Raw genomic sequence first — 72,089 nt, forward strand, 5'->3', positions numbered from 1 at the left:
TTCAGTGTGTAAATATATGTATTTAATATGTATAAGTGTAAATACGCCACGGTTTAATAAATGGTTCGTTGACTCCAAACAGTATTTGAATAAACCAAGGGAATTAATTTAATGTGTTTTTCATTTCGTTGAATACACTCTGAAAGCTCAATGAGTGTGTTGTCTCGAATTTATATGATTAATTTCTCATTCTTTTATACACATCATCATTACTCCAGACTTTTGAATTTATTCTGTATTGATTACTCTTGTTTTTACGGCTTAGATTGTAATCTATACTAATATTATAAAGCTGAAGAGTTCGTTTGTTTGATCGCGCTAATCTCAGGAACTACTCAGGAAAAATTCTTTTAGTGTTAGATAGCCCATTTATTGAGGAAGGCTATAGACTATATAACATCACGGTAAGACCAATACAAGCGGACCACCAATAAAGAATGTTTAAAAATAGAAGCTTGAAATAGCTCCTTACCATTCTATAATTCAAATGTATTTTCAAATTTAAAATGTAGCGTTATGCCAAAGTAATTATTCCACGCGGTCGGGGTCGCGGGCAAAAGCTAGTTGTACTTTACTTTCACTAAATACAAGTATGTATTTATATGTACAAAGATCTTCCCAAAAAATTCAGTACTGCTTATTTTCATAACGACTTTAAATGTGTAGAACATGTTATGATTGGTTTCAAAATGTTATTTAAAGAACTAATAATACCTCACAATATGAGATTATAATATTATTTTTTTAATTAATATACGGTATACACATAGACATAGCACAGCGAATCAGCAATGGGTTGGACATAGTAGCCGGACAACCGATACCGATTACCCGTTGGGGTAAACGCGTACTTGAGTGGAGATTGCGAATTGGCAAAAGCAGGACGCCTTCAGGCTCGGTGGAGTGATGATCTGTGTAGGGTGGCTGGCAGGAGCTGGATGAGAGAAGCCGAGGATCGTGATCAGTGGCGTGCAATAGGAGAGACTTATGTCCAGCAGTGGACAGCTATAGGCTGATGATGATGATGATGATGATACGATGTTTATTTTTTATAATCCATATTCAGAATAAGATACTTTTTTAAAGTGTGAATAAGAGAATAAGAAGTCGAATTTACGTTAATCGCTTTGAGGAGTTCTCTGACCAATTCTTTTTCAATTGTTTTTCTAATTTTCTTCAGAAAATCAAATTACATTCTTGGAACAGAAATATCCACAAGATGTCTGTTTGTTTTCAAAAAAAAAAAAGAATAGCTACGTTAATTGTCTGGTCAGAGTCTTCTTCTTTTTCTCCACCTTATCCAACTAGGTGAGCTCGGCACAGCTAATTTTTCTCTTCCATTCTCTTCTATCAGCCGTCATCTCAACACTCCATCCATGTCTTCTTCGGTCGACCTCTTCCCCCTCTACCTTGCGCACATACTTTATTAATAGTGGAACAGTTCATCCACAGTACGTTTGCAGAGGTTTTTTTATCATGTACCATCAGACTTTGGAACTTTATTCTTTTATCTCCTAGTCACATGAATCTTCTCTCTACGCATCACATGTCTGGTCAGAGTACACATTGTTCTTATAAATTCTTATTTTGAACGCTTTGAGACAAAACGAATAATTCAGCGAACGACATTGTAACCATGCGTTTCAAAAGAGCATACGAAGGTGGGGTGGTTTTTTTATGTCCTTGATAAACAAACAATCATACGATCCACTTGATAATTAGCGGTCACCGTCGCTTACGGACACTAGAAATGCCAGGAGCACTATCAAGCCGTTACCTACGTAATTTAAAGTATAATAAAGCTTCAATTTCAATTCATTCAGCGTATTTTGGCGTAAGCGACACATTAAATAATCCAAAAAAAAATATATATATATATATATATATCTATATATATATAAAAATGAATTGCTGTTCGTTAGTCTCGTAAAACTCGAGAACGGCTGGACCGATTTGGCTAATTTTGGTCTTGAATTATTTGTCGAAGTCCAGAGAAGGTTTAAAAGGTAGATAAATATGAAAATACTCGGAATTAAATAAAAATAACAATTTTGTTTTTCCTTTTGTGTCCCCCGTAGGACGGATTCCTTTTGTTTGTTTTAAGTTTATTTTAAACAAAAGTTTAGGTCTTTTATTTATCGATTGAGGCACTACGAAGTCTGCCGGGTCAGTTAGTATTATATAAGAAAATTTGTGGACCCAAAGAAAGAATCGTAAGTCGCAGGAGTAATAGAGTAGGCTATAACAAAGATGAGTAGGTTAAAGTAGAGCTATAATCAAAACTACTTTTAAGGTTTTTTTTTGTTTTTATTGTTTAGATGGATGGACGAGTTCACGTGTTAAGTGGTTCCGTAGCTCATACATATCAACAATGTAAATGTCGGCATCCCCCTTGAAATATGAGTTGTGTCTCGGTTTTTCCAGTACAACGGCTAATCCAACCTTCAAACCGAAAAGCATGCTTCACAGCTGAAATAGGCAGGGTGGTATTACTTACCCGTGCGGGCTCACAATACGACCTACGACCGGATAATCTTCGGTTTTCTACTTTCATAATATTATTTCCGATGTTTCGTATACTTTACAGTTTTCCAAGTCACGGACAACTGCAATTTAATAATAAATAATATAACTAATAACAAGAAATTATAAAATTATACAATACAATAAAAATGAAACGCAAGACGAAGCCTGAAATGTAGTTCTAATCTGAATCTACGATTCGCGAAAACCGGATAAAGTAGCATTGTTACGGAAGTCAATACTGTTGATATTGCTTAGAAGAGCGAAAGAGTAGATATGACTGTCTCGCTTGCTTCTGCTGCAAATCTTATATGATATGATCACGTGATTAAGACTTTAACTTCTTTGTCTTGTCTAAATCGTAACTGTAACACGCTGGACTATGCCTTGATCTATCCATCTATATTAAGAAAAATTAAAGTCAATTATATTTGCTTGTCATACTGAGACAACTTGCACGAACTAATTAATTGCTATGAATCGTCTTAAATGTCTCGTTACTCTACCTATAGTTTGATGTTATGGATTCATCGGTCAATCATATTGTGTCTTTCGCACGAGATTGACCTAATTGAGTACACAAATCGCTCCCGGTAAAAAAAAATTGTTTCTTCTAGTCACTTCGGTAACTTTCTTCATGAAATATTGCAACAAAAATGTAAGCAAATGTCACGAGTTTAACATTTAAATTATTGAATATTAACCAGGAATCCTATCGGCTATGTAGGGCTCAGGTGCAGCCTTCCCACAATTACATCGATCTCTGCAATTTTCTATTTAAAAAAATTAATGTGCTAATTTCCTTCAAATAATAGGGAAATTTAACAGTTGTTTTTATTTCGTTTCGCGTGTCGAGTTGTTGCAAGTAAACTGGTAATTAAACTCAAAGAACGCTGCATGTGTATTTATTTCTTTAATAAACTCTTTTTCAGTACATAAATATTGTTTTAAGTAGTGACTGAAGTCCATTGTCGCATTAATACATAGTATGTCAATGACATCGCTCATCTGAGATGTGAGACCGAACTTTTAATTATCATACGTGCCTTGATTTCTATCACGTTAAATCTGTAATTTCGGTAGAATTACATTGGTACATGAATACTTTTTCCGTAAAAGAATTGTCGATTTGTCGATCGATTAGTAAATTTGTTCAAATTGTTTTAAGTTTTACTTTTTACTATTTGATAAATAGAATAGAAACTCTTTTGATATAAAAAAAAATATTATGTATTTATTCGTATTAATTAAGTTAGGATATAATAGTACTAAATGTGGGCGTTACACGTGATCAAAGACATTTACTGAACTTTCACATTTCATATTGCCAGTTTCTTTTCAAAGGAAAGTAATACACATAGCAATGTTTGCTTAAATATCATTACTTAATCATGTCAATGTAGAGTATCATCTATGTGTTTTCGTTTCCTGTTTATAAAGCTTAGTCTAACATGAATACAGAGCATATTCTTACCTGAAGGGTAGGCAACGCACTGGCGTCGCTGGTGACCGTGGGCGGCGGTGAATCACTTACCATCAGGTAACCCGTCTTGCTCGTTTGCCTCTTAGCTGTTATAAAAAAAAAAAGCATATTTTCAGGGTACAAAAAAATTACAAACTTACTAGGAAATTAGGGAAGCAGGAACCAGGTAAGTAAATAAGCCAATCCTTTACTACTAGGGATTCTGAAGTATCAGTGTATAATATAATTTAAGTGTATAAGTGTCGAATCTGTTGTTGCTACATAGCTTATTATTGGCTCATTCATATGACAGACGTAAAGTTTCATCCATTCCATCTATTTTTTGCAATGTGTAAAATGTGCATCACAACTACCATTTACATAGGTTATAGATATTAACATAGGTTTCATTTTGTATTAATAAATATTCCAAGGTGCATGTCAATTGAGCTTTATATAGCTATATATCTCTTCTTTGATTTTGGGCATATGATGATGCGTATTTTTCTGTCACTGGCATTACAGGAAGGGTCTTCGGAATCTGAATACTACATGTCCTGTTTTATCCCGAATAACACTGCGCGATGGATTAGCTTTCTATTGAGAAGCCTCATCGTTTGGAGGTTTTTTCGAGGCGCATTTATTAAAATATGTTTAGTTTACCATATAATTATAGACAATAAGGCTATTTAAAAACCAAATGAGTTAGGCTGCCTTGAGATCTGTGACATTTATGTTAAAACTTTTTGAATGGGCTTAAAAAATAATTCTTTATTCCGTTTTTGTAAAGCGAATGTTGTCTTTTTTATGGCATACGTAACTTTTGACGTCATAATGCGTTATGGAGCTCTCCCTACAACACGAATAAAATAAAAATGAAAACTGCTAACTTTCTCATTTCTGAACAAATTTTTATTTTGTTTCCGTTGACTGGCTCCGTGTTATAAATATATTGTCACAGTTGCATAAGATGTAAAAATTAACATTGTATAGAATGCGATAGATCCCGTAACGTAAATTTGGAAAGTATATTTTTATATTATTACTAGTTGACCCGGAAGACTTCGTAGTGCCTCAATCGATAAATAAAAGACCTAAACTTTTGTATAAAATAAACTTAAAACAAACAAAAGGAATCGGTTCGACGGGGACACATCAAAGGAAAAACAAAATTGTTATTTTATATAATTTCGAACATTTTTATATTTTTTCAACCTTTTAAACCTTCTCTGAACTTCCAAAAATAATTCAAGACCAAAATTAGCAAAATCGGTTCAGCCGTTCTCGGGTTTTAGCGAGACTAACGAACAGCAATTCATTTATATATATAGACTAGCGATCCGCCCTCGCTTCGCTTCGGAAACATTAAAACACACATGAAACCAAAAAAATAAATAAAAAAAAAATAAAAAAAAGTAGCCTATGTTCATCAGGGATAATTTCGGCTTCTAATGGAAAAATAATTTTTCAAATCGGTCCAGTAGTTTCGGAGCCTATTCGAAACAAACAAACAAACAAATCTTTCCTCTTTATAATATTAGTATAGAAGATAATTTATGTCTACTTTTCAATACAAATTACGATAATAATGTACGTCAAATGATTGAAGCCCTTTTTGATCAATAGCCATTACTCTGTGACAGATATTGATGTGTTTTAAAGTTCTTTCGGTGTGATTCATCAGAAAGACTGTGAAAGCATTACTCAATATTTTTTCAGCACAAATAGTTTAAGCTCCGTACAATTTTCAATATTACAATATAAGTTTAAATTTGTGCAAGTTATACCCGTAAACGCTGTTGAGAACTTACAGCCCCACTTATACAAACATCAGAACTAGAAGGCTCCATCTAACTTGACATATAATCACTGTGACTCTATTGATCGTAAGATATCTTATGAGTCCGCACTGTAGTTTTTATTGAACTATAGGTTAGAATTAGATGCATAGATAAAGTCACGATCCAGCTTGTAAGTCGTTACCTTTAAAGTTACAAGTTAGACAAAAGGAAGAATTAAAATCTTAATCAACATGGTAATAACATCACCCTATTGAAATCGGGACGCATAAAAGTTTCACCAGAAGCAGACGAGACAATCATATCTACTCTTTCACGATTCTAAACATTTATGAACAGTATTGATTTCCTTGACTTAAGTCGGTTTTGGCGGATCGTTTTTTTTTTTATTGCTTATATGTGTGGACGAGCTCACAGCCCACCTGGTCTTAAGTGGTTACTGGAGTCCATGGACATCTACAACGTAAATGCGCCACCCACCTTGAGATATAAGTTCTAAGATCTCAGTATGGTTACAACGGCTGCCCCACAATTCAAACCGAAACGCATTACTGCTTCACGGTAGAAATAGGCAGGGCGGTGGTACCTACCCGCGCGGATTCACGAGAGGTCCTACCACCAGTAATATCGAAGATAATTACAACTATATTTGTTGATAGTGTCTCGGTTTTTATTTCAATTGTATTATATTATTTTATAATATCCTGTTGTTACATATATTATTTTATTCTATTTTATTAAATTATAGTCGTCTGTAAGTTCGAAAACTGTAAATTATGCGAAACGTCGGAAATAATATTATAACAGCAGAAAACGTAAGATTAACTGGTGGCAGGAGGTCTTGTGAGTAAACAACACCACCCTGTCAATTCCTGCCGTGGAGCACTAATGCGTTTGAGTTTGAAAGGTGGGGCAGCCGTTTTACTGCAAAAACTGAGACTAGAACTCATCTCTCGAGGTGGGTAGTAGTAGCATTTACGTTGTCTATGGTCTCGAGTAACCACTTAACACTAAGTATACCGAGAGATCATCCACCTATCTAAGCAAAAAATCAAAGCCCTAATTGGATCGTAGTAAAAAGCAAGGGGGTGCGTTACCCCTTGTTTTTTTTTGTTTTGAGCGTTCAATAAACTCTACCACCAGTAATCAAGATAGGAATTCGGTGAACACTCAGGTTGTTAGGTAGGTAATGATAGTTCTCACTACATGATGGTGGATGGGGATGATGGGGACAGACTAGTCATGGCTGTTTCCGGTTTTCACGATGTTATTTCTATAGACTCGGATAACCATTTAACCCCAGAAAAAGGTCGAATGCCGATCTTAACAAAAAAAAAGATATTCTAGCAATAGTATAGTGAACGTAGAATAAGTCAACAATTTGCTGATCGAGATTTACCTACGGTTATATTGTAAATTTCGCATTTAATATTCTCGAAGCATTTCTTTTCTACAATTACGAACCGTTTCGACTTTTCCTTTCGAAGTTTCAGTGAGTAGGGTAAGCACAACCTGTCATATCCATGATTGATTGCGCGTTATATTAAAAGTAAACATTACTAAAACTGCTTCTAAGCACACCCCTGGTGACGTATATTTGAAAAATAGTGTGAGGATCACGTATTTTTCGCTGAATTTCGACTAAATTTAAATTTATTATTCGCCATGCTTCTCGGAAGAATAACGTACACAGTGCTATTCTTTCTGACAGCAGGGAAGTGAATAAAAGAATTTGAGGTTTAACGAGTTTTAAAATTCTATTCTTTATAGATTATTCTATATGTCTTTTGACTGCAGAGCTGCGGTTAAATATTCAGGTGTGTGCTAGATCAGAGATGATTGCTACTTTTCTTAATATTAACCTTTTACCTGGGCTCATAGATACTCTTTTTATGCCACTGAATTTATTCAATAAAATTTATTTTGAAATATTTTTTCTTTCTTTCTTTTCTTAAGTTACGAACAACAACAAAAAAAAAACAGAAATGAATTTTTAAAATGTTGAACTGTCTGCTCCTCGTGAAATCGTAAGGTATCTTTACGGGATTTTAACTCATTATGTTTTCAAAGGAACACTTTCCTTTTAAGAGTTGACAAAGAATTTCCTTCGATTTCAAAAGTTCGAATACAAAAGTTTTTCGTCATTTTATGTATCTTAGCTTACATTAAAATTAAATCAGCGTCAATAGCTTTTATATATTATTCCTTAATTTGGAATAAAGTTAAAAAAGTGATTTCACTAAAAGTTTTTAAGAAAAAGTTCGGATGCTTTTTTTTTATAAACATTTAATAAGTTTTCTGTTGATCTATCTCGGATTGTGAACGAATGATTCTTTCATAAAACAACTAAGTAAACAATTTGTAACTTAATCATATTTAAACAACCGAACTTCTAACTGAATATCAGGGTAATTGGATCATGAATTGGATTAGTTCGTAATCCGGGCTTTCAGAGTAAATTCTATATGTCCCCAAAAGTTGGGAGATAATATTAGTTTAAACGTATTAAATTTAATTAGAATGGAAGTACGTCTCTTGTGCTCGTGTTTAAAATATAAATTAAAATTTAAATACTAATATCAGACAGGTTCTTCCCGAAATTATTATTTTTTTTTTCTGTTTGAGTGGACCGAAGTAGCGACACCACAACTCTGCCTGTAGGCGTCGTAAAAAATGACTAAAGGATAAACCAGAATAAAGACTATTTCTCCTAGTATTGTACTAGCATATTTCCGTCACTATGACTGATGATAGTTCGCAATATGTGTGTCTTGGGTAGATCTTTAGTGGATAAAAAAAACCAATTCAATTTTTTTGGTAAAATATCAATAACAGAACAAAGGCATAGACAAAAGCTAATATTGCAAAGTGCGATTAAGAAATTGGCAATTAACAAGTACAACACAAACAAATTTGAGTATCTGGTACCTACATAATTATATTATAATGAGAAATGGACAAGGTAAGATGCAAGAAAAGAGCAGAGAAGGGAGATTTTGTTTTATTGCTTAGTTGGGTGGACGAGCTCGCAGACCACCTGGTGTTAAGTGGTTACTGGATCCCATAGACATCTAGAATGTAAATGCGCCACCCTCCTTGAGATACAAACTCTAAGGTCTCAAGTATAGTTACATCGGCTGTCCCACCCTTAAAACCGAAACGCATTACTGCTTCACGGCAGAAATAGGCAGGCTGGTGGTACCTACCCGTGGGGATTCACAAGAGGTCCTACTACCAGTAAAAAAAAATCTAAAAATCATAGCTCAAAAAATAGCACTAAATAATTTGGCGAAAGCACCCATTCTTTGTTTAGAGTAGTTGTATTAAAGTTTCACCTTGCTTAAGTGATCTTGGTTAGAAAATGACATTATGATATATCGATTCAAAGCCATTAACTGCCCCAGCAGTATTGACTGTCTAGCTGTTGAAGGCGCTACATCACAGAGGACGATGATAACCGGTCATCGTTCCGATCGAACCCGTCCCTTGCGACTCGGGCTTGGCGAGTAAATTAACCCACAGACACAACCCACTTAGTTTCTCGCGGCTCTTCTCAGTGGGTCGCGTTTCCAATCCGGTGGTAGATTCTGCGAAGCACTACTCTTGGTAGGGCTAGTGTTGGCAACGTTGTTAGGTTTGAGCCCCGTGAGATCACTTACTAGTTCAGTGAATTTAGTATAACCCCTCGAGGTTACTAGAATAGGTAGGAAAAAAAGACGTGTGGCACTCGAGGACTGCTGCGGTAAAGGTATTGCAAAGCATTTTTTTATCAACTTATGCAATTACAATTAAACAATAATAATATAATATTAAACCAATAATAAAAATAAGACCACGCTATATTTATAAACATTAACAAAAGCAAAACATTAACTGTCCCCTTCATACTCATAAGCTAGACCGCGTGAGAGAGAGATGGGCAGACTTTTCATGATGCTCATGCAGTGCGATGTTACGCTGCGCGCTTATTCACAAACACTACACCAGCGCAATGTGTGAATGTGTTGAACTCGAGCTACATAGTAGGCGTAGTGGGGGTGTCAGGTTATTTTCGTTACGGAATTTCTTGATTCAGTCGTCGCGCTCAAGGACCGCGACAGAAGCTATGCAATAGCTTAAAAAAATGATGTGAGGGTTTCTGCGAGCTAAGGTTTACGTTTGACTCAATGGGCTAGAGAATTATATTTATCAGATTGAATCGATGTGAATACATTATATTTTGAACGATAAACCATATTTACGGCTTTTCTCAAAAATGTTTTGTATACTATCCACTTTAGTAGATAAATCATAAAAGGTACAACGTTGTTTATAGATAATGAAATTGCGTGTGTACTGGCGATAACGCACGGGTATTCCCGTTGAATAGTCCGATAAATTATATTTTGCATGGTGCTTTTTAAAATTACTTGAGCATTTGGTTGCAAATAAATATGATTGTTTCAATCGCGAAGCACGTATACGATAAAGTAAAAAAAAGCTTTAAAAATAACACATGGTAATTTATTAGTTCTTTTTTTTTTGCTTAGATGGGTGGACGAGTTCACAGCCCACCTGGTGTTAAGTGGTTACTGGAGCCCATAGACAACGTAACGTAAATGCGCCACCCACCTTGAGATATAAGTTCTAAGGTTTCCAAAGGAAAAAAATATCAGTTCGGTCTATATTTATTATGGACCCGGCAGACTTTGTAGTGCCTCAATCGATAAATAAAAGACCTAAACTTTTGTATAAAATAAACTAAAAACAAACAAAAGAAATCCATCACAGGAAAAACAAAATTGTTATTTTTATTTAATTCCGAGCATTTTCATATTTATCTGCCTTTTAAACCTTCTCTGGACTTCCACAAATAATTCAAGACCAAAATTAGCCAAATCGGTCCAGCCGTTCTCGAGTTTTAGCGAGACTAACGAACAGCAATTCATTTTTATATATATAGATTTTATATGTTATGTTGACTAAGTTGATGAAACATGTCGAACATTGGCGAGTCAGACACAAAGGTATTGCGTCTCTTTTTATTACGATATAGCTCTAACAGTCCTTTGAAAGTATTACAAACAAAACCTCACACTGCAAACACGTACTTTTTGGAAGAATAAAATCACTTTAACTGGAATAAACTAAAAGAACGAATAAGCTTTTTTAACTGAGTATTGCTTTACAAAGAAGATTTTTTTTACAAACTAATTTACTCAGACCCCAGAACTTATTTTTCTTTTTATAAAATATTGTCGTGAAATTTATTTCATGAACATATGTGTATATGTACATACACACAATGACATGTTTTCCTTAAAATTACTTTTGTCAAGATCAGGTTACATATTGTTTTCTAATTTATTCATACATTAAAACATTTTATTTAATTACAGATTTGAATTTTTAAACTTTTTTTATAATAAATCTAAACCTAAAGATATCTAAAGATATTAGATGAAATATATTTAAAGGTATTATTTATTTATTTTAATTTTAAGACCAAATAAAGAAAGTCACATGTTGCTTAGTTACGAATTTTGCAAAATGATAATAGTTGATTATTAGAAGTATTTATAAGCAAGCTGACAATAGTCACAAGCCGAAAAGTTGTTTGTGTTTGTTGCGAGTGTTGTACTATCAAATGTACGTATATATATAAATTAGTTTAAGTTTTCGAGATACGTTACATAGCCGAGAAAGTTGTAGTAGCACTAAATCTCCGTTGAAAATTGTTTTTTGCCCTAAACCGGCAGTCGAGCTCACGTTGTACTTGTTTATTTTTATATTTATTACTAGCTGACCCGGCAGACTTCGTAGTGCCTCAATCGATAAATAAAAGACCTAAGCTTTTGTATAAAATAAACTTAAAACAAACAAAAGGAATCCCTGTCCGACGGGGGACACATCAAAGGAAAAACAAAATTGTTATTTTTATTTAATTCCGAACATTTTCATATTTTTCTACCTTTTAAACCTCCTCTGGACTTCCACAAATAATTCAAGACCAAAATTAGCCAAATCGGTCCAGCCGTTCTCGAGTTATAGCGAGACTAACGAACAGCAATTCATTTGTATATATATAGATAGATTGTATTAAGTAGCTATTGGAGCGATAGACTATTATAATGTGATTAGAAATCGTGTGATGAGATATGAGATCGCAGATTCCATTCTTTTTGTTACGGCCCAACAAATCGGAACAGGATTTTCGTAAATAATATTAAATACGGATAAAACAATAATTATTATCAATTACGGATTATGTAAGGTTATAAATAAGCAATATCGGATGGTCGGGAAATGGCAAAATTCTCGTCACAACATAATGGGAACGGGCAATAACGTTTATCTCAGGTGCACGAAATTGCTACTAGCTTCGGTTTCCTCTCAGAAATACAACTGTCGGACCCTTATCAACCTGTAATTATACATTACTGTCGTTTTCATTTCTCTTATTTCGATATGACGCTGGGTTTCTTGCTACAATTTTTGTGAACATGAAAGGTAGCTTATTTGATGTATGTCTCCGTAATTGCGTATTTATTATATTAGGTAAATTCTGAATAATTTAAACAAATATTATTTTTAATTATTACTAGCTGACCCGGCAGACTTCGTAGTACTTCAATCGACAAATAAAAGACCTAAACTTTTGTATAAAATAAACTTAAAACAAACAAAAAGAATCCGCCCGACGGGGGACACATCTAAGGGAAAACAAAATTTTTATTTTTATTTAATTCCGTGTATTTTCATATTTATCTACCTTTTAAACCTTCTCTGGACTTCCACAAATAATTCAAGACCAAAATTAGCCAAATCGGTCCAGCCGTTCTCGAGTTTTAGCGAGACTAACTAACTAACTAGCAGACTAACGAAGAGAACATTTTTATATATATAGAAGAGAAGATAGAAGATTGAGAGAGAATTTAAAATAAACTTACATTGATTTACGAATGTGCTTCTTCTTCCTTCTACCTTCTAAGTTGGAACGGTAATTAACTACCACTTTAACGTAAACGGTTTCATTTTCTAATCTCAGTATCGTTTTAGAAATTTATATAAGAAAAACCTCTTTAAAAAGATTTTTCTTAGGCAAGCTCGATGACCTGTCATTCAACGAAGAGAAATAATTCAATCTTACTTAACGTAATAATATTGTTTGAAATATTAATTTAAATAGAGATATTAAGGGCTTTAAGTGTTGTTTTCGTATTTATATTATAGGTGAGTGAATATTGTGTTAGATTAATTTATTAGAGTTTTAATTTGATATTGTTAATAAAGGACATCGGGCACCTTTGTATGGGACACTTACCTACAGCGAACAAAAATGAAATTAGGTCTGGTGGATAGGCAATTGAATCTAGTTTACAATGGTATAGGTCCCATATCTGTGAGCCGTGGGAATAAGGAGAAACTGGACATTAAAAAAATATATTTTTTTTTACTTTTTTGTGCAATAATTCAAGAGGAAAAAAGGAATAAAAAAAACATGTTTTTCTCTTTACTTTTATTCTGCCGCATCCAAATCTACAAGAGTTTCGTCTAAAAACGCCGCAGGTGCGTGAAATTCTTCTTGATATATAGCCCAAGATAAAAAGTATACCACACTGGCGATGTGCGCGCAACTCCCTACAGTGCGGCGGCCGTGTATACAGGAACAGTAATAACCTTCGAGGCTTTGTCTTCCTTGCAATGCCGGATTTATTAGTATATATGTATAATAGCGTTTTGCTCTTATGTGACGAGACTGTATTCTGCCTCGTATTAATATTTTATTTTCTACCAACTCTCTGCGATGGTATAATTCCATTATATACACTCCGTTTGGCCGCATGTGTTCATGGCAATAAGATTTGGCCAATTTCAAATGGTATATTCCCAAGGTAAATAAAAATAGCTCGTCGTAAGTTAATTGTGGAAAATCTCTTAATTCGGGATTGTTTGCCTCTATCGGCGTGAATGCAACTCTTTGCCTGTTTAAGTTGTTTCGAATCACGTAATCAGCCAATTCATTTTCTCTATTTATATTCTCATTTATTATATTTATAAACTCTGCGGCATGAGCGTTATCTCTATATGGCTGATAAGTGGCATTGATAAGTGCTGCAGTTATTTTAAAATCAGTCATCATATTTGTAAGCGCTACATTAAAATAAACATGGCGGAATATTTTGAAGTCTTTTTTAAAGCGACCATTAATAGTCTCTACCACCCAACGACACATAGTGATTAGACGTGATTTATTTGCATCTACTGTGCTCAACTGCTCTCCTCTCGTCCTTGTTGGCGGCATATGTGCATCATATCCATGCTCTTCGATGGCAGGGATAGAGTCTCTAAAGCCGCGGTCCAATATGAAAATATCGTTGGCGTTCAGAAACCAATACCAAACTTCCTCCTCCATCATGTGACGCATTATTTCGGCATCCGTAGTAATAGCTGGATACGGGCCTAATACGTCTACAATATAGCCGTCTGTGCATACAATTAAAAAGGGTTTTATTAAGTTGCGGAATTTGTGCAGGCTATACGTTCTTCTCTGAAAAAGGAAGTTGGAGCTTTTTTGCACGTATATGTATGTTCCATCACACACACAAGAATGGCCGCAGGTTCATTCTGGTTACCTCCAAAAATATGACTCGGGATGGTTAAGTTGCGAGCTACTACATCTTCTCTCGTCATGTGATCCAAACCCAGATGGCGGGGAACAAACTCTTCAGATAAACATTCTCGAGCTATTTTTAGTTTTCGTACCAATGTTCTTCTCGACATATTAAACATAGAAGCTATACGCTCGTCTGGTTCACCTGTTCTTATTTTAACTAAATACAGTCCCAAAACAGTAGCAGAACTGTTGGTTCTATCACGTAGAGAAGATGTTTGATTCAAAATATTATTGAATTGAATTTTATCCATACCCGTATAAAAATGTAGTTCATTGTCATCTATCTCCTCAACATTTTCGAAGTCCAACTGAGTTCCTCGTTCCAATCTCCATTCATACAGCTCGATAATATCGAGAACATGAGCACTATTAAAGTTTTCATGAAGAGGTATTTGCTCATTAAGTGGTTCTTGAACTTGCTGAGGTAATGGATCGTCTACTGGCCGGACTTGCACTGCGCGATAAAATCTCAGCCAGCAAGGGTTGCATATTGATAGTGTTCCATCAAAAGCAATCTGTAACAAGTTTATTTTACGGTTATTAATTGATAATCATAATAATAAAGGTCACAACGAAATACACTATGACCAAGGAATGAACAGTTTCAATGGTTGAAAAGGACTGGTATGACGTCACAGCTGGCTGACGTGGCTGTGAGTACTTATTCATACAATGTAGTGTAGTAATATTTTAGGGGGCATTCTAACCGTCATAAACAACTTTTTCTATGGAACCAATATGGAAATCCCGAAAGAAAAAATAGCTGCCTAGCTTTTGTTACAGGATGTATATAACAGGAATGTTTAATATATATAATAAATATTGAGAAACTTACCTCCCGTGGCATTATTTCTTGTAATAATAGTACTGCATAGTCATGATATCTTTCTAAAAACATTTGTGTAAGACGATGTCTTCTACGACGTAGAACAGATCGCTCACACGACACACAACTATTTCGTCGTTCCATTTCACAGCCAAATCCAACACGAAGGCAAACAAAATCCAGTAAACAAGCAGTAGGTAATTAGTAGACTCAGAACACAATGGGAACACAGTAAAACACAGATCGCTACGACGGATGACGAAGGACTGCGTTGTAGTAAGATAAGCTAGCTACCTGCGCGAGCGCAACCAAACCTGTTTTACGACAATGGGCGAGAAAGAGAACGCAACATGCACACCCACTTATCGGATATCAGTCAGGTTGACTTTACGAAAATACCACGGAGTGATATTTTAACTTACTGAGCGGTCATATTTAGTAATTAGGACAAATAGTCAACTTAAAATATGAATTTCATTTTACTTTTATTTCCATTTTCCCATTGTTATGAATTAAAATAACCACATAATATTAAATATGATTGGAAGCACTATGATTTAAAAGTGTTTTGGTTTATGTTCGCGACTTTAAAAAAAGCGGGTAAAAAACGCCCAATGATCTTTGTATTTTTAGAAAACGCAGTAAGTCTTTCAATGTCTGAAGTTTTTAAGATCTTTATATGTATTTATTTATCTCTAATGTAAAGCTTGTTAGATCCAGGTAGTGTTTGTCGCAACGAAAGATGACTTCCGTGTTTTGTATACTACATCCCAACCCTCTTGCTAAGGCTAGTGTTAGCAAATTCACCCAGGTTAGAGCCCCGCGAACTCACCTATCCGTTCGGGCGTAATTAAACTAGGCTACTATGGAAAAAAGCACCCACTACTAACCTCGAGGATCATTCATTCCACGTGACCAAAAAAATGGCAATCCTTAATCAATTTTTGTACATTTTTTCAATCTTTATCTATATATTAATACGTGAAGCAAAAACTTTGTATCCCTTTTTACGAAAACGGACGGAGGAGTATGAAATTTTCCACACTTATAGAGAATATAGAGAAGAAGTGCACAATGCTAATATTTTTTTAAAATAATGCATAAAAGATACATTACATCAATAAAGAAAACATTACACACACTGCATACTATGTATTTGACGCACACACGCATGCATACTATTTATTGTCAAACTTTTGTTCTTGACGTCTGTGGTCAAATTGAGAATAGATTAAATATTGTTTGTCTTTATTAATATTTTTTTATAGTGTAGCCATGGCGAAATTTGTGACTATAGAAGTATAAAATACAATCATAATAGTGTACAAACTTACAATTCCAATTAATTATAGTCGAATTTGGACTACTGCGGGACCTCTAGTTTTTATAACTTTACGATACGTTTTAATAATAATTATCTTTAATTAATAAAGCGAGTGGTTAGTTCCATACTTTTTCTAATTAAATATTCAGTCAGCTTATTCTCAGACTCATAATAATTCGTTGAAAAGTAATTCTTATTCGCTCATAAAAAATTACGAGCTGTCGCGTTTCTATTTCATGAACACCCGAGTTTTTTGTTTTTTGTTAAAATTTCTAAACTCGCCTTACGAAAGTTGTTATTTTTTATGATTACTATAACGAAGTAAAATACGATTTTCATTTGGGGAGGATTACGTTACGTTGAAGTGGATTTAACTTTTTTAAATTGTCTAAAGGATTGATTAACAGATAAACATTACAGAAAGGGTATGACAATATTCACAGCTTACGTATAGATATGACTATTATAGGTACTCGCTTCGCTTTGAATTGAAAATAACGGCTTTTATCTCAATTCAGATAATATTTGGATTCACAGTTACAAATCTAAGGGCACTCAATATTTACTTTTTTGTGATTGTAAATGAGGGTTTGAAGTCCGATTATACCTAAAGACGAGGAAAACCTTATAAAACAAGCTCTGTTAGGAGAATAGGAACAACAAAAGACGGTCGTTTCTGAAGTGAATTGATTTTAACGTTCAAAGGATATATATATTCACATAAAAATCAAAAAATATTGTTCGTAATATTTCAGTTTTATATCGCACCGCTGTCGCATAAAATATGCTTCTACAAAAAGTTTAATTTAGTTAATACTGGTACCGAATAACCTCGAACGTTTTATGAGAAGAGACGGTGCAAAATTGATTTAAAAAAATACAAGCTTTAGTTGTGTTGTTTTCTGCAAAATTGTCACAAATTGTCTATGTGAGCTGTATTAAAAATACCTTGGCTAGTATTATTAGTAATATTAGCGTTTTGCTAATGGAATGCGCTCTCGAAGCTGATAAGTACATTAATGAGAGTTCACTTTACCTATTAATAGGCTAGTAATAATACTGTAACCAGTTTAAGTTGTTAAAAAATATAATATGTAACATAGTATAAAATTATTCAAAATTACCATCAAATGTGTTACTGATTTTGGACCAACTATTTTCATATTCCGTATTTATCAAATAATCTATGTGTTGCTTGCGAATTTGAAAATGGTATTGGGATAAAATTTCCTGTATGTTACCTTCCAATCTTAAATTTGGTTAATGTTAAAAAATTGTCAAGTCAAAATACAGTTACTAATTTTTCCCGAGTGGAGAGATTCCACAGTATCAAATATGAAAACCTCATGGGAAATTCAGTAGACACGATCCGGCGTTCGTCGCCGCAGATTGCAGCTATTACTCCTAACACCCTCTGTTTACGGCCAGATAGTTATTCCCCGTCCTAAATTATTAGCCACAGGTACCCAAACGCGTGTGATTCGCTTTGGGAATCGAAAAAAAAAAACGGGGGAACAAATTGGAATTTATAAGAACGATACGAACACCCTTTATGCACGTATTCCTCGCTCGTTTTGCTGCTGTGATTTAGTCTTGTAATGCGGTCCCGTTGTTTGTAAATGTTAAATCTGGTATTTCACAAAATGAGTATGAATATTTAAAAAAATATATTAGTTGCTTCTTAGATATTAGGTCTTTAGCGCTTCAGCGTTAGCGTTTTTCTCAATATGTCTCAGTTGTATGGTGGCTGGCTGCCTTTTGTTGATAGCATATTAAAATTCCACGCTTGTCACTAAATAATAAAACGAAATATATTTTCACAGACAAAAGATAGTCAGACCAAGTTACTTTTCTAGTAGTTCGGTTATAAATGAATAGGTTTTGTTGGGTTTTTTATTGCTTACATGGGTGGACGAGCTCACGGCTCACTCACAAAAACTTACTGTCATTTGGTAGACAGTGGCATAGCTGTGTCCCTGGCACTACTATTGAAAAATTTATAAAAAATACGTTAACGAAAAGGAATAAAAATATCTCTTTAATTACAACACCGAGAAACTTCTGCCTGCACTGCGCTGTTCCGAGAATGCTTCGAAACTCCACTACATTTCTGAGCTTGTAACTCTTTACAATTTTTGTAACAAATCCGTTTATACGTAGGCAAGTGATTTTAGCTGAAGTTTCATCAAGTTCGTTTCAAGAAGTATCAACTGTCAAGATTGCTTGAGGATTCAAATATTTGCTTGAGGCTGTTTCGATATTTTAATGCACTAGGAATGTATAGGTATTTTGACTGTATATTGAGGGTTTCGCAGCCATCAGATATAAATGGGTAGAATCCTTAATACTGAGATTTTAAAATAGCTCTTAAAGAATCTAGAATTTATTCTATGTAAATAAAAGGCATTGTTGACAAACGCGGGTATTCCGTGTTTCGGCGAAGGAGCCCTCCATTTTAAATTTGTACTGGTGTCATCATCATCCCATTATACATACAAACCGGCAACAAGAACACTACACTGAGTTTCTCGCCAGGTCTTCTCAGTGGGTAACATTTCCGATCCGGTGGTAGATTCTGCGAAGCACTGCTCTTGCTTGGGCCAGTGTTGGCACCACTCCGGTTTGAGCCCCGTGAGCTCACCTACACGTTAGGGCGAAGCTGATATAGCCTCTCAAGGCTATCAGCATAGGTAGAAAGAAAAATACCCCTACCCTACTAGACTAGACAAAGGTTCATATCCTAGGTAGACCGGAATGCCTCGAGGCCCAATCCGTGCCATCGTAAGGGTCAAAACGACTCGACGAGTTTGTCATGTATGCGCTCCTAAGCCACTGATTTGATTATGACTAAAATTGAATCAGTTGCTTTTAGCACCGCAGGCAAAGTTTCTCTTCTAGTATTATCGACTTAAGGTGGCTTGAGAAGAGTTTGAATAAATCGATATTTAACATGCAATTAGCGATAGTTACAGTAGAGCGTGACCAAGGTTCGTTAGTAATAAATCATTTAAATTTCCATTTTCCGTGTATTTCAAAAAAATAAAAGTGATGAAGATTTTATGAAAAATGTTGATCTACAATTATTCGGAGCCTTATTTTTTTAGTATATATGAACAATACAAACATAAAAAAATTCAGGCTGGTTCTGGTCCAGCGGGGTATTCCGGGACACCAGCGGCACCGTCTGGGCGGCCCGACGGGCTGTCGTACCGAGACGGCCGACGTTTCAGAGCCTTCGATTCGCCTCGAAGGCTCCGTCGGCTGGGCGTCCTTGGGGTGAGCCGCGCCGTCTGGTTGTAGTGTTGACCGCGGTAGCCCCCCTACCTCATCCGGGTTCTGACCTCGGAGGGGATCGGACGTCGGGTGTAAGAGTGCAGGGGAGTCGTTTAGTGGGTGGGTCCTAAAATCCTTGGGCCCGCGGTCTGCTCACAACACCATGCAGATCGTTGAGTCTCACATACCCCGCGCGCCCCTTTTGCGCGGGGACCTCGTAGGAGGTTCGGCCCTCTACCCGAAAAAAAAAAAAAAAAAAGGATAATACAATAGGAGTAAGTAGAAGTAATGGATTTTAATATACTATGTTAATGTATAGCAGTGATCTGGTCCTATCGAGTGGGTCATATACCGTTGGCGTGTTGCAGTTGTGTTTGTAAGATTTTATGTTTAATATTTCTTTAACATTTCAAATCTATATATCAATACGTGAAGCAAAAACTTTGCACCCCTTTTTACGAAAATTGCGCGGACGGAGGAGTATGAAACTTCCCTCAATTATAGAGAATATAGAGGAGTGTAGAATATTAATATTTTTTTAAATTATGCATAAATAACATTAAATTAATAAAGAAAACATTACAGAAACTTCCCTCAATTATAGAGAATATAGAGGAGTGTAGAATATTAATATTTTTTTAAATTATGCATAAATAACATTAAATTAATAAAGAAAACATTACACACACTACCATGTATTTGATACTACATATATTCATACACGTATATACTCTTTGTTCATATTCTAAATTTTGTTATTGTTTAAAATATTAATATTGTTTGTCTTTAATATTATTCGTCTATACTTTTATTTCGGCGACATCTGTTATTATAGAAGTATGATAGTCTTTGACAATACTCCATAATAATGTTCAAACTTATAATGTCAATTAAATATAGTCATATTTCGACTACTAGGGGACCACTAGTCATATTAAAGAAGCCGTTCCAAGCGCTTTTAATACTACAGTCTGGAAATTTCGATTTCCGTTTCTGCGTATGTGTTGAATGCGTATTACCTGCGTTCCGCTTTTTTGCGTTATACATGGAACATGCTTTTTATAGGGCCGTATTTAAGCAGTATTGTTTGGATAAATAATAGTAAAATTAAATTAATTAAATATTTATTTAATTATATTATATTATGCTTATTTCTGCCGTGAAGCAGTAATGTGTTTCGGTTTGAAGGGTGGGGCAGCCGTTGTTGTCTCAAGGTGGGTGGCGCATTTACGTTGTAGATGTCTGTGGGCTCCAGTAACCACTTAACACCAGGTGGGCTGTGAGCTCGTCCAACCATCTAAGCAATAAAAAATAAATAAATAGAAAGTTAGGTTTCCTGCTTGTAGTAGGAAAGTTAAATAGGCAAAAAGTAAAATAAAGAGGCTCGCTGTTCCGAACAGAATATGGGCAGTTAGTGGCAGCAAGCAATTCGGGGAGGCCATTCTTTTACCTTAAATCACGGCCGTAAAAATATCACAAAGTACTTTTGGCATTTTGAAGAAAAACAAAGACTGACAAGAAAAGCACATACTCGAACCTTTAAGCAGGTAGAGTGGTTTCTTTCCCCGAGCACTCGTTTGACATCCAAACACACTGAATACGGTCCTGTGTCGAAATATACGGAATATTGCGTTTTATCCTCTCGCGTCTATGAAACAGCTTTTATTTGTTGTTCACTAAAGATTCAATGGATTGTAAACGGTGCGCAGTGACGGTAAAACACTGCAATCGTTCTGAATGTGAATTTTTACTGGAGCTATGTACAAACAAAACGGTACACGAGTAGGTAATAACATTTTATTCGTACAGAAAAAAATATTATTATAATACGGAATGTTTTATGGTTTTGTATATTTAATTAGTCGGGTCATTTATGCATACCCTCTTACCGTAACTGGTTTTATGGAGTTTGTGTGCTCTTTATTCATAAAAAAAAATGTGCTCGGTTTTACCTCATTAAATGAGCTGTGCATTAGCCGTATTACGTTTAAACGGTTTTTTGCTAATTTAAGTATTCATCGTGAATTTTTGCATTCCATTGCGGCTTACCTACTTTGACAGGTTGTGAGGCGGATTGGGAGCATGAACTAGTAAGTCACGTTCGAATTTGTATTAGTATTTACAGGACCATATTGAGTGATCATAATTCATGAGATGGAAGTCCCAATTATGTAGGAATTTATGTACGTACATTTATTTATATATGCATGTAATGTAAAAAATAAAATAATATCTACAACGACAATAAATAAAATATGTACATCAATATTCTGGAATACTAATGCACTGCAAGCCGCCGTGAACTAGCTACATCCCTGACCCAGACGATGTGATAGCGAACAACCGCTCTCACCAGACCAGACCACCACCAGACCACCACCACCAGACCAGACCACCACCAGACCACCACCACCAGACATGCTCTTTCGAATCCTCTCGATCAACTCTCGGTGCTTTTAGGTAAATCGAAATTGTCGAATGTGTGAAGATATTAACATGTAACTTAACCCATGCAGAAAACCCACCGAGTTTCTCACCGGATCTTCTGAATGGGTCGCGGTTCTGGTCTGTTGGTAGATTCAGCGTAGTACTGCTCTTCTTAGAACAGATAGATGGGGTCAATTTCATTCAGGCGGAGCCCGGTGAGCATGCCCACCAGCCATAGTCAAGCCAGAATAGTCCCTGGAGGCTACTGGCAGAAAGGTAAGCCAAAAAAAGGGACATATTTTCCACTGTTTTTATTCGATTATGTGCTAAATTAGCCCGCATTTCAGCATAAAAATGTCTCTCCGCAAAAGCGCCAAATGAAGTGGAATAAAAAAACATCAGTTTATTATATTCCCATAAAATAAATATTCTCTACAAAATGATGGCGTGGGCTTCAAACGGAAAATAACGAACCTAATTAATGATGGGAAAAATAAAATATAGCGAAGTGTATTATATCCGAACAAAAACAGTTTCACTGTAAAAAACTGCGCCAAGTCCACGTTCATAAAACTCATCTCAATACATTTGCACTTTACAAAAAAATAAGACTCATTTCAATAACTTTCATTCTCTACAAAAAGATGTGAAATACAAAAAAATACCAAGAAACCGTCATAATGTTGAAAAAATTAATAAAAATTTGTTGAAAATTTAATAATGAATCCAAAAAATTTTTTATCGCACTTGGCGCGCGTCATTTAGTACCTCAAATTTTTTCGGAAGAATTTCAACCCGAGAAAAAAACCATTTTGCTTTAATAAACAGTGAAAGCTGTAAAAAGTTACCCAGGTTGTCTTTTTCGCTCTTGTTAGCGTTTTATGAGAAATTGAGACAGAACTACGGTAATTTTCAGCAGCTTTCACTATATATGGGCTATTATATGCCAAATCGACCACTTTTGCGTTCGACCCCTTTAGATTACGCGCGCCAAGTACGATAAAAAAAATTTTGTTTTCATTATTAAATTTTCAACAAATTTTTATTAATTTTTTCAACATTATGACGGTTTCTTGGTATTTTTTTGTATTTCACATCTTTTTGTAGAGAATGAAAGTTATTGAAATGAGTCTTATTTTTTTGTAAAGTGCAAATGTATTGAGATGAGTTTTATGAACGTGGACTTGGCGCAGTTTTTTACAGTGAAACTGTTTTTGTTCGGATTTCATATCTTTTTGTTAAGTATTATTTTTTGCTCATTTATTACTTAACAAAAATAGACAATAGAATAAAAATAAATTATAAATAGTCACTCAGCTTAAAAGCTGATGAAACGCTCAATTAATTAGTGTTTATAATAATCAACATCAACTTTTACAAATTTAAACCAAATTAAAGTCATCCCAGTTGATTAATGTCACAAATTAATCATCTTCATTTCATTTCACTCCTTAATATCATTTTTCATAAAAATATGAATATAAATTAAAATAAGACATGACTTAAAGGTCTCAGTTACCAGGTCATAAAATCCATTAAAAATGTAGGAATAATTCCAGCGCACCCTGGCGGCCGTAGATTACCATGTATTCTCGAATTATTTATAGTCTGTGGCATGTCACTTTTTACATCGAAAAAAAGTCAGGATCGAAATTTTTGAGCGAGCTATAGTTTGTGGTTATAAAATTAATAATTTCAAGTAGATTAATTGTTGTAATTGATATAACTAGTTAAAATCAGTAAAATAAAGTTGTGAGTGATTGATGTAATGTACAATTTAGGAACCAGAAGTACCGTAGAATTAAATAAAATTTCGCAATCTCAAAAAACCGTTCTGCTTACAGTAAACACAGTCGGTAGTCTGGCGCTCCGTTTACAACGGGATTTTTGAACGGAACTTGGCGCCAGATTCTACCGAATCTGTGGATCGGTAGTCTGGCGCTCCGTTTACAACGGGATTTTTGAACGGAACTTGGCGCCAGATTCTACCGAATCTGTGGATAATTATTAGTTGTGTATTCATTGGGAATTAACTTGAAATATTTTTTTTTTAATTGTATGGCCAGGTTCATTCTCGGAATAATGCTAAGCGGTTACAAGAATTTGAATAATGCTGACTGAAACATGGAATATTTTTTTAAGGGATTTTATAACCTGGTAATTAAGATCTTTAGGTAAAGTCTGATTTTAAGTTATATTCTTATTTTTATGAAAAATGATAATATGGAGTGAAATGAAATGAGATGAAATGATATGGGTTGAAATATAACCTCAGTAAAATGGTGGTTACTTATTGAGACTTTTTCAGTGGGCTTTTTTAAGAATCCCGAGAAGCTACGTCCAGCGGCTTTGTTTCATTTTCCCACATTTGTGCACTTTTACAGATATTAAACAGTTAATAAACCACCGTTATTTCACATTTAAACCTGGAGAAACACTAAACAAAATAAAACGAATCACATAACTGCACTCCTCGCGTTCCCGCAAAAAAGTCCAACATGGAATAGTATTCTCAGGTATCGTTTATCGTAAATCAGTTTTCAATATCGTGGGTACTACTAGATATCTACTACTCGTATACTGACTTGTGAGGGCTGTACCAGTAAGGTCATCGGAACGTTGCTAGTGTAATAGATCTTCATTTTGTTTGTAATAATAATAATAATAATTTACTTTTTGAATAAAACTTTTTCTACTTGAATTTTAAAAAACTGAAGTCATACGAATATTGGCTTCGGTCAGAGTTTGTTTAGCGTATTAAGTTTTAACAGCATGTTTTAGTTTGTAAATGTATGTAATACAAAATGGATATATTTGTTCTTTTGTTTTTCAATCGTGTTCTATGAGTGTGGGCGTGTTTACTTTGAAACTTTGTCGTACTGTTGTCACTTCAGTGAAGCGGTCTGATATCAACAATGTATGAACGGAGGTGCGTAGTCTCAACGATGACTCATTTAAATGTATTTAACTTCACATTTCGCGATTAAGTATACACAAATGTAACCAGGATTCCTTAGTTTATCTAATATAAAGTTGATTATAAAATAATTTCTTATATAACTACGAATATAAATTATTAGAACGTCAGTCACAACTCGTCGTGCATAATAAGGGGGAAAAAATAATAATATGAAAATGAACAGTTTTTCAGTATAAATTATACGGGCTCGGTGTTTCGAAGATTAATGACTTTGAAATTTCTCTGAGGGTGTAAAGTCGATGAAGCCATTTTTCCTAAGTCCACTGCCAGAAAATGACACGGTGATTGATGCTTGCCTCCTCTTTCGGGAACGGCCAAGCGTGAGCCTTTGATAAGAGGAAAAAATTCTTAATTAGCTGACTTTCGAGTTTTGGCATGACCTCGCAGTTTAGCAACTTTATTACAAGCTGATTTTAAGTTCGCATTAGTAATCTTTTTTAAGAAATTAATATTCACATCAGGAACGTAGAATGTTTGTCTTATCTATACTAATATATACCTAAATCTACAGTGGTTTTTACGGATGTTCCGTTATAACTACTGAACCATGCATCGGATTGACTTGAAACTTGGTATTCATGTAGAAAATACATGTACTTAATGGATAGGCTAATATTTATATGAGTTTTGGACCCCCTAATAATAACGACAATAAATAATAATGTTAATTTCAAATGCCCAGTGGAGCGGGCGAGTACGGCTAGTGCATTGATATTAATATTAAGTTTTGTGAGGAGTTGTTAGTTTTAATAACTGCGAATTTTAATTTCACAAGCAATTTTCTTCCTTAACGCTTTTTTCACATGGCATGAATTCGCATGAAAAACATACGCTCACGATAAAATACACGAAGGAACTTACCTCGACGAATGCTTCTCACACATAATAAATGTTTTCCTCGTAACAGGCACTTAAGTATCATGAGCAATATTTTCCATAAAATGTATAGGATATTGAATGTATTGATCAATTTATTACATAAAGAACGGCTTCAAATCTTTTGATTGCCACAAGTACAATATTTGAATTTAAAAAAAAACCAGAGAAACATTTTATATACTACAGTCATTAATTAGAGCAATGAATCTTGACATCAAGAATTTCGGAAGAAGATACTCGGCTACCGTTTTAAACGTCTTAGTTAAATTAAATAGTATATCATTGTAATATTTGTTGAATGACAACAATTTTTTTATTGTGTTTACGGGTGGACGGTCCCACAGCGCTGCTGCATCTTGGATAAAGTGATTACCTTACCGATGCGGACTTACAAAAGACTTACTACCATTACTTTTTTAATTCTACAGTCCCATATCTTATACTAATTGAAGGCTTATTGAGCAAACAAATCGTTTTGACGTATTTTTCGCTTTATTACTTGCCAAGCAAAATAGTTATTCTACGGGGCTGAGTCCAGTCCATTGTCGAATGTTTCTCAAGAGGAGGATTTCGGGAAGTAGGATACTCCCTAGCAGGGGCACGGAACGGGCTGGGCATGGGCTTTTAATTGGGCAGAAACGATCGTATGCTGGCACGCCTATCCATAAATGCTTTAGTTTCATTACATGACGAAATACACACTTAGACATAATAATACTTAGGTTGATGTAATGGTTCTCGTCGATGCCTTCCTCAACAGTTCCAATCTCATTTTCTTATGTTTCTAAACCACGACTTTCACCTGTCTTGACGTTCAGTTATTCCCCGTAATTAATTGTAGCAGCTGATATCATTAATGTCTAGTCATGTAACTGAGCCATTTGTGAAGTATTAAGCTATTTATATATATATATATATATATATATATATATATTTTTTTTTTTTTTTTTTATTGCTTAGATGTGTGGACGAGCTCACAGCCCACCTGGTGTTAAGTGGTTACTGGAGCCCATAGACATCTGCAACGTAAATGCGCCACACACGTTGAGATATAGTTCAAAGGTCTCAGTATTGTCACAACGGCTGCCCCACCCTTCAAGCCGAAACGCATTACTGCTTCACGGCAGAAATAAGCGGGACGGTGGTACCTACCCGTGCGGACTCACAAGAGGTCCTACCACCAGTAATTACGCAAATTATAATTTTGCGGGTTTGATTTTTATTACACGATGTTATTCCTTCACCGTGGAAGTCAATCGTGAACATTTGTTAAGTACGTATTTCATTAGAAAAATTGGTACCCGCCTGCGGGATTCGAACACCGGTGCATCGCTCGATACGAATGCACCGGACTTCTTATCCTTTAGGCCACGACAACTTCATATTAAAACGACAGATACCCTCAAAAGCAGACAACTTTCCATAAGATTTCGTTTAATCATTTCTACATTTCAGCGACAGTCTTCAACCTCCTACGCCCGTTCCATATTCAATCAACCCTTTCGATGGTGATAAATGGAGGATGTCAGTTCTCTGATTGATGCGATTCATTCCTCAATGTAGAAGATTTCACAGTAGCGTGGTTCAAGGACCTGAGGGGCGTGAAATGGTGATCATTCAGTATTGTTTGGAAAGCCGATATTGTTGTTATTGATATGATACGATGCGCGTAGGCGAACAACCAAAATAGACGAGCAAATAAACCCTAAACTTTACAGTTTCAATAGTTGGAATATTTATCAATTCAAATATATTTTTTTTTTATTGCTTAGCAGTGTGGACGAGCTCACAGCCCACCTGATGTTAAGTGGTTACTGGAGCCCATAGACATCTACAACGTAAATGCGCCACACACCTTGAGATATAGTTCTAAGGTCTCAGTATAGTCACAACGGCTGCCCCACCCTTCAAACCGAAACGCATTACTGCTTCACGGCAGAAATAGGCGGGGCGGTGGTACCTACCCGTGCGGACTCACAAGAGGTCCTACCACCAGTAATTACGCAAATTATAATTTTGCGGGTTTCATTTTTATTACACGATGTTATTCCTTCACCGTGGAAGTCAATCGTGAACATTTGTTGAGTACGTATTTCATTAGAAAAATTGGTACCCGCCTGCGGGATTCGAACACCGGTGCATCGCTTCAACACGAATGCACCGGACGTCTTATCCGTTAGGCCACGACGACCACAAACCTAAATTTATACCCTAAATTTACGAGCCGACTTTTTTGTTAAGAATCAAAATGTTTATGAAAGCAAAATTCCATGGTATACACAAGGCTTAGATAATCCAATATGATCATTCGGCCTTGTTTTCATGTCCGCTGCAGTATAATCCTTCAAAAGAACAAGTGTGGTAAAAATAGGTAATTAAATAGGTTTACAAACAATTCGTAGATTTATAAACAAAACAAAAAAACAATCTAATTTGTTCCAATGAAGATATAGAATACATTTTTAATGTAGTGATTATTCAAATTAACAAAGTGCCGTAACACCATTTAAAATTCACCCCGGCTTGTTGGATGCTATCAACATCAAATCCTTATTTATGTTTTAATCCAAGTTACTTTTTGTTTAAATATATTTTATTGTTGGTTGTGCGAATTGTGAGCTCGCGTGGGTTTGATCTTTCGCAAAAAATCTGCCGCGAAGCGTCCTCGTTTTTCTGGTAGACCAGCCAACGACACCATATGAGTATGTCCATGGTTTTCTTTTGATTCCATATTCTTCGATGTTCTATTTGTTTTGTCCGTCGATCACGATTCCGAATCTGCGTTTTTAAATCGACCAAAACTGGCGAAGAAATTTCGTTTTTGTTAACATGCGGTGTAAAAGTTACGGACAACTGACCAAATATCGATCATTAAAATCAAAACTGTGCTTTCATTGACTTCGTAAAGTTTTATAATTATAGCATTCCTCCAACATGCGTTTCTTTGAAATTGAAAACAATCAAGGCTAAAGCTAATTAGGTTCACACTCATCAAACATAGTGCCGTACGGAGTACATTAGTTGCGGTATTTATTAAGAGCAGTTACGTCACATAATGTAATTCTATACTTTGTTGCAGTAAATTAAAGACGAGAAAAATGGGGCCCAAAAGAAGACGCGATGGCTTAAAAGATAAGATCCCACTGATGTGTTTCAAAGGTACCAATTAAAAAAAATGAAATGAAAGTGGGGGTTACAGCATTCATATTGTTACGTCTATATCTCCGGTATCCACTTCGATTGACCTTGAATACGTTTATTCATCTATGTAATAAAAATATACAGAATAATATTTCATGATTTTGCTGGTTATATTTACGAAAACAAAAAAGTATATAAATGCATATTTATTATTTGTAGGTTTCGTCTACCTTTTGATGGAATTCAATGTGGGTCTAAATAAACATGCTTTACCTTTTTTTTGTACAGGAGAAAATCACCGGATCCCCACCCGCTCGGGGAATGGGGTCTGTGGGAGTTTAACCTCACCAAAAACTCCCGCCGCTCACAGCCGGCGCCCGACCCAGGACCGGGCCGGAACCCAATCGGGGCCATTGAGACGGCGGGACAGGGTTGACGCAGAGCATGCTGCATCCATCCCGCCATCCTCCAGAGGCTGGACTAGCGACCACCGGCAACACGACCACCGGTTCCCTCGTTCGGCGGGTTGGTGGTCCGCCATGATGGCACCGCGCTGCACCTTCCCCCGGAGCGGTCGGGGGAACGCAGCCTACCATCACCACATGCTTCACCTAGAAATAATTAAACATTATATTTTGTCTCTTTCGTTCATATATGAAACTCGTAACTAATGTCAAACAAGTTTGTGTGGTTTTTTTTATTGCTTAGGTGAGTGGAGGAGCTCAGAGCCCACCTGGTGTTAAGTGGTTACTGGAGCCCATAGACATCCGTACAACGTAAATGCGCCACCTACCTTGAGATACAAGTTCTAAGTTCTCAAGTATAGTTACAACGGCTGCCCTGCCCTTCAAACCGAAACGGATTACTGCTTCACGGCAGAAATAAGCAGAATGGTGGTACCTACCCGCGCGGACTCACAAGAGGTCCTACCACCAGTAACGAAACAATAAAACTACGTACTATTATTCATTTTTTTTTGGGCGTATCATCTCTATAGTAAGTAAAGTATAACAATTGTAATTATTGAAAAATGTATTGTTAACATGCTTACAGGAAGTCTGTCATAGAACAAATAATTCTACAAAACGACTGAGCTTCTTTCTGTATCTACATAAATAAAATACATTAATACAATAATTTTTTTACTGGTGGTAGGACCTCTTGTGAGTCCGCACGGGTAGGTACCACCACCCTACCTATTTCTGCCGTGAAGCAGTAATGGGTTTCGGTTTGAAGGGTGGCGCAGCCGTTGTAACTATACTGAGACCTTAGAACTTATATCTCAAGGTGGGTGACGCACTTACGTTGTAGATGTCTATGGGCTCCAGTAACCACTTAACACTAGGTGGGCTGTGAGCTCGTCCACCCATGTAAGCAAAAAAAAAACATAATAAAAAAAATATTTTTTTAACAATCGATCCCGAATACATACAAACATTACCAAAGCAATAACCAAACCTTGAAGCGCTGAACTGTCTTCAAACGCTTAAGCCTTTATGAGAATCTCAAAGTTCTCTTGAATAAAGAGTTCAGTCGCTGAATATTGCACCCCAGATTTTCTACGTGCCGTGAAAATGTTGACACGTTCTAGTTTGACAGTTTCAAAGAAACGATCAACGCTCCCGTGAAGCGAATAGAGTTAGTTCAGATCTCACAATACGGAGAGCCTTTCATTTATTAAACTGTGTCCCAAAATATGTAGTTTCAATCCTCAAATTCTAAATCGATTCTAATCAATCCTGAAACGACAATACAAAACATTGTGGCTGTTATTGTCGTTTTAGGATACATGTTTATTGATAATCATGACGGCCGATGATCTTAAGGCTAATCCGGAAAACGTTTTTCAGCTACAAACTCAATAATTTTTTATTTTTTAAATTTTTTTATTGCTTAGATGTGTGGACGAGCTCACAGTCCACCCGGTGTTAAGTGGTTACCGGAGCCCATAGACATCTACAACGTAAATGCGCCACCCACCTTGAGATATAAGTTCTAAGGTCTCAGTATAGTTACAACGGCAGCCCCACACTTCAAACCGAAACGCATTACTGCTTCACGGCAGAAATAGGCAGGGTGGTGGTACCTACCCGTGCGGACTTGTAAGAGGTCCTACCACCACTAATTACGCAAATTATAATTTTTCCGGGTTTGATTTTTATTACACGATGTTATTCTTTCACCGTGGAAGCCAATCGTGAACATTTGCTATGTACGTATTTCATTGGAAAAATTGGTACCCGCTTGCGAGATTCGAACACCGGTGCATCGCAAGATACAAATGCACCGGACGTCTTATCCATTAGGCTACGACGACTTCAATTTTTATTTTGATTTGCCGTCACGACGTACGATATCGTATCGGTCTATTTGAATCCACCTTTATTTTGTATTACGCTAGTAGATAGTTCGAATAAAGGATATTGTTATTTCTCCTTCGTTTAGTACATACCTTTGTGTACTGTGTATGTGAGAATTCAATTTTCATGTGTTCTAAAATATTCGATTTATTTATTTTATAATATATAGGTCAATGCAACAATGGCATAGCATTTGTAAGATCTTATCTCGTGTTTGCCTATAATCTATTTTAATAGTTCTAAATGTTGGTTTCTCCTAGCGTGTTTTTTTACATAGCGAATAACTGTGAAGATTCTATGGTTTCGTATTGATTTTTGAAAGTTTTGTCTCCTTACATCGTGTGGTGAGACCAGTGCTCAGCATTTTAATTAAAGGTAACTTATACGCTTTCTCGAGGTTCAAACTATTTTCTAACTTAAATGCTTCAAAATCGGATTAGTGGTTTGTTTGTGAAAAGGCAATTAACAGAACATCAAAATTCAAATCAGCATTCAAAGATACTTACGTAGTTATAATTGATTGATTAACACAGATAAAACTAACTCACTACATTCATTGATTGGTGTAGCAACTTACAATTGAAACCAATTAAAATAGAAATACATTAACCTTTCACTCGATGAAGTACGTCTCCATTATTTTGGAACCGTAAAGTTCCACGCCGACATTCATCAAAACATAGGCGTCCATATATTTTGGTAACACAGTAATCACATAAATAACTTGGGCAGCGAGATCTATACAATAGCTGTCATTGTTTATCGTCAGAGTAAGCGGGAGGGCTCGATAGGCTAATAAACTCGTCTGCTCTGACCCCAAGCAGATACAAAATGCTAATAGAGGTTAAAACTCTGCAGGGGAAATTCGACATATAGCAACTCCATGACATATACATATAATAAATAATCGTAATCCTCCTTTTTCTCATATTAAAGATCTCTTAAATGTGAACACAAAACGACTAGTCTAGTGGCCTAAAAAGGTTTCATTAAAATTCATTTACCGAGTCCACGATTACTCGTATCTCCTAGACTGTGTAATCGAGACGTTTTCCGATTCTAAGAATATCTCGGTGCTTCTCCACCATGACGCAGTTCTCTTGAATCGATGTTGATTCGATCACGATTATAATTAACTTGTTTATATTTTGCTATTTTACTGACGACTATTTTAATTTATTTAACTCGGGGGTCAGTAACATCTAGCAACTTTTTTATGAAGCTTAGCTTAAAAGACCTTCACTGGTTTTAACTGTATAGATAATTGAACGAGGTCACGGCCCGTCTGGTGTTAAGTGGTTACCAGAGCTCAGGACGTCATCACGTGAATGCCGCTACCAACCTTCATTCATAAATTTCTAATTCTCGATTTTTACAGAACAACGGCTGTTCTATCTTTCAAATGGGAAGGTATTTCAGCATGGCGGCAGAATTAGGTGGGCTTATGGTAACTGTCAGAGAGAGCTCCCAACACCTACTACTAACAGTGAAACTAAATTGTAGAATGGTTATAAGGTCGGGGAATCAAATTAGTTTTCCCTAGTAAACGGTGAGATTCAGAAATGTAACGCTCCTAATTCGTCTGTAATTAAGTGTTATTTTGTGACAGTTAGCGTACCCACATTGCTTAAATTTTTATGTTGATTCACGCTTATTAACTTTTTTTTATTGCTTAAATGGGTGGACCCACTCACCTTGAGATATAAGTTCTAAGGTCTCAGTATAGTTACAACGGCTGCCCCACCCTTCTAACCGAAACGCATTACTGCTTCACGGCAGAAATAGGCAGGGTGGTGTAACCTATCCGCGCGGACTCACAAGAGGTCCTACCACCAGTACTCTCGCAATTAAATCCCGACTCAAGCATCACGTTATGTTACACAGTTGTTACCCGATCGCAAGCGAGTTGTTATCGTTGTTACTCTGTTATAAGTTTCATACTTAGGTGAAACGTTAATCTTTCTTTTGTACACGTGTTTGAGTTATGATTGAATGGTCATAGCTGTTGTCTCAGCTCTTGTCGCGGTCATTCACCTAGAATTTACCGGCCTAGGAAATAAAGAATTTTAAATGAACACTGTTTTTGATACGGGTAAAGGCCTTATCGCGATTTCTATTCCGAGACCAGTGTGCTTAGTGCGAGTTTTTTAGCGTTCTCGATAGCGTAAAAGTTAACTCAAATTTGTATGGAGTTGGAACGTTTGCCTACGTTGCCGCTAGGGACACTGTTTTTCTTGAATCATCTGGCGTATATTTAAATTCTTAGACTCTTAGATTTATTCGGCTCTAGACTTAGATTTATTCGGCCTATCTTATGTTCGTACAGACGGGTGAAAAAGCTCACGGCCCACTTAGCGTTAAGTATCTAGTTACTAGTTTCCAAAGATATCTAAATGTGAATACTGTCATTGAGAATGAGACAAAAAGACAAACCCTCAGTTCTATTGTGTAACGGCCGTGCTACCTACCCTACTAACCCTACTAACCCTACCTACCCAACCTACTGACCAAAATCAGAAAGCATGACTCTTTTGCGGCAGAAACAGGCCGTAAGGATGTTGCTACCTGTGCAGTATTCATAAATACATAAACCATGCGCAATGGAAATTAACAAGGTTGTTTATTTACGTAAAATACAGCGTACCGAATTGAATATAACGTAAATACCGGTTCGGTTTTGCAATGTCACAGTCTGCGGCGCTAGAGCAGAGGGAGCCATAAAGTATGCCAGATACGAGGTCGACGACAGATCGCCCTATCAAAATTTAACATTTGCAATAAAATATGTAGTGCGAATTTTATTTCGAATGTGACTTTTGGACGCAGGTGAACATGATTACCGAGCAATAAATTCCTACAGAGTAGTGAAGAATTAGACTTTTTGTAAAGAGCTTAGTCATTCATTATCGTTCGATACAGGCGGTCCATTTTCGAAACGCTTCTATTATGTTGTTATAGGTTTAAAGAAACTGGACTTCCTTTGATCTCTTTAAGGACGATTTTTTTTACAAAAATCGTAAATTTAATTTATCAACAAATCGCAATAAAGATATTGCGATTGCATAAAGATATTGCGATGCGATGCATATTATTTTCAAAACAATTTAATAAGTAAAAAAAATAACGTAGAGTGACTGTTCATTTAAAAAAAATATATGCGCATATGTGGCCATTTAGGGTAGAATTAAATTTAGAAATAAAAATAAAGAAACCTAATGTACATACATATAAGCGCCAAATTCCCTGAACAGGTTAACGTTATTTCTTCACGCTTCCGCTGTTTTAAGGGTATTTGGAATTAATGTGAAATATATTATGTCTAATAGACTTTTAATCCCATTTCTTTGTTTTAGTAAGGTATTATAGTAATAGTGATGGTTTAGTATGTAATTGAAGCAAATAATATACTTTGTTTTTACAAAGCAACATATTGAAGTCTTATTTCAAACTAGCGACCCGCCCTCGCTTCGCTTCGGAAACATGAAATTTTATTATTGATAGCTGAGTCCCGCGATGTAGCCCGCGCCTATTGTTGTACCGCGGGTGACGCCACGAGGTGAAGCTAGTCTAAAAAATCGGCTGGACCGATTTTGACGAGACTTTTGCTGATAGGTAGCTAATGATATAAGGAGTAACTTTGGCTACTTTTTTAAAACTAGCTTCGCCCCGCGGCTTCGTCCATGGTACGACAATAACCGCGGTTAGCATCGCGGGACTCAGCTATCAATCAATAATAAAATATAATGTTTCCGAAGCGAAGCGAGGGCGGGTCGCTAGTAACAAATAAAAGACTCTATGATACTTCGGTACTGTGATAAAACAAAGAATGGGGCCTAAACGTTAAATTAATTATTATAAAGCTGGTTTTCTTGTAGGTCTCTATCTTATATTTCAATGCTTTCATGAATGAGGAAACTCGATTAAAACAATTTAAAGAGGAGTTCTTGCAACCAGTTCATTAAACGATTACCTTCGTAACAGCTATTAATTATGTAAGCGTTTCGTAAAACGTATGTGGGCGAACCGAACATTTGCAAAGCCTCAGGGAAATGCAGTTTCGATTTATAGACGTAGGTATATTGTTACGGCAAGCGAGAACCAATGTAGTCGAGTTGTTTCGTGAATAAAACACGTAGTACCGGCTTGTTATTACGCTTTTATTAGCTTCAGACGTATGTATGTTAGTATGTAACGGAATCTTTGAACATGATTTTGACCCCCTTCAAAACGTCGGATTGACTGGAAATTTGGTATACTTATTAAGGGACCGATGATAATTAAATATTAAAAAAAATTTGAGCCGTCACGGGACGCCTGGCAGATGTGAAACATCGACATTGTTTTGTAAAATTAATATGCAGAAAAAACAGATTGTGATAGGAACTTAATATTTCATAATGATAAAATAAAATATTACGAAAAAAAACATTGTTTTCAAGTAAAACACAGGTTATGTGTACTGTAGTAAACAACACTGTATACACTACGGAGTATTATACACTAATCTGAGCTCAGTGTAGCGAGAGAGATGGCTTAACGCCGGATCGAGTGGGAGAGAATCGCACAGTCGATTGCGCATGGCGACGCGTCGCCACGGCATGCGTCGCCACGCCAGAAATCAGTTTTACGTGCGGCTATAGATGTTTCACATCAAAAAAAATATTGGAAAAATTTAAATTACTTTAGCACCACCCAGGGGTCACTTGTAGGGAATCGCGCCTTAAGCCTACGGAAGCGGGAAGCATCAACCCCCAGTATTACAGTTACTTTTAGTTTTAGTTTATAGCAGTTAATTTTAGTATCATAGTAAAAATGAATCGTTGAATCTTGTTTAGATGTTGAATCTTATAAAATATTATTGATTTTTTTTAACCTGGTGTTATGAATAGTTAAATATATTTAAAGTTGCCTTACTGTTTTGCTTTATAACTGCTAACTGCACTGGGTATCAAGCTATATTTAACAAACTATAGTAACTATAGTAGAAATTGTTATATTGTCATCAAAAGCACACACGTGACAAGCTGGTTCTAGTAATTAGAACAAGTTAATAACTTAATTGAAGTGACTGATTACGTTCATGTTCTATAGAAGGTAATTTAATGAACAACCTGTAAAAGGAAACTCATTTCCTTTTTTCCGAGAAATAGTCAGATTCTAGGACTAAAATAAATTACGTGGCCTAATTCTTTAGTGCCCCCATATATTGTACGTCACGGAGGATAGATCCCGTGTATTTAGTACTAATACTCGCCCGGCATACCTATTTATCAGGGTACTAATTTGTTGCTGACCCAAATATTGAACACAACTTTTCTCTCGAAGAACACTATAGATTTTTTTAGTTTGGTCTTTGATTTGTTTTATCTCACGTGTTGGAGCACATATTACTGATGTGTAATAAAAAAAAAAAAACGGTGCGTGTACTTATGTACGCGCGTAAGAAGTTATACTTTATTTTTATTAATTTTTTTTATTTTTTTTTATTTTAAATAATTAATAATAAGTATTTAACGTTAATAATTTAATAATATTTAGTATGAATTATATTAAATAATAATTTTGTCATTTATATTACTAAATAATACATACGGATAGTTAACCTCAATTGTATTGGAGCACTTAGGTTGATGAGCACAGTTTTTTCACAAATATTTTCTAATATGAATTAGTACTGATTTAAATATTCAATTTAAATCACATCTGATTATAATTCAGACGCACATATAAAATTCGCACTTGTATAATGAAAACAAAATGAAAACACGTGTTTTAAATGTAGAAACTCAAAGCATGTGGATAAATATTATAAATATAAATACACAGTGAACAGAGGCGGCGTGCGTGCCAACATGCGCCACTAACAAAGGTTCTCCATTTCTGTTTTGTTAGTAGCATTTTTTACGAGTATACATGCGCGAAAGTTCACCTGCGGCTATATTCAGACTCGCCAAGTTACGTCGGTCGTATTGTAATGAGCGATTTACTGGGCAACTTCATTCTGTTCATTTTGTGTCACGGAGCGCGCGCATCGTAAAATTTCACTCTCATCAATTTTTCATAACGCGCCTAAAGAAGTATAACTTCAAAAAATTGATTATTTTACAAATTAAGTTCTAATAATAACAACGTCTTTTACGGTTTCGAATTTCGCATTATTTTTATTGTATTAATTTCGAAGTTTTGAATACTTCACATTTTACTTGAATATGGTGTTGGTTTAAATTTTTGCTCTAATTCGCTAAAAATACATTAAAATTAGTAAAATGAACAGAAACTATTTAAATTAATCGTTTCGATATTATTTTTCTTGTTAGAGATATTGTCTTGGTGGTGGAGTAGTTAGCACCACTGCATGTTGCGCCTAGGGTCGTGGGTTCGATTTCCACAACGGTCAAACGTTGTATTGTGAACTAGCTTGCTTACTCTTGGTCTGGGTGTTTATTATCTGTATATTTATATATTTAAACATATATAAGTATGTTTATCACTGTCTACTCTTCATCCCCGAAATTATTTAATGGATTCAAATATTTTTTCCGAAATCGTCCAACCTATTATTCTATTAAAAAACATAACTACAGTCTTCGGCTTGATGTACCCATACTTGGGACCCCCTGAATATTGCATTCGTTGATCCTGTGAACTGAACTTATCCAAAGTAATCGACCATTGTCTCCAAACAAACCGATAGAAAGGTATACCGATTGATGAACGTTCAACCAAAAAAAAAACGGACTCTTAAGCTCGGGGGAAAAACGGTTTCTGAAATGATTTAGACATTAGTTCAAGGTAAAGTGGGACTGAAACTGAAGTATTAGCTACAAAGAAATAAATTACTTTGCTTTTAGTAGAATGCCGATTACACTCATTGGAAAACGTTAGGTATTTTCTTTTCTGTATAAAAATTACGTGTATTCGTGTGTTTTTTCTGTAAAAGTGATAAGTTACCAAATTAATAGGATCCTGCCATATATATAATATAAAAAGATGTGTGGTGTCGTGGGACACCGGATAGGAACGAAGTTCCTTATTATAAAAATATTAGTTTTAAGTTCTATTCGAGGTATAAAGAAAATAATTATTCGGGTATACATTTATTTTTTTATTGATAAAAATAAAAATAAAACTACTTTGCAAAGTTATCAAGCTTATTTTATTCACAATTATTTATAAAAAAGATATAATAATAATAATAATATACAAAGAAACAGCTATTTATAGGAATAATAATAACCGTCATCACGTCGACTATATATTAGACACTGTATAGCCATCATACTAAGACTATACATAAATAATAAAAATCTTACGTTACGGACGTTTTTTCCCAGTTAGGGTACCTCTCCGCATCGTAAACTAAAACTCCGGTAAAATCAAATAAATAAGTTGATGTAATTAGAACAAATTCGTAAGTATTCAAAAATGTCAGAGCTCTTGTTCGAGATGACATCACGGCACAGTAACCCTCTTATCGTTGCCGCCGTAAGCTATATCTCCAATACAGATGACGCCACCGCCCAGACATGTTCTTTCGGGCTCACTCACCAGTGACTATGAATCCAAAATAGACCCTGGTGGATACTGATAGACAGATAGGAAATATAATCCAATTTTGATAAAAGGCTTAGGTTAGAATAGAGGTGTTTTTTGTTTAAATATCACAGAGACTCTTATAGATTTATAGTTCTGTTTCTATGCTTAGCACAGATCGTATATGATAAGGACATCAGGTCATTCGACCTTTCGCTTAGCTGACGGTAAGCCCTTTGGGAAAACCGAGCTCAATCCTGTTCTAATTTAAGTACTAATTTATTGAGAGATGAAGTAATTTGTGATTAAATATACTTCGTTTGCAGAGACTTTGATCAAGCACTATATTACCATTAGTAATATTCTTTTATCTACATTCGCGTTGTGGGTAAAGAACAATTTTTTTGGTGGTTCCCTAAAAATGTTTTTTTCCTAAATTGAATTTTGTTTGATTAACTTCCCACTGTCTTATTAGTTATGTTCGGATTTGTTTACAGTCCAGCTTTATCGTTTAAGTCGAAATTTACTGCGGCCATTAAGAATATTACGTTTTGTTAATGGCGATATAAATTGTAGATTGCTGCCGTTTCATAGTCGTTGCTGTTCGTTGTTCGATTTTGAATTAGCAATTTTATTAAATCAAGGCTTTGTTCAGTTTCTTAGTGATGCTATAGAGATTTTATACTTTTGTAACCTACTGCGATTATACCGTAACCTTTTTGTACGTAATTTGTGTTTCTGTCAAAGAATATATTGCATACTAGCTGACCCGGCAGACTTTGTAGTGCCTCAATCGATAAATAAAAGACCTTAACTTTTGTACAAAATAAACTTAAAACAAACAAAAGGAATCCGTCCGACGGGGGACACATCAAGGGAAAAACAAAATTGTTATTTTTATTTAATTCCGACTATTTTAATATTTATCTACCTTTTAAACCTTCTCTGGACTTCCACAAATAATTCAAGACCAAAATTAGCCAAATCGGTCCAGCTGTTCTCAAGTTTTAGCGAGACTAACGAACAGCAATTCATTTTTATATATATATAGATATATAGACTATCTGACCCGGCAGACTTCGTAGTGCCTCTCTCGATAAATAAAAGACCGACGGGGGACACATCAAAGGAAAAACAAAATTGTTATTTTTATTTAATTCCGAGCATTTTCATATTTATCTACCTTTTAAACCTTCTCTGGACTTCCATAAATAATTCAAGACCAAAATTAGCCAAATCGGTCCAGCCATTCTCGAGTTTAGCGAGACTAACGAACAGCAATTCATTTTTATTTATATAGATAATGCCGTATCGTCAAACTATACAGCTCTGCATTAGCTTATTATTAAATACAACCTTATCCATACGGAATTTCAGAGGCATGTTGGTAGCATGTTGCCCGGGTTTGACACGCTCGTCACGCGAACAAGAAGCGACAAAGGAATAGTTAACGAATGTTTACACAGGTCGCCTTCTGTGTGAGTGTAAGTAGACTTCATACTTGATAACCAATACTGAATACAGATTGTGCTGATTAGCCGTTAAATTCAGTGAGCATGAGTTCCGACGTGTGATTGTTTAATGTGCGCAACGAAATTGTCTAATTTTATCATTAGCGTGTTGCGTATGAAATCTCTTTTACTGTAAAACGGCTTTCTACATATTAAGAGCAAACGATCGCAAAATTGTGTTTTCAGCTTTTGAAATATATTATTCATGGCTGATGTCCATGAGCTACGGTGACTACTCACCATCAGGTGGGCCTTATGCACATTTGCCTTAACCTTCTATATATATAAAAATCAATTGCTGTTCGTTAGTCTCGCTAAAACCCGAGAACGGCTGGACCGATTTGGCTAATTTTAGTCTTGAATTATTTGTGGAAGTCCAGAGAAGGTTTAAAAGGTAGATATGAAAACACTCGGAATTAAATAAAAATAACAATGTTGTTTTTCCTGTGATATGTCACCCGTCCGACGAATTTCTTTTGTTTGTTTTAAGTTTATTTTATACAAAAGCTTAGGTCTTTTATATATAGATTGAGGCACTACGAAGTCTATAAAAATAATCACAGTGGGTTAAAAATTGTAAACACATTATTTTCATAACTTGAATATTTCACTTCAACTGTTTGTTCACTTGTTTCACTTCACATATATTGCAAAATTTATCACGCTGAAAATAATAAGCGAGATAGCAAACAAAGTATCACAGTACAGTTAATGCTACAGTGGATAACATGAAATCATACGGCGCCTCATATGCTTTCGCGATTCAAGTATGTATTCTGTATTCGCAAAAGTCTAGTCCACAATAGTCCAGAATAATTTAATTAATTTTTTTTATTTGGTACTCGGAAACTTTTGGAACGAAGTTCCTTATGGGACGATGCGGAGTACCCTAACCGGGAAAAACGTCCGTAACGTAAGATTTTTATTAGTAACGCACACAGTGTACGCCTTGACTTTGTAATAACGTACAAATTAGTAATGCACACAGTGTACGATTTAACTTTGTAATAACGTACAAAAAATATTATATTTTTTTATCATTCATTGCCAACGATCTCAGAGCGTTCGTTAGCGCAATACACTACCTCTTATGCAAACAACAGTGAATGAAGTGTAGCACAATAAGCTCGCACGTTACCGAATGACTGTGGGTTGTCGCGAAACCTCCAGTTTTATTTTCTTTATACCTCGAATAGAACTTAAAAATAATATTTTTATAATAAGGAACTTCGTTCCTATCCGGTGTCCCACGACACCACACATAATTTTATATACTCGTATTTTACAAATCTTACTTCTAAGCATTTGTGTCTAACATGACATTGGTACTTGGCGCTTTCTGCATTTGTCTTTTTCTCGCCATCTCGACAATTTGAAAATCAATAGTATTAATTATTTGAAGTAATCTTAACATAAACTAAGTCGAATAATAAATACAATATCGGGCTATGCAGGTACAATCGTATAGGTCCCGTTGGAAAAGTTAAAGTCACGGAAATTCGATCTTATGTCTTTAACGTTATGGTTTACCATACCGTACACTTATTTTTATTGACAAAATCTTCTGGCGTAGATGGTCAAACGTTTTCACGAGCTACGTGATGTTTGAACGGACAAAGTTAACGCCATCATCGACTGTCAAGGAAGTTTCAATTGCATTGGTTTAATTGAGCATCCTTCAAATTAGTATACGTGTATCTCCTGGGCAGGAATTAGCAGTAGTGTTAAATTTAATTAAGAGGCTAATGAACCCAATGTATCTCCACCATAGTTCGATAGGAAAATAAGACTACAAAACGAATACCTTACGTGGATAATGGAAGGATATATCTATTCCGATCACATCCAAAATACGTCCAAAACATTCACAGCGCAAGCTCTTTGCAGTACAAACTCACCCTCCAACCAACTGCAGTCCAAGCCGATAATCCAAACAGAATTAGGATTTGCATTGGGACACAGAACGTACCTGTTGATCTGCAACATAGCCTGTGCAAAGCAATCGATCAATGTCTCCAAATAAACAAACATAAAGGTATACCCTCTGATGACTATTCCACAGGGAAACAGAACTTCAAAAGCTTACTAGAAAAAGCGAGCTCCATTTAAAGCTGCTTCGATATTAGTGGTAGATGTCTTGGATGCGATAAATATTTGTATGTATTTTGTTATTGATTTTGTAAGCGTTATAGGCTTGTCTTGTATTAATGGTCTTGTCTTGTAACGTCTTCGGAAATGCCGGAGACGTTAATCCTGCTCGTGCAATTCATAAGCTCAACCGAATAATTATAATTGCCTTATAGTCACTAAATAGTGTGTTTGTAGGTAAGCAAAGCCAAAGTCCAAAGCAGCTGAGGATTTGACCCAATAGGTTGGCGGAGGAATTCGTTTACATAATTGTTTTTGATGATACAGACTATGGCATCGTTTTATCGTCAAAAGTGTACTTTTAGTGCGTCGAAAATGTAGAAATTAAAGCTGTCATGGCCACACATTTTCACGGTAACAAAATACAATATCTTACGGTATTCCGCAACAAATAATTCTCGTATATAAACATTCTGATCCAGACTTTACCAACACTTGTATGCTGCATGCGCCGTTGCGTTCAGGATCAGAGATTTGTTTACTTTGAATATTGTCACGTCTGATATTCTTATTCATGGACCCAAGAATAGTAGATTTCAAGATTTTATTATTCAAAAGACGCAAGCGATGCAGTATTGAATGTTGATTTCGGAAAACGATGAATTATATGGCATTATTTATTTAGCATTAAAAATAATACTCATTTTATTAATGGTTTTCAGATACAACCAAAATTTGGTGGCAAGTAAATTAAACCATGCCAACAATAGTTAGTGAGTAAAACGTTCATGGTCGTCTTAGGCCGATGATTAATTTCACAAGAGACCACTAAACGAACGTAGGAACACAAATCCGATTGTAGCTTTGACAATACCCCTTTGCTTTGGCAATCATAGCGAAGAGATTGCATGTAGTAGTACAGTTAGATTCGATTTCGAAACAGAATCATGTATCAGTAGGATTCGATTTATCTTATCATGATATATGTATCTTTGAATCGAAGTAGCATAGATATATTTACTGGCGGTAGGACCTCTTGTGAGTCCGCGCGGGTAGGTACCACCACCCTGCCTATTTCTGCCGTGAAGCAGTAATGCGTTTCGGTTAGAAGAGTGGGGCAGCCGTTGTAACTATACTGAGATCTTAGAACTTATATCTCAAGGTGGGTGGCGCATTTACGTTGTAGATGTCCATGGGCTCCAGTAACCATTTTACACCAGATGGGCTGTGAGCTCGTCCACCCATCTAAGCAATAAAAAAAAAGATATGTATACATATATCAGCTTTTTCAGTTAGCAGATGTACACAAAAATATGCTGGTTGAATTAAACGAAGCGGTTACTGAAGCTCATGGAAATAACGTTAATGCCACCACCCACTTCGATGCATGAGGTTAAAAACTCAATTGTTTTCGTTGCTTAATTGTTGCATAGATTTTGTTTCACCCTTTGACCGAAGGACGTGGATACTTTGTACTAGCAATGTTATTCTAACTAATTTCTCCTGAATTACTTTCTACTTGAATCTATATCCGAGCATACGACAGATTGTTAAATTATAGGCTAAATCAAACTTGAAATTTGACTGTGTAGATCCACTGATTGACGAGGCTGAAAAAGGAGTCTAAGCAAAAAAAAATAACTGTCTAATCCTATTCTAGACAATCACAACGTCAATATATAACTTCTATATCATGCCTATCAATGCTAATATCGCTCATAGATACTAAGGTAGTGATCGCACTGATTATAGTCACAGCCTATGTAGGTATATATCAGAAGGGGTTGCGTGTTCAAATCAGGTCGGGGTCACCAGCTGTACGAAACGAAAAAGGGAAGATCTTCCGCCGAGCGGGTGATATTGCTCGGTAGACTGACGGTCCAAATGTTGTTGTTCGGAACTTGTATCTTGAAAATGTCGTAAGCGAGATTCAGACAATTGTCAACCTTTTTTTATTTATCGCTTAGATGGGTGGACGAGCGCACAGCCCACCTGGTGTTAAGTGGTTACTGGAGCCCATAGACATCCACAACGTAAATGCGCCACCCACCTTGAGATACAAGTTCTAAGGTCTCAAGTATAGTTACTGCTTCACGGCAGAAATAAGCAGGGGAAAATATCTTGTGTTGTGTGATAACTACCGCCCTGCCTATATATGCATATAAATGTGTTTTCAAACCTGGTTTGAGAAACAATGTTTTTAGTGAGTGACAAAAATACTAAAGGATTTAACATATTCGTTTGGCGTCATCAGAGCGAAACTTGTTCGAGATATCGTAGTAGTGCTCTACGTTTCGCTACATCTGGTGTACAAAGCGGAACAAAGGAATTGCTAACGAATGTTTGCAATTCCGTGTTGACAACGGGAACTATCGTCCTTCTATTGTTGAATGTAAAAGATAGTCTATCACGGCCGACAATGAAACGCCGTGGATCTAGAAGACTTTAAGAGTCATTTTCGAAACTAGAATGTTATTATTTTGAATGGCTTTTTCAAATGTATTTGGAATAGTTGTATACTATTACTATGTTTCAAATCGTAAGAGCGATCACATACGGTACATCTCCATATATGATTTATTGTCGTTGAAGCTTCACAATAAATCACCCGTAACTCGTATATTTGATAGAAAAATAAATAAACCAAACAACGTCCCGTGCAAACATTTGAAAATAATCTAGTTATCTCATTATACAACATATTAGGTCATTATAACTTATCCGCATTGAAACATAAGACTTAGATGTTTTAATGAGATTTTTTTTAAACTATGGACGTATCTAGTAATATGCAAGTTATCTAAATGTATGCTATCGTATGTTATTTTGTAGTAAGCCTAAAACAAAACTTGAATGCTATTAATACGTAATGCAATAAAATAAATTGCCATACTCATCTATCTCCAGTCCTCATCTATATCAATACTCATCTATCTCCAGTTTTGTAGCTAAAATAAACGAATTGTTTCGGTAGTCTTCAAGAATCCACAATATCACCGAATTACAGACAAGAGAATTTCCGAGAAAATGTCTGTATCTACATATATAATATAAAGGTCTATATATATTTGCGATGTGGAGTCAAAGTAAACATTCGTTAGGGATCCGTATGAGTCATCTTTGACATACGTGACTGGAATACGAGATGGAATGACATGTTGGCATGTAGTCGAAATGAGTACACCTCGTCTTGAGGTATTTGCAAATTACAACCACACTCGATGGAGGTCGCGTCAGAGTTACACGACGATGTAAGGAATGTTCCCAAACAGAAGTCTTCCTGATAATAAGGAAAATGACTCAAAATAGAACGGCGAATGATAAAAAATAAACGGAGATTATTTTCCAATTGCACGGGTAAATTTAAGATATTTATTTATATTTTCTTTTTTTTGTAAAATACCTTACATCCCTACAGTCTCTATTTTGTTTTAGTTTTGTAATTTTTTTTCTTAAATTCGGTTTATTGACGGAGCAATTAAGTAATAATAACAAAAAATAAGAAAATTATTATTATTAGCACAGGTTTGTCACCAATATCATCAAATTACGGTAATATGTATTTTTGTAGGCGATCATTATTATACGTAGTGCTTATGTAGCGTTGTTTTTGACGCTGGATACATATAATGTTTTATATTTCACGATATTAGAGGTGCAAGGCCAAATTTGCTCCTAAACTTCTAATTATAGGAATATAAAATTAAAAATATAATTTTATATCCGTCTGTAATTTTTTTTCTTAGTGTCAAAGCCAACCGCTGACGATTTCTTTGAAACCAATTCAAAACACTTTGAAATAGGTTTCTAGGATGCAACACAACGGTAGGAATTGGAAGAAGAGGAGGACTTTGGTCTTCCTACTCTCCCTCTTCTTCTCTGGAGGCGCCGGAGTCCGACATAACCCGGTCTATTACCCCTCTCGACCGGATATCCTTAAATGGATTCCCCAGCGTTAAAAAAAAAAGGATGCAACACAATCAAATTTACGGATTATCCCGAAACTATCAGTATTACTCTTCAGATAGATACAATTATGCTTGTGATAGTTTTTCAAAATGTCGGGATTCATATGTTGTACAGGAAACGTTTATTTGGAAATCCAATAGATACGGATATTTTTTTACTTTTTTTTTTTTTTTTTTTATGATTGAAAGTTTACTGGTGGCCCGAAGGCCTTTCCAGTTTCACCAGGACAGGTGGGCGAGCAAAGGCTCAGCCAAGAGGGGTGGGATTTGCTAACAACTGCCCGAGCGCCTCCGAAGGAGACCTAACAACTCAAGAGCAATTGTTTCGCGAATGAATCTACTACCGGATCGGAATCGCGACCCGCTGAGAAGATCCGGCGAGAAACTCAGCGGGCTGATGCATGGGTTAGGTTGCACGTCGACCTCTTTGTCGAGTTCGACGAGTACGGTTACCGGGGTCCCTAAGCCTGCCCCTAGTATTAGAGCTGAAGGCATCTAATGCAAAGGTTATTGGATCTGATGGATCCGTAAGGACGTGTCTAGGGCGTCGACGGTGACTGGCTCCTGCATGATCAGGATTCGGGGAGTAGTCAGCGGCGGCAACGATAAGGCGATTATCATGACGCATAGCCTTATCGAAGTATCGTTCCGACGCTGACTTCATGTATTTCCGAATTGATTCGAGGCCCAGGTCGTCGTGTAGGTCAACGTTCCTCACGAACCACGGAGCCCCGACAGCTAACCTGCAAAAGTGGGATTGTAGGGATTGGAGGGTGTCTATGTGTGTGCGGGCCGCGTGAGCGAACACCACACTCGCGTAAGTCATGACGGGCCTTATGCAAGTTTTGTAAAGTGTCACCTTGTTCCGAAGGGCCATTTTACTCCGCTTACAGATCATGGGGTAGCTTACAGATCATGGGGTATACAGATCATGGGGTAGTTTTTTTTACTGCCTAAGCGTATATATTTGAAATGGTTAAAAGTAAATAAAACGGGGATTGTTACACAGTTCAAACCGTATTTCAAATTAATCAGTAGCTCATAAAACGTTACGTAGCGTACGGTTACTGGTGGTAGGACCTCTTGTGAATCCGCGCGGGTGGGTACCGGCACCCCGCTTATTTCGGCCGTGAAGCAGTAATGCGTTTCGGTTTGAAGGGTGGGGAAGCCGTTGTAACTATACTGAGACCTTAGAACTTATATCTCAAGGTGAATGGCGCATTTACGTTGTAGATGTCTATTGGCTCCAGTAACCACTTAACACCAGGTGAGTTGTGAGCTCGTCTACCATCTAAGCAATAAAAAAAAAACGTAAGCATCAACATGAAAGTTGATTTAAAAATAATGTAGGTGCAAAACTTAAGAACGTATTCTTAAATTTATTTCTATTCCTAGGTCGCTATTTTAGTAGTGGACCTAAGCAGTTATGTTGAGAGAGAGACTTGTTGCATTGTATTCACAATGCAAAGCACACAGAAGGTAGTCTCGCAGGTATTGCTTCCTTTGTATTGCAAGCTCGAATAATTCATTCTCTGTCTACAGTAATTGTGTGGTTTTGTTTTTGTTTTATTTGACGCTTGTTTTAATTTTGACAATCGAGTTTTGATTTTTGTTTTGTTTTTAATTCGAAACTGCAAAATAAATGTTTTTCTGTTAGCATTGCATTTTTAGCTATGAAGTATACTGTGTTGATCCAGTTAATCAATGCTAAAGTTGTTATTCCGAATGTATATATTTGTGTTTGAATTGCTATACAATCCTAATAATATATTAAACGATTAAGTTTGTAAAAATGTATGGATGTATGTTTGTTACTGTTTCACGTAAAAACTACTGAATGGATAATAATGATAATTTACGGATTTATGGCTTACACATTAGAATAACACATGGGCTATAATTTATAAAGATATAGTGTTCATTACCCAAAATATAACAATAATAAGTGTCAAATACCTAAGTAGGAAAAAATCTACATCTACGAAAAAAACAGCTTGAGTTACACGTGTATAATGTAAAATGGAAATGTTTATCGTAAATAATATCACCAAAAAGCTCTCGACAGCACATATATCTATCTTTTATGTGTAAGCAATTATCCTCAAAATTGTGAACCATGAATATAAGAAGAGGAAAGAATTACATACTTTGCTTGTTACGTGCTTTTTTTATTGTATTTATACTGTCAAGACCAGATTTGTATAAAAGAAAATTCAATAAGATCAATAATATGTTACATTTCCCGAAGCGAAGCGAGGGCGGGTCGCTAGTTACGCATAAATGGCAAATCAGATTGCTATGTAATTACGCACAAAGTCAATTTCTAGCCAGGATTTACATTTAGGAGATATTTAGTGAAAGTATATAACATGAACCAGGAAATGCCGGTAATATCTGCTATAAAAATTTAACAGTGCTTTATCTGGTTAGTGCTTGTAGCTGCTATTGAAAATTAACTAGTAGCTCAAGCAACTATTTGGCGTACTCTCCATAAATAAAATTTGTAGTGGTTTATAAAAAGATATGACTTCAAAATTTCATTTACATTATGCTGATATTTTCTGTGCTGTGACTTCCGGGGGGACGCAAGATTTTACTAAATAAACGCTCTATTTTTATAAGTATAAGTTTTTTTAAAGTAATAATCAAATTATGAACTAGTAAATTATAATATGTTCACGTTTGATCACTACTGGTTAACGTCATGGGTTGATTAGGAAATGGACCATCACAAAATTAACAAATATTTTACTTCGAAGTTTTGAGTTTGAATTTTCCATACTTTTCCCTTCAAATACAACAACGTCCTTGATAGAAGATAGTAGATAGAACGTGACAAATTCGCTCGTTTGAAGGGATCATCTGAGTGATATATCTTTAGCTGTCCCGATACGAGACGTCACGTGCGTTTGGCATGTAACATGGGTTTACATGTCGTGACTAATGATTATTGCTGTTCGAATATTAAAGAGGAAACGTTATAAAGAAAATGTTGGACAAGTAATATTTGATAGCGTTGTGGACTTTATTTTAGAAGATCGAAATATCCACTTTGATATTGGGGATCCAGCAATAATTAAAATTTGGTTTAAGTTTAAATCTACGAAATGGTATCACTTTTTTTGTGGTGGGGCGGATCCTTCTACGATGTCCCAGCGTCTACAGGGCGTGTGGGGTATGTAGGACTGGACGGTCGGCAGATGTTGTGAGTGGACTGCGGACCCAAGGGATAAGGTTTAGGGCCCTACCCATTAAACGGCTCCCCTGCATTCTTGCCCTAGTGTCCGATCACTCTGAGGTCAAAACCTGTGTGGGGTAAGGGGTTACCGTAATCAACATTGTAACCAGACCCGCCGTTCACTTCAAGGACGCTCGGCCGACGGAGTCTTCGAGGGGAATCGCTCTGGCTGACTCAACATCTGGCTCTGTGTGTCGGCTGTCTATCCACGGCAGCCCGTCAGGCCGTCTAGACAGTGCCGTTGGTGTTCCGTACACCACCAACCAGTTGCTCTTACAATTTTACTATTGGCCGCGCGGTCTCGACTCCCTCAGGTCGCCCCGAGACCTTCGCCGAGGGGACGCCATTGCCTACAGGGGTCGGAACGTTCTCGTTTCGCTGCTCCTCAACCGAAATGTGAGACGCTCTTGCTCGCATGATCGGCGACGAGCTCCTCCCCTAGGCCCAGGCAGGCGTCCCGGTGAGAACGCAAAAGACGGTGCAGTATCCACGGAACGCACTGACTGGGATCGCGCGCTGCGTTCGTTGTAGCAACGTAATATTCCTGCAGATCAAGGCGCCAAATCATGTGGTCGCGCAGAGACTTTTGGCAAGAGCCTTTGCTATTAGCTGGGGACCTGTCTTCTCGAGATGACCGTGGGAGCTCCAATGATTGACAATGAGTTCCAATGAAATACTAGCCGTCGGTATACCGAGAAATTTCACCCGTCTGGTGGAAGAATTTCCCTTTCTCATTACCCCAAAATTTGTATGATATTTTGGGGGTAAATGATTTGGTATTATATTCATCATGGTATCAGACAAAAGCATCATTTGTACTGAAATAATACAAACCGGAAATAAATACGGAAGAAGACGTACAATGACAAAGTATAGGTAATTTATTTGGGGATAAACGGAAACATGCTGTAATAACGTTATCAGTGATTCGAACATCGTACGGAAATATCCGAATAGGCCCGTTGTCATAGGAACCCTAATCCGTCTAAAGAAAGCTTTTAATTGGGTAGCCAGTTGTTCAAATCCTTATATTTGGTTAATAGCTCGTTTTGAAAACGAACAGTTTTAACAATACGTTATGAGAACACTTTGTTGTTTGTCTGTCTGATACCTAAAGCTGTTTTTGTCAGAAACAGGAAGAGATAATAAGTTAAGATTTATGCTGGGGTACGCGTCGGAAGGAATTCGTTAAAATATGAAGTTTCTCAGTAAACGTTTTCAAAAGATGTTTAGGAACCTATAGGTCACTTCTCGTTGACTCAAAATCACAAAGTTTGGCAAGAGGAAATCTTTTATACTAATATAGGGTTTTTCAATAGGGACGGTCGAAGTTTGTCAGCTCATAGCGGCCATCTTGGTAAAGTGATGGCTGTCGAATACGGCACGAACACATATTTAGGACAGTCGTGACATTTCACCATGGAACGCTACACGCTTGCAAGGAGCCGCGCTCACTGTAAATGGAGACCAATATTGGACGATGATAACAAACTTTTTATGGCCTAGGATAGATGGTATAGATCCCATGAACATGTGGTTCCAACAGGACGGCGCCACTTGCCATACAGCACGGGAAACATTAAATTTATTGGATGAGAAATTCGAAGGTTTCGTTAAGTCGCGTGGTGGTGACATCAACTGGCCACCAAGATCGTGTGAGTTAACACCGCTCGACTACTTTCTGTCAGGCTACGCGAAATCTCAAGCATAACTCGCTCTCTTCGTGAAATTAAGCCCCATTTGTGCGAAGATGTCGTATAAAATTGGTCCACCAGGACACACTTACAGCGGAGTCACGGCGCTCATTTGGATGAAATTATATTTCATACATAATGTCATCGAGGGTTAAGTTTGAGGGCTCTTAATGAAAAATCCTTGAGTAGAGGAAAAAATTCAAGATAGTAAATTAGTATCTTTGACGTATTCATTTCTTGGGATCCTCCTCCAGGCGCGCAGTCTGAGGTCGTGACCACCTCTATCCATGACTTTCGTCGTGACAATGTTGTGTCATTTCGTCTTGTCTTCGGCTACTCGGATAACATCATAGACGGTAGAATCGAGAGTGGTACGGGTCTTGTAAGTCGAACGCATTCGATTTCACACGCTCTATCTTTTTCCTTTTCACTTTTATCAGTAATCACCAGTTTTCTTTATCTTAGATGGGATATATCTTCTAACTTTTCTTATGTGAGAGAGCTTTTTTTTACCGCATGTGTTTATTTTTTGTATATATTCGTAAATTCTTAAACATGTACTGTTTGTGAAAGAGCACATCTAAGAAGGTTGTGGAAACGAGATTTCTTCTCAAGTGTACGAAAAGCCTTAGTCTGCATTCAAAACCTTTAAGTCGCGAATTCGTTTTTAAAATATAGAAATAGACAAAACTATTACATTCACTTTAGTAAAAAAAATATTCATGCGTTTAGTTTTTTTTTTTTTTTTTTTTATTGCTTAGATGGGTGTACGAGCGCACAGCCCACCTGATGTTAAGTGGTTACTGGAGCCCATAGACATCTACAACGTAAATGCGCCACCCACCTTGAGATATAAGTTGTAAGGTCTCTGTATAGTTACAACGGCTGCCCCACCCTTCAAACCGAAACGCATTACTGCTTCACGGCAGAAATAGGCAGGGCGGTGGTACCTACCCGCGCGGACTCACAACAGGTCCTACCACCAGTAATTACGCAAATTATAATTTTGCGGGTTTCACTTTTATTACACGATGTTATTCCTTCACCGTGGAAGTCAATCGTGAACAAAATCGTTGTTCTTTTGGTTGAGTTGTAATTCGTGTAGTTACGAGATGAGTTGAGTTTTTTTAGTATACGTTGTGACGTGTTTAGCCAAAGTGTATAAATTGTATTGTTTAACTACATGGGATATCTGTTTTTTTTTTTTATCGAGTCACTTATTTTTTTCATTCTTCACTGCGTTTATCAACATACGCAACAGGAATTAACTCCATTTCCCTCCTTGAAATGAATTTAAAAAATATTTATATCTTTTCGTTGCGGTTGCCAGTGTCTCTGGCATTGCCAAAGTTCATGAGCGTAATCACTAACGATCATGAAGTACTAAGGTCGTCTTGTTTCGATAGCAATAAAAGCAAATATCACAGTTTTTCAATGAAACATGTTATAAATAGTTAACATTTCGAAATCAGAATATTCTGTTGTTATTCTCACTGTTTTTAATCTTGCACGTAAATGACGAAGGAAGAAGGGTTACCTATATAACTCACGTTCCATTATCTGTATACAATGAGAATCAATCTCAGACCATAGCAGATTACACACACGATCCCCATAGATACTCCGACAGGCATCAAATCTGATTTGAATATCAATTAGTTAATACGCCCCGTTCATTATGTATGAATTAATGAAGTGTATTGTGCAGATATTGTTACCGTTAATTAGGTTTATCCATAGATATGTACATACGTGATTTGATAATTTGAGAATGTCTTAGTTACAGATAATTCAGGAATCTGGAGACTTCATCAAATGATAACAATAATTATGCATGAAGTTTTAGCGAAAATCAGTTTATACCTTCGATTCGTTTTTTTATTATCGACTCGCTGACCCGGCAGACTTCATAGTGCCTCAATCGATACATAAAAGATTTAAACTTTTGTATAAAATAAATTTAAAACTAACAAAAGGAATCCGTCCGACGGGGGACACATCAAAGGAAATACAAAATTGTTATTTTTATTTAATTCCGAGCATTTTCATATTTATCTACCTTTTAAACCTTCTCTAGACTTCCACAAATAATTCAAGATCAAAATTAAATCGGTTTAGCCGTTCTCGAGTTTTAGCGAGACTAACGAACAGCAATTCATTTTTATATATAGAGATTATATAGATATAGATGAGACCATAATGTCTAATGTTACAGACAAATGCTTTACAATACTGCCATCTTGTTGCCAACCATACCTAATGTAAAGAATAAGCATGCTTACGTTTAATTAGACGATTATTAATTAATTCCATTAATTTTAAGAATTTAACAAAACATGACCCGTGTTAATTAGCTACTGGAAATTAAGCTGCTTCGAAGCGAACACTAAGTATACTTATTGGAATATTTTTTCTTGTTTAAAATGTATTTATCACGAAAATTAAAAGTGACAGCTTTATCAGGATTACCAGATAATATTAACAAGAACATTGTTAATGAATTTAAGCGTACCCGATATCAAAATCCAACGTCCGCACTTAATTAATTGGCTTCTTCTCGGTCTCATAATAATCTTCGGGGAGACGATTGATCATTCCGTTGGGATTCGGCTTAATTTAATTAAAGAACTCGATATCAGAAAATCTCCCGTTTAATTTTGTTCTTTACAACTTTGTTTTGAAAATAGTACCTAACACTATATTTAATAGAAAATTGCAGATTACATTTTCAGAAATTCGGAATGTCTTAATTTTAATTTAGGTGTCGAATTAAATAAAGTCGAGCACTAACTTACTACAATCGCCAATCAGTTTTGTCTCATGACTCAAGTTGTCAAGATGTTATTCACATTATGATCCGATAACCACTCAATATGAGGTTAGTTGTTAATCCGTCTAAATAAAAAATATAATTGCATACATGGGCTCTGGTAAGAACTTTACATGAAGTGAGCCGTGATGTTAGTGTTACACCCTTCAAATCCTAACGCATGGATTTACGGAAAAATAGGCATAGTATAGAGAGTATAGACCCTATTTAACAACCTATCCCTTTAGAATCTTTACAATACGCCCGAACACAGTAATTCCACAGATTTAAAAAACTTCGCGCTTAATATACTCTATATTATAAACGATAATACTCCTTCATCGTGAAAGTTGTTCTTGACTAAGCGTTAAGTGTGTACGTATTTTATTACATAGTATCTGGCTGCGAAATTTGAACATTCTCATCGCATCGCTTGATGCGAGTAAAGCAATCGTCTTTTAGGCCACGAAATTTCATAAGGACGTTTGGATTATTCACTTTGTATAATTATTTAAAAAGTCTGTCTCTCTATTCAGCCTCTTCTTTCGTGCCGAAGCTACTGATTTTCTGAAACTTGTGTTGGTAAGTATTTTAATAAGTATACTGCATTAATTAATTCATCTCTAAACAGATTTGTATGCCAAGAAGACGTATTAGAATTATAAAAGCCTATAAGTATTAGCTCAATTTCAAATTCCATGTTTCCTTTCAAGTTTGATTTAGTTGAAGCCTTGACGATGCCACTGATCGCAAACGTTTCCGGATATTGAATACGGGAAAACCGTCGTGTAAGACGAGCATCAAAGGAAGATCTGAAGGTACGTAAGATATAAAGTATCTTCAAGTCAACAAAAAGATTTTGTCGTCATATTTTTTAAGTTTCAATAGCGATCGGAAATATAAATTTAATAGATATGAAGGGACGTACGAATTAAAAAAGAAATAAATGAAAAACACATTCTATAATAATAATAATAATAATCATTTATTTCAGATCATATTTTAGCCCACTATATAAAAATACAATTTGGAAATACATAATAATATATAATATTTATCCCGCCACATGTAGGCGATTCCATGCTAAGAAGAATGGACAATCCATCACCATTCTGCTCGCAATGAGTTGCAGGTTGGAGCCACCACGCACCCGCCGCATCAGGGATACTGCTCGTTTCCAAGTACTGCGGCAATGCTGGCAACATCGGCGTCACTAATTAGTTTATATTATTATAAAGGCTGGTATACAAAAATATTTAGGAAACATAGGGCTGTTTAACTGATGTTCATAATAAGTATTGCTCCTTTGAACAAAATAAGATAGAAAGTAGAAGAGGGCTTACATTAGAAAATGAAGTGAGAATGATTGAAATACAGAAACTTTAAGCATGAATTTGAATACAATTGAAATAAGGATAGCATCAGAGGCGGTATAACTGCTAAGGACAAATAATGGAGTAGTAGTTGTAGGTTTTGATGTTAGAGTGGGATTTTAAACATTATATATCTATGATTTCAATTGTAAAAACAGGACCTTTTTTATTGCTTAGATGGGTGGATGAGCTCACAGCCCACCTGGTGTTCAGTGGTTACTGGAGCTCATAGACATCTACAACGTAAATGCGCCACCCACCTTGAGATGTAAGTTTTAAGCCTCAGTATGGTTACAACGGCTGCCCCACCCTTCAAACCGAAACGCATTACTGCTTCACGGCAGATCTTCACGGATCTTGTTAATTGTAATTGGTTCTAGGATATTAACTAGAATTTTTTTAAATAAGTTAAATGGGAAAAGTAATGCAAGCAATAATTTAAAATTTTAATATTTTTCTTTTGATAAATTATATTCTAGCGACCCAGTCGAGTCTCGCTCCTCGTCCGTGTGACAGACAACTCATTAACGGAGACAATAAGGAGTGCATTTCATTATATCTTGGCTCCAGTTTCATAGTTCTCAGACTTGCTTTTAACGGTTGTTGAGAACGCATTATGCTTAAATGAACTGGGCTTTATATTAAAGTGCACAGATTATTTTTCATTTTCGATTATTTTGTTTCAAGAACATAATCTAATATTTAGTTTAAACAATAAACGAATAAATAACTTTATTTAAATGTTCATTGGACTTAGAGTTAGTAGAAATGAACTATAACAGAATATTTCAGCATGTAAACCGTCCACGCTTTACTGTGAATAGACATTACAACGTATATTAAATGTCACCACCCAACTAGAGACATGATCTCGAAACGTCAATTAGATAATAGTCACACTTAAAATTTTCGTATATATATATATATATTATATATATATATATATATATAATAGTTTGAGGATAATTTTTTTTTCAATTTTTAATTAATTATTACACTTTTTTCCCAACTTGTTGTAGTAGCCTCGAGGGGTTATTCTAGATTCACCGGACTAGTAGGTGAGCTCACGAGACTCAAATTGGGAGTGTTGCTAACACTGGCCCTAGCAAGAGCAGTGCTTCGCAGAATCTACCACCGGATCGTAAACGCGACCCACTGAGAAGATCCGGCGAGAAACTTAGTGGGCTGTGCCTATGGGTTAATTTACTCGTCGAGCCCTTCATCGCAAGCGACGGGTTCGGCGAAGACGGTGACCGTTGCTTGCGGTACCTAAAAGCACTGTCAATGGATCGGGAGGATCCGTAATGACGTGTTTAGGGCTTATTACTCTAAATCATATACAACCATACGAAAATCTGTATTACAGCGATTTTTAAAATAAGCATTAACACCTTAGTCCTCTGAAGTTTCTGTAGAAAATATCAAATTAAAGTTCTTCTATAGCGAGTGTGTGAATGCGAAAGCTCTGAGAAAATAAACAACACACGCATTGTTCTACCGGGGGCGTAAGACAAACATTAACGCGAAAGGTGTAAGAAATTTTGTGACAAAGCGCGAATTTTGCAGCAGAGTCTAAATTAATTTCGTCAGATACACAGAGCTATATTGTAACCGCCGTGGCGACGCATTAGGCACAAACTTACCTATAAAGTGACGAAGGTGGAACTCTGAATTAATTCTGTCGAAATTAATTCTAGCCGAATGGGAAACTGTAGGTAAGATGCCAGCTGCCTGTGTCAGATAATTTAAATAGGACCTCATCTTTGTTTATGTGGGCCACAAGCAAGAAAATGTCGCGTTTCATTACAATTTGCCGGATTTAGGCAAAGTACCTGCGGGTAATTTTAGATTGGAGTGTACAAGAAAATTAAGAAGTCACGAAAATAATTAGTTTTTGCAAAGGCATACTAATGAGGTTATCGTTTTTAACATGGTTATTATAAAATTACCATTAGTTTTATGTGATGGTATTTTCAACGTTTATTTCCCTTATTTCAAGTCGTCCGCTTAATTTGAAAATTTAAACAGGTAACAAGGATTGATCTTCTTTTTCGTCGTTTTCTTCATTACTGAAGGTCGTGTCCTTGAAACTTGACCGTGGCCTGTCTCTTTAGCTGCTTCTACCTCGTCCGGTCCTAAGCTTCTCGTAGGGCGGTGGCGACTCATAATATTAGGGTTGATAGCAATATTTTTTTTTATACAATTATTTTATGTGACCTGACCAAAATTACTACGACAAAAATGATTATTTTAATTTTTAGTTCGGAAAGACAGGAAAGCGCGTTCAGTTTTGAAACCTTATTTAGTATTCTCAATTACTTTATTTCTGACTGGCTTTAGGAAATGTTAAGTAACATTTTCGTAAACTCATAGCTTATATTACGATGTAAACAAAAACAAAATTTACAGGGATTTTTCAAACTCAAAAAAATGTTTTTTTTTTATAATATTTACATTAATTTGTTGCAGGGATTGTATTTTATACTTTTGTTTTCTTCTTACTTCTTTAGTTTAAATGAAACATTAAAATATTTTGTAGCTATTAAAAGGTCATCATTGGTCCTAAATTCGCAATTCATAATACATAAAATCGCGTGTGCACACCTACGCAACGTTTATTAAAGTCAATAAAGGAAACGGATATAATTTAAGAAGATAAGTTAAAAATAAATATCACAAAGTAATGTTTGCTACAGTTAATATTTCCGCCACAGATTATATCCCCGCTCTCAGCTTTTTACGGGTGACAATATTACTTTGATTGTTTGTGGAGATTATGCTGAAAGTGTAAGACAGTAATCACGTTAAGTAATATTTTTGATGTTAGTTTACTAAGCTCATGAGTGTGAAAATCTATAATATTGAATTTCACGTTTCTTCATTCAAAGGTGACGAACTTCGCATATCAACATCAATCCTCCCAACTCTTAAATGTATATTTTGAAAACGTCAAAATTTGGTATTGTTTAATAGGTCTATCTCATATTTTTTTATGGAAGTCATCGTGGAAGTGATCGTGGCCTAAGGGATAAGACGTCTGGTGCATTCGTGTTGAGCGATGCACCGGTTTTCGAATCCCAGGCGAGTACCAATTTTTCTAATGAAATACGTACTCAACAAATGTTTACGATTGACTTCCACGGTGAAGGAATAACATCGTGTAATAAAAATGAAACCCGCAAAATTATAATTTGCGTAATTACTGGTGGTAGGACCTCTTGTGAGTCCGCGCGGGTAGGTACCACCGCCCTGCCTATTTCTGCCGTGAAGCAGTAATGCGTTTCGGTTTGAAGGGTGAGGCAGCCGTTGTAACTATACTTGAGACCTTACAACTTATATCTCAAGGTGGGTGAAGCATTTACGTCGTAGATGTCTATGGGCTCCAGTAACCACTTAACATCAGGTGGGCTGTGAGCTCGTCCACCCATCTAAGCAATAAAAAAAAAAAAAACGCAATGAAGTCATGTATTCCTACCATTATTTACTCTGCACTACCTTTGGTTGAATGGTAGAGAATGCCTTAGGCGTTAAGTCCGCCAATGTAAGTTTTGCATATAAATAAATATATAAAAAAAAGAAATTCTTGTTTTTATAATACCGATTTGTATAAGCTAATAACGCCACATTGCAACAGCAGCTGTACGATTTTGCAATAAATACAGGAATACAATAAAATTTAAATAAATTTGTATTGTGTTTAAATTACGCCGTGATGAAATCCGCAAGCGGACGCCAACGTTATAAATTTCATGCTCTCATAATTTCGCGGCATGATTTACAACGTTATTCTGTGCGACACAAAACGGGCGTTTTGTACAATACGCCAATTAAACGCTGTCCCGTAATGGGAATTCATGTCTCGCATTACGTTGCGAATGTACATGAATTTATTTAAAAAAAAACAAAAAAAAAAACGCAACGCTAAATCGGGTGGAAGATTCCGATGCAGGTCTTTTATTTTTATTTTTTATTGCTTAGATGGATATTCGTATTTCATTAGAAAATTTGGTATCGGCCTAAGATTCGAACACCGGTGCATCGCTCAACACGAATGCACCGGACGTCTTATCCTTTAGGCCACGACGACTTAAATTGCAACCTAAAAGGAACGTTCACATGCCGTAAAATTTCTTAAACTAAAAACACACTTGTGTTCCGCAGCCCATTAAACGGACCGACTGAAAATTAACTCAACGACTCAACTTTTCAAAGGAATATTTTCCGTGTCTCGATTCTCGGTATCACGAACAGTTCGCTTAAGCTTAATGACTCGCATCGATCGATTGCAACGATATATTTTCATTTTACGGCAAAGTTTTCGGTTCGTTTACTCTTGTACGTTCGTCTCAAACATATAGAAGGTGTATATAACCCGCATCAACAAAGTTTGTTACGGTAGTAAGTCGTTGCTACTTGTGTTCAGTTGTTTGGGGTTCAGTCGTATGTGTTAAAGTTTGATTGAACAATGTTTTCTTTGCTGATTCTTAAGCGTATTGTGTGTGTAAATAATTACCACTATTCGGGATATTTATGACGCGTGTGCAATTTGAAGAGATTCCGTTTCATGTATTAGGGTCGTCTGCAGATTTCATGTATGAAGTCTCAAAGGATTTTAGTAGTTGGCCATTCATGAGAAGTGCACATCAGCTCGTGTACCTATGTAGCACTCTTAAGTTTTAATTTCAAGAACACGGTACTTGATTAAACTAAGTGAAAAGCTTTTTAATTATTTAATTATAACAGCGGAATTTCTTCGAAATTTTAATTAGAATATTACGGGAGCGTTCTAATGGCGAGGTCTTGCAGGGTCGGATTTTGATAAAAGCATATGGATCGAGGTTACAATAACAATGTCCGAGTTCTTTTTATTTTTAATCTTGTTATGGAATGAAAGATCACATTAAAGATATTTATAAACGAAAGGTCACGGTCGAGGGAATAATATGGTTTTTACTGTGACCCAGATTTTTGGCTGTAACTGTACCGATGCTTGTATTCATGTTTGTTCGATAGTACATCGTACTTAACTTATAATTTGCTGTACTTAGGCTTTAGTAATTAGGAAAACATTAAATTATTTATTTACCTTTTTGGTAAATTAAATGAGCGGAAGAACTGTTATTTGATGTTAAGTAGTTAACGAGGTCCATTGACAACGAGTGAGTGCCATCCGCTTGAAGACAAGAATAAGTTATAACAGTAATAGACGATATGGTGGAAGTTACATGCGTCTTTACAATATTTTATTTATTGCTTAGATGGGTGGACGAGGTCACAGTCCACCAGGTGTTAAGTGGTTACTGGAGCCCATAGACATCTACGACTTAAATGCGCCATCCAGCTTGAGATATTAGTTCTAAAGTCTCAAGTATAGTTACAGCGGCTGCCCCACCCTTCAAGCGGAAACACATTACTGCTTCTCGGCAAAAATAGGCAGGATGGTGGTATCTACCCGCGCGGACTCACAAGAGGTCCTACCACCAGTAAAAAAGTATGTTAAATGTATGTATAATGTATAAAGTTTACTCAAAATTCAGGCAACTTATATAGAAATATTGAAAAAATCCTTTCCCATGTATTTATCGAAGATTTATTTTTCTGTTTATGGAATAGTATTAAGTTCTTTCAGGAGACAATACACTATACGATTGAATATGTCACTGCTTTGAAACAAAATTTCGTGATCACACTTATATCGGACCGTCAATTTCTTCTGAGCGAAAAAAAAATGACAATTACTATACAGGGTTTTTGTGGAATTTATTACGAGAGATATCCCAAAGTCATGTTTAATGATTGAAGAAAACTTATTAATTATCTACGGTTTTGTTGACAATAACAATTTGATGGTGTAAATTTCACTGTATTTATTTATGATCTTCGTGGTTCAGAAGAATACGGCTCTCGCTATCTGTCGGTGTATCGAGCAGAGGTAAATTTTCTACTTCACCTGAAAAATAATATTGAAATGATGTACAAAAAACATCAAAGCAATAAAAAAATAAAAATAAAAAAACAAAGATCATGCACATACATTTTTTTAATTGTGATCGTTACTTAATTATTGCTTAACTGGTTTAGTAAATCTATTATAATCTATACTAATATATAAATCTAAAGTGCTTTTTACGGATGTTCCGTTATAACTATTAAGCCGTGCATCCGATTGACTTGAACTTTGGTATCAATGTAGAAAATACATGTACTTAATGGATAGGCTAATATTTATATGAGTGTTGGACTCCCTACACTAGTTGCGGGGGCGTTAATGATGAGAATCTTTGTGGGGTTGAGAAATAATAATGTTAATTTTAAACGCCCAGCAAAGCGAACGGATACAGCTAGTTAATAATAAATTTCTATATAAACTATAAGTGCGATAAATTAAATTCATTAAAGATTTCAAAGTGTCTTTGATTCTGAATCACCAATGTCTTTTTGTTTGACTTCTTGTTTGTGTGTTCGTTCATATTAGTATTATAAAAAAAAAATTGTTCTATTTGAGATGTTGAAAGATGAAAAAATATTAAGTACTTTAATATTACAGTAATGTTTCTGTATTCACAAATAATGCAACGATTAGGACATGTTTACTTCAAATTAAAACTCGATACAGAAGTATGTTTTGATTTACCTAAAAGGCTGATTTTTTCTTGTACTCTCAATTATGAAGTTTCAATTAAGAACTAGATTCTATTTTAAACATAGAATTTTTAGTTTCGTGCTTATAATATAATAGGCTTATAATATATTATTATATATGTAATAAGCTTATACCGACAGTTAAACGAGAAACATTTTTGTTAAATTTCCAGCTATTTGTACTAGATTTCGATGTACCACTTACCGATTCTAACAATGAAATTCAAGGCTTCGCTGTCATCGAGCATAGAGAAAACGTTTTCAACGGGAATGTACACGTTCTGTGTGTGTTCCAGGAAATCAGCGTCCTTCTCGCATTTACAGGGGCGTCTAAAAGAAAAAATAATAATAGGCATCTTACTGAGCCGCAGTATAGAGACTTACGGTGCAGCCGTCTTCCTCGCACTTGTGGTTTACGCTATAAACGAGAGCGGGACAAACGGAAAGGCTCGGTAAAAACAGTAGATTTCGCTAAAACAAGCAAGTGAAACGTTTCGAGCGTGATCCGAATAATAATATTAGTATCCCTCGAAACAAGACAGGTATCGTGTAAAGTGATCTTTAGTTTATCCATTTTCCTTTTTTATTAGATTGAGAGGTGAACGAACTCACGCCCACTTGATTTTTGGGATTAACTGGCCCATAGACATCAAAGCGTGAACGCCTGCACCCACTCTGAGACATAAGATTTCCCTTCGATCTGGAATCATAACAACTTGGCAGTAAAAATCACCGGGACGGTACCTGTCAGTGAGTGCTTACAACAGTCTCTATCATCAGGTAATGTAAGATCGTAGTACGGTATAATGCTGAGTGAAAGTTGCTGTTCATTCTCTGGGGAATCCTTTAGTCGACTTTTTCGATATCCACGGAAAAAAAGGGGTTGGTGCTATTCCAGGCCACACATATTTTGGTACTAAGACTACAAAGGGTTGTGTGGGCGTAGGCATTTAATATTCTGACGACTTATCTCTCATTTAGCGTTATATTGTATTTTAGAATAACAGTTTTAATTATTATTTTGGAAACAGAATCTTTCAATCAATAAAATATGTAGACATAGTTCATAATAAAGTTCGAAAGTGCACGTAGTTGCCAATATGTGTGTGATATTTTGTTAACGATATTTCTGCCGTGAAGCAGTAATGCGTTTCGGTTTGAAGGGTGGGGCAGCCGTCGTAGCTATACTGAGACCTTAGAACTTATATACCTCAAGGTAGGTGGCGGCATTTACGTTATAGATGTCTATGGGCTCCAGTAACCACTTAACACCAATACCACCACCTTAACAGCGATAATAATAATAAAATAAAAATAAGACATTTTTAGGCACATGTTTGGCTATATCACTCGTATTTCTGACCACTCACCATCGGGTTAATCGTGTGTTCATCCGTCTGGTGCTGTCCCTATTACAATTAAAGTGGACTTTGGTGCTTCAAGACAAACAATATCATTATAGTCTCATCGATTTACTCTAATTATGAAATTGGAAGGTGGGTAATCGAACTCTTGCATCGTTACTGTAAAATCCTTAGACATAGAACTGTATAGATTTGTCTTAACGATTATTATTCAGTCTAGTCTGTTTTTGACTATTAGATTATGATGATTCTATTGGAATTTAAGAAATTAATATTATAATGAAAGTAGCCGATCGCTGCCTAAGGCTATCAGAAGATTTTCTGAAAACTTCGTGGAAATCGCCGTATATTCGGTAAGTATATACCTACATACTTACACACACATACATATTACATGTGTACATATTACACACATCGATTTTCATTTATTTTTTATTTTTTATTGCTTAGGTGGTTGGACGAGCCCACCTGGTGTTAAGTGGTTACTGGAGCCCATAGACATCTACAACGTAAATGTGCCACTCACCTTCAGATATAAGTTTTAAAGTCTCAAATGTAGTTACAACGGCTGCCCCGCCCTTCAAACCGAAACGCATTACTGCTTCACGGCAGAAATGGCAGGGTGGTGATACCCACCCGCGCGGACTCACAAGAGGTCCTACCACCATATATTATTATATAGATAAATAACAGATGTTTTACCGGTACACGATCCTTTTGCTCGGTAGATTTGGAAGGAAGATGTCGATTTCGAAATAAAATTTCTCTGCATTGTCATCGTTTACGAGCACTGTCCACATCATTCGACCTGTGAATGTTTTATTCAGCTTTGAATTTTACGAGTCTCGGTAGTAATAAAAGCGTGCATGTGACTAGGAGATGTATGGGAATGGTAGTGCAAGGTAGAGGAGGAAGAAGTCCACCGCAGAAGGCATGGATGGAGTGAGTGATATGAGAGAGAGACGAATGAGTGTTATGATGACGGCATATAGAAGAGAATGGAATAGAAAAGTTCGCTGTGCTGATTTCACGTAGTGGGATAATTGTCTCCACCTTATCCCACTAAGTAGGTAGGTAGGTAGTAATAAAATAATAAATAGTTGGACCGTAGAATCTCATCGTACCTCCTCTTTTATCATAGATCTGGTAAACATTAAAAACTTTTTCGAAGCATCTTAGCAGGAAATAGTTTAGGATCGGCTCTGTCCTCTTAGCGTCCCATTTGTCTTTGACAGTGATGAAGGGCAGGTCAGTGACCTTTTGTTTATGTTCCGAGAAGCAGTGGTCCATCCAGTCGCCCGCGCGCCCCTCCCACGTGCACTCACCTGGGATAACAGTTTTTGGTTAGTTTACGGTTGTATAAGTTTTCTTTGAAAGTTGCAATCCGAGTGATGGTTGGATATGAAAATGCCAGAAGAATTTATGTTCACAAATTTTCGCGAATGTTTTTCGATAAATAATTTCGTTTCTCCTGACCGATTCGCTTTTAAATTTTATTTTGGATTTATGGACGTGTATACTGGGGTTTTTTTTTATTTCTATTGGTGCCTGAGTTCATAGTTAAAGCAGTCTTAATATCACCGCCCACCTTCAAATATGAGGCTAACTGTGCTTCATCGTAGAAAGATCGGAATGATGGTACCGTTTCGTCAAATTAAGGCACACTCGACCTTTAAACTGTATCTCATCCTGATTTTGTGTCAGTCATAAACACGAGGAAGTCATAGATACGGACTAGTCTTTTGAAATAATGATGTCGATTCAGTTCTACTAACTACTAACGTAACTATACTTGAGACCTTAGAACTTATATCTCAAGGTGGGTGGCGCATTTACGTTGCAGATGTCTATGGACTCCAGTCACCACTTAACACCAGGTGGGCTGTGAGCTCGTCCCCCAATCTAAGCAATAAAAAAAAAAGTTCTCCGTTTGCATAAATAGAATTCGATAATTCTTACCGTATACTCTAGCCATAAAGCAGTTTATGATTCTGAACTGGCAGTGCGGAGTGTGCTTCTCCAGTAGCGGGAGCGTGGCGTGTTTTGGGCATCCCGCATTCGTGCACGGGAACAAGACTTTGTTTGCCAACGACTCCAGCACGGCGGAACGGATCGGTGAAAATTCTTTCTGTAATTTTTAAATAGGTTTTATGTGATTGAAGCGTATATACATCACGATTGTTGGCTTATCTATATATTAATACGTGAAGCAAAAACTTTGTTTACCTTTTTACGAAAATTGCGCGGACGGAGGAGTATGAAATTTTCCACACTTATACAGAATATAGAGAAGAAATGCACAATGCTAATATTTTTTAAAATAATGCATAAAATATACATTAAATCAATAAAGAAAACATTACACACACTACCATGTATTTGACGCACACACGCATGCATACTATTTGTTTATTGTCAAACTTTTGCTCTTGACGTCTGTGGTCAAATTGAGAATAGATTAAATATTGTTTGTCTTTATTAATATTTTCCTATAGTGTATTCTTGGCAAAATTTGTGATTATAGAAGTATAATAGTCTTTGAAAATAGATTCATAATAGTGTACAAACTTATAATTTCAATTAATTAAAGTCGAGTTTGGACTACCACAAATGTGTTTAAATGTATCTTTATGTTGAACTGTTCTCTTCTTTTTCTAATCTCTGATTACGCTTAGCTAAGACTAAAAGAAAATCGCCTTGTTGTTTTAGACCAAATTTAGGGTTTTGACTACTGTACTATAGAATTGAGGTACGACGCCAGATTGTAGTCAGACCTAGGTAAATTTTATACGATCTAGGCAGCTCTGTTATCACTCTCAAATAATATTTATAGCTCACTTTAAAAGGAATTAACAGTATTATTAATATCTGTTTCAAAAAAAAAACAACTTACTTTGCACACGTGACATTGATAGCTTTTGTCATAACAAGGACCGCAGATACTGTGTCCGTCCACGCAGAGGTGAATAGGCGGCTTCATGTATTTTGAGCATCTTTTGCACGTCAGGTCTTTGATGATGCTCTCATAATGGTCAGTCTCCAGTAGCGAATTCAGGACTACTGCAAATGCAGATAGATTTTATTTTAATATTCAACTATCGCCAATTTTGTTTATGGCTTAACTTATAACTTAAGTTCTAAAATGGGGAAATAATTATGACGTCTTCTTTGATTTTACATTATCCTTGAGCGTTATCTAAATAATAATAATCGCAAGGGTCAACCACTCCGCAGTGCAATGGAGCAGCCTCGCCTTGGGGACCCGCCTGCATGATCACGGTATCCCTACGCCAGGTAAGAATGATTTAGCAAGAGAAATACGAGAACGTCTATCAACTGTGTAGCATCTCATCACCGCGATTCAAGAATTATTGAATTTACGTGCAGTGGCATCTGTTGATAACAAACTAAATAGAAAAAATCTTACGTTTCGGACGTTTTTTCCCGGTTAGGGTATCCCTCCGTATCGTCCCATAAGGGACTTCGTTCCAAAATTAGATAGATAATAGGTGCTTACATATAATTGTGAGATAATAATATGAGTAACTCAACTAGGCCATCCTCTGCGGTAATTATATGAAATATGGGTGTGTTTCATATACTTACAGCTTTGATGATATCCATATCAGACATCTTCCATGAAGTGCGAACAATAACTACAATAACTTAAACTAAAGCTACAAATGAATAGCTTACAGAACGTACAGAGGGCAAAGAAACATTGATTTTTTTTAAATTACTCGCGCGTCTCTCTCGGACTTTAATAGTATTATATTATGATTGGTTTTTATTAATTATTATTCATGTTAATTATGTACTTATAATTTGTACTTATTGTACACATACTGCTATGTTTATTACTACATTCTTGAATGAGTATTATAACGGACAGTACTTTACGGCCGGAAATAATAAAATTAGAGGCGTCGTGTTATTACTATGGCTTTCATAAAATTATTTAGTATCGCTCACATCATTCCATATAGAATGAGGACTTATTTTTTTGAACGAACTTCCTTATGGAACGATGTGGAGGGGTAACCTAACCGGGAAAAAACGTCCGTCACGTAAGATTTTTATTAGTAATGCCCAAAGTGTACGACTTAACTTTGTAATAACTTACAAAAAATAACATATTTTTTTTTATCAATAAAAAATCATAATAAAAAAATGTGTGCGTGTACTAGTGTACACACGTAAGAAGTGAAACTTCTTTATGGCCTTATTTTTCGAAAAATGATCTACATGCAACTTTCTACATTTTTTCAACTTTCTACATTCAACATTTTTTTGTATTCATGTCTATGATAATAAAATCCTTTTGTTTAAACTTTATCTAATTTAACTTTATTTAACCAATTTCTAGAAAGTTGCATGTAGATCATTTTTCGAAAAATAAGGCCACAAAGAAGTTTCACTTCTTACGTGTGTACACTAGTACACGCACACATTTTTTTTTTTTGAAGTGAAACTTCCTTATCGGCGTTGGAAAAAAATTTACCGTCACATTTTTCGGTTACGCGTCACTTTTTTCCGTTACGCGCCATCTGTTTTGTATTCATGTCTATGATAATAAAATCCTTTTGTTTAAACTTTATCTAATTTAACTTTTTTGTATTCATGTCTATGATAATAAAATCCTTTTGTTTAAACTTTATCTAATTTAACTTTATTTAACCAATTTCTAGAAAGTTGCATGTAGATCATTTTTCGAAAAATAAGGCCATAAACAAGTTTCACTTCTTACGTGTGTACACTAGTACACGCACACATTTTTTTTGTATTCATGTCTATGATAATAAAATCCTTTTGTTTAAACTTTATCTAATTTAACTTTATTTAACCAATTTCTAGAAAGTTGCATGTAGATCATTTTTCGAAAAATAAGGCCATAAAGAAGTTTCACTTCTTACGTGTGTACACTAGTACACGCACACATTTTTTTGTATTCATGTCTATGATAATAAAATCCTTTTGTTTAAACTTTATCTAATTTAACTTTATTTAACCAATTTCTAGAAAGTTGCATGTAGATCATTTTTCGAAAAATAAGGCCACAAAGAAGTTTCACTTCTTACGTGTGTACACTAGTACACGCACACATATTTTTTTTTGAAGTGAAACTTCCTTATCGGCGTTGGAAAAAAATTTACCGTCACATTTTTCGGTTACGCGTCACATTTTTCCGTTACGCGCCATCTTTTTTGTATTCATGTCTATGATAATAAAATCCTTTTGTTTAAACTTTATCTAATTTAACTTTTTTGTATTCATGTCTATGATAATAAAATCCTTTTGTTTAAACTTTATCTAATTTAACTTTATTTAACCAATTTCTAGAAAGTTGCATGTAGATCATTTTTCGAAAAATAAGGCCATAAAGAAGTTTCACTTCTTACGTGTGTACACTAGTACACGCACACATTTTTTTTATACCTCGAATAGAACTTAAAATTAATATTTTTATAATAAAGAACTTCGTTCCTATCCGGTGTCCCACGACACCACACATTTTTTTTTGTTTGATGCGTTCCGCGTCGTTCATCTGATTATGAAACTTTGCAAAGATGATATTGAAAGTTCAGGAAATGTGGGCTCCTGGTATGTGTGTGTTCAGTGGTAAAATATTAGGTAAAATAGCAATAAAATAAAATAAAAATACAAAATTTTAGTAATTATAGTAATTTTAACATATTTCTTCTACAAAATAAATAGTTTTCTGTTTATCATTAAATAATAGTGATTTCTCACTAAAGATAAAAGCGAAACAAAATGAGCCGATATAGTTATGATTTTAATTTTCAAGGAACGCGAATTAATTTTCCGGCACGTGCGCGTCATAAATAATTTCACAAATAAAAAATCTTGTTAGAAAAAAATTCGTAAATATTTTTTTTAACTTACGTCGATTTGTAGAGATAAAGATAGCTTTAAGCGAAAATAATGACTTTTGTACTTACTGTGTTTTACTTTGTTTTACCACTATTATGTACATACATTAAAGTGTTATAATAATAAATAAACAATTAAATTTTCCTTGGATAAAACTGTACCCGGAAATTGGAAACGCTACCAATTTATTGTCAAGAAAAGGATTTTCTTTTATCGTTTCTATTTTCAAAATATGCTGTGTGAAAACTAGAATTACGTTTTTAAATTAAAATCCTTCGTTTTTGCCCGCACGCAATCAGTCATCACCAAAATAGAACCGCGAGCGATTCGTCTAGACATCCACCGAATAATTTTTCAGATCAACTAATCATTTTGCACGGCACATACCAGAACGTCTGGAACGCGACCCACAATATCACAGAATTATCACTGTACCACGGAATAATACTAACGTTTCCTTCCCGCCGGCGAATTAGTTGACGACATTCTGAAAATAGCGCGCCACAACTGACGCAATTAACTAAACAACAACGAACCAAATTACACTTGTTCAGTTCTCGATACACACGTATGCCCGTAAAATGATTAAGACGTAATCGTTTAGCCATTTTCAGTGATAAGGCGTCTGTATCTGAAGTACGATTGTGGCGAGTGCTGGCGACAGTGGTACGCCGGTTATTTGCAGCGCAAGGTCGACGACGGTAAGGGCCGCCTGACCAATTGAGTTCGGCTAGTCTAGCATACGGCGGCAGAGAATAGAAATGTTGTTTTAGTTACGACCGACTTTGAAAATGTTTGCTTTTGTTTTGAGCGAATATTTTTTTTGATAGTTCGATTTTTGAATTAGCTGTCTGATTTATTTATTTACGGCTTGATATTGTAGTTGTGTAGCGTTTGTCATACCGGAATGGTCCCTTAGGCTACCACTGAAGGAAAAAAAAGTTAGTCCATCAAACAAAGTCTCCTAGTGTTCATTGATGTTTTCGAGCTATTTTTTTTTTTATTGCCCTTGTAGGCAGACGAGCATAGGGCCCACCTGATGGTGAGTGGTTACCGTCGCCCATGGACTTCAGCAATGCTAGGGGCAGAGCTAAGCCGCTGCCTACCGCCAAACCGCTGCCTACCGATACCTATATATGAAATAAACATTCAATATCCTGATCGCTTCTCTATACCGAATATCTAATAATATTTATCACTCCACAAATTGTCATTACTATCATTTAGTGCCGCAGTACACTACAAATTATCTTTAGTGTTAATTAGTGTTTTAGATATACTTAGTATTTATTATACTATATTTAGTTATTTAAAAAATACATATAGTCTTTAGTATAAGCTCCTGAGTTTTCACGTTTACCCATACACACAGCCCACTGAGTTTCTCACCGGATCTTCTCAGTGGGTCGTGATTCCGGTCTATTAGCGAATTCTCTCAAGTTAATCCCGTGAGCTCACCAACCCATTCGGGCTCAGCTGGAATAGATCCTTAGGCTTCCAACGAATAAGCAGAAAACAAAAACAAACAAACAGTACAATAAAAAACAAACAGTAGAATAAAACGTAGGACTTTAAGTGTGTCCATGACTTGTCTACACCTAAAATACAATAGCCATTGTCAGTTTATATTAAGGGGAAGCTTATAGAAGTCAACAAAGGAACCCAACTTACCGGACTTTCGACTTTCCGAGTCTAATGTAAGCTGCGATTGTGTGACCAGATTCTGCGACATGATCAATCTGCAACCCAAACATTGCATACATAATTTTAAAACATTCATATTCCAATTACAAAATAATAAAAAAAACAGAATTCGATAAATTTGAAAAACTAGCGCCTAAAAAGTTCAACAGATGGAGGCCAACATTTTTTGTTTTATACGCACGTAGAACATTAAAACAACACCTCATTTTCGTTGCGACGAAATTTCAAAACTGCCTAGTGTGAAATCGATATAAACGACTTACACATATAAGTTTGTTTGTCGACGAAAAAAAAATGGCTGAGAGCTAGGTTACCATATTATTGCGAAATTTCATAAGTAAATTTCATTTTTGACCGTTCGTTTATTGCTTATATTAGTCTCTTTTTAACGAAACCCCTTGGTCACCGTTGATACAGTTAGCGCTTTATGTCGATAATACGGTTGCCACCCTAGTAGGGACTTGTACATCATCGCGAGGAAACTTAAGAATGAAGCCAGACTCTAGAGTAATGATTCCGGAAATGGTGCATCTGTCTACTCGATGATGTGCAGGCGAAGTAAAATATCCCTTACAAATAAGGTGACACTCTACAAAACTTGCATACGTCCCGTCATGACCTAT

General features: G+C 35.8%; 2 protein-coding genes and 1 long non-coding RNA gene across 6 annotated transcripts in view; 1 reads left to right on the plus strand and 2 right to left on the minus strand.

The window, feature by feature from the left end:
- Window positions 1-13,267: 13,267 nt before the first annotated feature.
- LOC119629142 (uncharacterized) lies at window positions 13,268-15,885 on the minus strand. Of its 2 annotated transcripts, none has more exons than XM_038014060.2 (2): window positions 15,276-15,885; window positions 13,268-14,955 (listed from the first exon to the last, which is right to left on the minus strand). In XM_038014060.2, the coding sequence occupies exon 2, from the start codon at window positions 14,189-14,191 to the stop codon at window positions 13,283-13,285; it is 909 nt and encodes a 302-aa protein (XP_037869988.1). In that variant the 5' UTR covers window positions 14,192-14,955; window positions 15,276-15,885; the 3' UTR covers window positions 13,268-13,282. Both variants share the same exon structure in this region, with proteins under 2 accessions (XP_037869988.1, XP_037869989.1).
- Window positions 15,886-24,338: 8,453 nt separating this feature from the next.
- LOC110386384 (uncharacterized) lies at window positions 24,339-30,427 on the plus strand. Its single transcript, XR_009974329.1, has 5 exons — window positions 24,339-24,464; window positions 24,675-24,806; window positions 27,605-27,758; window positions 29,229-29,308; window positions 29,579-30,427. It is a non-coding gene; the product is annotated as an uncharacterized LOC110386384 (long non-coding RNA).
- Window positions 30,428-61,639: 31,212 nt separating this feature from the next.
- The window catches only part of LOC101735671 (zinc finger TRAF-type-containing protein 1), a 12,707-nt gene continuing 2,257 nt past the window's right edge, over window positions 61,640-72,089 (minus strand). Inside the window, exons 2-8 of one of the 3 annotated variants that reach the window (XM_004932906.5) lie at window positions 71,434-71,501; window positions 66,764-66,930; window positions 65,830-65,998; window positions 64,995-65,195; window positions 64,573-64,678; window positions 62,712-62,836; window positions 61,640-61,814 (exon numbers count right to left, since the gene is read on the minus strand). In XM_004932906.5, the coding sequence (XP_004932963.1) occupies window positions 61,732-61,814; window positions 62,712-62,836; window positions 64,573-64,678; window positions 64,995-65,195; window positions 65,830-65,998; window positions 66,764-66,930; window positions 71,434-71,494 (912 nt within the window). In that variant the 5' untranslated portion in view covers window positions 71,495-71,501 and the 3' untranslated portion in view covers window positions 61,640-61,731. Of the gene's footprint in view, window positions 61,815-62,711; window positions 62,837-64,572; window positions 64,679-64,994; window positions 65,196-65,829; window positions 65,999-66,763; window positions 66,931-70,149; window positions 70,684-71,433; window positions 71,502-72,089 lie in introns of those variants that run through there. The other 2 variants (XM_004932907.5, XM_012696163.4) reach the window with 2 other exon arrangements.

The sequence above is a fragment of the Bombyx mori genome, chromosome 11 (genome assembly GCF_030269925.1).
Source record: "Bombyx mori chromosome 11, ASM3026992v2".
Taxonomy (NCBI): Eukaryota; Metazoa; Arthropoda; class Insecta; order Lepidoptera; family Bombycidae; genus Bombyx; species Bombyx mori.

Coding starts and splice junctions, on each gene's coding strand:
- LOC119629142 (XM_038014060.2), bottom strand. CDS start 14,191: ATGCGTCACATGATGGAGGAGGAAGTTTGGTATTGGTTTCTGAACGCC.